The sequence below is a fragment of the Drosophila suzukii genome, unplaced genomic scaffold, assembly GCF_043229965.1.
Source record: "Drosophila suzukii unplaced genomic scaffold, CBGP_Dsuzu_IsoJpt1.0 scf_12, whole genome shotgun sequence".
Lineage (NCBI taxonomy): Eukaryota > Metazoa > Arthropoda > Insecta > Diptera > Drosophilidae > Drosophila > Drosophila suzukii.
Genome location: NW_027255899.1, coordinates 575,724 through 644,134, shown reverse-complemented (window position 1 = coordinate 644,134; position 68,411 = coordinate 575,724). Strand labels below are relative to the sequence as shown.

At 38.5% G+C, this 68,411-nt stretch overlaps 1 protein-coding gene and 1 long non-coding RNA gene across 2 annotated transcripts; one reads left to right on the top strand and one right to left on the bottom strand.

The window, feature by feature from the left end:
- The first annotated feature begins 17,282 nt into the window (after positions 1–17,282).
- Positions 17,283–17,730, top strand: LOC139354648 (uncharacterized). The gene is made up of 2 exons (XR_011605572.1): positions 17,283–17,582; positions 17,636–17,730. It is a non-coding gene; the product is annotated as an uncharacterized lncRNA (long non-coding RNA).
- Positions 17,731–24,485: 6,755 nt separating this feature from the next.
- Positions 24,486–25,273, bottom strand: LOC139354654 (uncharacterized). Its single transcript, XM_070998900.1, has 2 exons — positions 24,801–25,273; positions 24,486–24,627 (listed from the first exon to the last, which is right to left on the bottom strand). The coding sequence occupies exons 1-2, from the start codon at positions 25,271–25,273 to the stop codon at positions 24,486–24,488; spliced, it is 615 nt and encodes a 204-aa protein (XP_070855001.1).
- Between the last annotated feature and the right edge of the window lie 43,138 nt (positions 25,274–68,411).

Here is a 68,411-nt window from a genome sequence, read left to right as displayed (position 1 = left end):
CGGGAGGAGAACCTGAAGGATGTATGCACTACGACGATACCGATCCAATACCCTTTCGAAAAACTCCACGTAGACCACCAGCGACCCTTCATTCGTAGCAAACGGGGAATACACATATCCTTGCTATATCGGATCCGTTCAGCAAATTCTTAATCGTAAAAGTAGTCAATACTAAACATTTTTAATGCGGTATCCAGCTATTTCGGTTGCCAAGCGTTATCATATCCGACCGCCGAACAGCCTTCACTTTAAGGCAGCTTGAACATTATTGCAAGCACAACCAAGTGCAACATATCAAAAACGCCGTAAGAACACCAAAAGCCAACGGACAAGTAAGCCCGCGAACAAAACAATCATTAATTATTTACGAACCCCAAATTATAACCCTGATAGCTACGTCATCGAAGATATCCTCGGATACCGTGTCCTAAGTTACATTTATACACAGTCAGTGTTGAATAATCTGCTAGAGACTGCCATGGGAGAGCCACATAAAAGAGTCGCGAAATGGCCAACGATCCGAGCAGACGTGATTGCAACGAACGGCAATAACGAACGCGTTCAACTTAAGCGTCAAATTTTAAAAATTATATTTGTATCCTTACGACATTTATTCACATTCATATTAAGTCGCGCTACCCACTCGCCTGATTCCTGGCAAACTTACACACATATTCACCATGAGTTAAATTTCTGAGTGTATATGTAAATTAAATTTTTAGAAATTTTCGAATGCATTTTACGACTAGTCCATTAAAAGTACTTAATAACTTGTAGCAACAAATAAAGTATATACTGCAAGAGAAGTAAGGATTAAAATATGACCGACTTCTCATCAACTTCAAAACTACAAGAATTTCGAAAATTTTATGAAATTTCTAATTTTTACCAAGGACTTTAATTATAAACATGACCCTTCGGAGCTGAACGAAGGGGTGCGCCATGGTTAATGATTTGTTAGCTTCTTACTGTACAATTCGGTCAAAGGCTGACCGATATCACGCCTTAATTAAAGGGGGGAGAATGTTCGTACCCAAGGTTGCTCAACATGACCAATAAATCAAGCAGTAGTCAAGTTGTCAAGTCACTAACTCGCCGTATGACTTGACGGCACACTCAACCAATTCTGCAGTGTCAGCCCAGACAACTAGGCAACTTGTTAACATAATAAAAATTCACTGATCCACTCTAGAATACAACTCATTTTAATTTTCAGCCTGTATCTATTTAAAAAATTTTTCTCCTGTAATTACCGAATGTTCTCTCTTGAGTGATTTATAAACTATAACGCCAACCTATTCTCCTGGGCCAGATGGACTCCCTGGGTGTGTGCTTAAGTTTTGTGCCCGAACCATTTGTAAACCCATTCTTAAACTTTTTTACTTGTCTATCTCATCATCTGTTTTTCATACAATCTGGAAATATTCCTTTATTATTGCACTCCACAAAAAGGATGCGAAGGTGGATGTCCAGAACTATAGAGAAATCTCCAATTGGTCTCCAATTCCTAAAACATTTGAACACTTACTTCTTGTTCGCATTATTTGTGCTCGTCTTTGATATCAACGTGTCAACATGGATTTGTTAAGCAAAGATTGACCAACTCTAACAAAAATTGGCAGACAGACGTTATATACACAGGTTTTAGTAAAGCCTTTGACTCTGTAAACCACTCTCTTCTTTTATTCAAACAAGATCAGTTTGGATTTCCGTATAATCTGTTAACTTGGATTTCAAGTTATTTGAATGGTAGATCTCAGAGGGGTAAATTCAAAATCACTGTTTTCAAGATGATCTACGAGACATCTGGAGTGCCTCAGGGCAGTCATTTAGGCCTTTTGCTCTATCGTAACTCACTTTCGTGTACTAATGTATGCTAATGATGATAAGCTTTGTTTCTCATACTATTATATTGAGTCTGGTTTCTGCTTGCAGTCAGATATTCATAGATTCCAGGAATGGTGTCAATACAACCTTTTGAACTTAAACTATCTGAAATGCAACGTTATGAATTTCTATAGGGGTACGCCAACGTTCATGAGTTACTCTCTTCAGAACATGTCCCTAATCCGAATATACTCAGTTAACGATTTAGGTGTTCTCCTGGATATAAAACTTAAATTTGACTCCCACATAACCTCTATTGTAAATAAAGCTATGAGTATTCTTGGGTTTATAATGCGTTGGTCTGAAGAATTTGATGATAGCAAATTATTATCACCTCCTTTGATCGTCCTAATTTAGAATACTGTTCTTCGGTTTGGAGTCCACAGTATCAAGTGCACATTGACCGTATAGAGTCAGTACAGAAACAATTTATTCTTTTTGCCTAACGTGGAACTGGGATCTAAACGTCAGGTTGCCTTCGTACTTGAGGAGATTGCTATTGATTAGTTTGCCTACTCAAATAAATCGTAGAACTATGCTTAGTACTATTTTTATGCATAATCTTATAAGAGGATATTTTGATTCCGTCCGCCTGTTCTAAGTCAGCCTTACCCGGGTACAGCGGATCTCTGCCCGGGTGGACCTGTCCCTTCTCCGCAGCTCGTGGGAATAAATAAGGAGAACTTAACAAATAATAATAATAAAAACAAGGAAGAACGCTATAGTCGAGTACCTCGACTATCAGATACCCGTTACTCAAAGGGAAATGGAGATATGCAAGCAGCAAAGCGAGATTAAAATGCGCCACCTACCGGCGGTAGACAGATTTAAGCGTTATGGGCGTTGGAGTGGGCGTAGCAAATTTTTTTTGGATCAATCGATAGGTATTGACGACACCAATACATTTCAGTTAAAATTTTTTATCTAGCATGCAAATTGTGGGCGTCACAGGTTTTCGCGGTTTGTGGGCGTTTAAGTGGGCGTGGCAAACTTTTTTTTGGGTCAATCGATATGTATTGATGAGAACAATACATTTCAGTTAAAATTTTCTATCTAGCATCAAAACTGTAGGAGTTACAGTTTTGGGCGGTTTGTGGGCGTTAGAGTGGGCGTGGCAGTCTACTGAAACAAACTTGCGCTGCGTAAGAAGCTCAGGAATCTGTACGCCAAATCTCAATAGCCTAGCTCTCATAGTTTCCGAGATCTCAGCGTTCATCCGGACAGACAGACGGACAGACGGACAGACGGACAGACGGACATGGCTAGATCGACTCGGCTAGTGATCCTGATCAAGAATATATATACTTTATGTGGTCGGAAACGCTTCCTTCTGCCTGTTACATACTTTCCGACGAATCTAGTATACCCTTTTACTCTACGAGTAACGGGTATAAAGATATGAAAAACAAAAAAGAGCCCGACACTCTCAAAAAGTCGGAAGTCGTAACCAACGACAATAAGAAGAGCAAGATCACGGCTCCGATTACCCTAGTCCCTGTGACGTCGACCCCTGCCAAGGCCAGCGAACAACGCAGCCGGCTAAGCCCAGCTCACCACAACGACAAGCCCAAGCCTTCCACCAGCGTAGGTGTGGCTAAGCAGCTACTCCAGCCTGAGGGGATCGCCAAAGCCGGTCTCGTGGTGAGTACCAGGGCAAAGGAGTTCAAGAGGGTACCACCTAACCAGGCAGGACCTCTTGATCGCAAGAAAGCTTTTCGGATCCTCAAACGGCTGGCCACCAACACGATACGAGAGGATCAAGCGTAAAATTGGATTACCTTAAAATTCAAGAGGACATAGCCTGGGCAAAGGCGGTAATCCCAGACTTTGACATCGCTATGACCACCAGCAACAGCAACTAGCGAGAAGGCCAGAGTAACCAACCGCGGCACATGGTCGAGATCCTTTGCTGAAGTAGTAAAGGACCGGAAGATCATTGGAGTCATCGACCAGAGCGATGAAGGCGGAAGGATCCCAAGGAACCAATGGGGTCTGGTTAGACGGGCCCTTGCGTCAGTGGCCCTAAAGGTGCTAGACGAGAACCCAGGTCCGCCACCCGATTGCACAGATGCAGGGTGGTACCAGGGCAACGTTAAGTTGATCGCCTGTGAAGACGAGATGTCGGCAGCACTTTACAAGGCTGCCATAAAAAAGGTCGGCGAGGTCTACCCCGGGGCCAAGCTGGCAGTTTGCGAGGCTAAAGACATCCCGTCTCGACCGAGAGCGAGGGTGTGGCTGTCGTCGGAACCTTCGAAACCAGAGGATATACTCAGCCTGCTGACCAGGTTCAATCCGAAACTTCCAACAGACGGTTGGAAGGTGGTCAAGGTGGAGAAAACCGAGCGCGTCACCACGAACGTGGTTATCCTCTTGAACCAAGCCTGCTTGGAACCCCTCGCAGATGCAACTGCGCATCTATGACACGGATAAGCAGACAACCTGCCTGTGCGTCGTACGAACCCCCGAGCGACGACGAATTGGAGCATGAGGAGGCCACCTTCACCGGCTACGTGTCAACCGACTCGGAGCTGACAGAGAGCCTGAAGCAGCTGTGCACTCAGGACACAACCCGACCAGGGCGCACTGTTCTCCAGGACATAGCGGAGGAAGCGGAGGGTACCCAGCCCGACCACGGTCCCAAAGATGGTGCAGTTTCTGCAGATTAACCTGCACCACAGCAAGGCAGCATCCGCTGCCCTCCTCACCCGCCTGGCAACAGGCAACATAGACGTAGTTCTCATTCAAGAGCCATTGATTGTTGGTTACAACATCTGTGGCTTATAAACCCCCCTATACAAGCTATTTTACACCAAGGATAAGGGTAAAACCAGAACCTGCATTCTTACAAAGACACACAAACACTTTTCTTATTCCACAGTTTAGCGACCTCACCACGGTCAGACTGGAGCTAAACGAAAACACACATCACACCATAGCATCATTCTATCTGGCTCACGACTACTGAGGGCCACTACCAAACATCACCACACAACAACTCGTACATACTCACTCATCTAAGGAACTCATCCTGTGTGGAGACGCTAGTTCACACCACACACAATGGGGAAGTACAAACACAAACGAAAGGGGTGAGTTACTCTACGACTATCTCCTTCAATCAAATCTATTCATCTGCAACAAAGGTAATGACCCAACTTTCATCACTAGAAATAGGAGGGAAGTCTTAGGCATCACACTAATATCTGATCCCCAACTTAACCAGCTAGAAGCGTGGAAGGTGGGGATCGAGCACTCATTCTCAGACCACCGATACATAGAACTTACAATAACTCTAGACTGTCCTCCCGCCGAGAACATTACTAATCTAAGATTAACCAACTGGGGACCACCGACGCACCTACGAAACGGTCAAGAATTAGATAACCTAGTTAACACCTTTACTGATATCTGCGGTGAGGCCTTAAAAAGGGCTTGCCCAAGCAGAACAGTCAAAGCAAAGCACAAACCCCCATGGTGGAACGCAACCCTTGCGAACCTCAAAAGAGAGTGTAGAACTTCCTTTAATAGAGCTAAATACAACAATAGCGAATCTTCCTGTAATTTATACCATACAAAACTAAGCCTATACAAAAAGGAAATTAGAATATCAAAACGAAGAGCTTGGGCTAATATCTGCAGTAGCATAGAATCTACTGTGGAAGCATCCAGACTCAGAAGAATTTTAGCAAAATCTCCAGCAACAGCTGGACGGAAAACAGTCAGGAAACCCTTGAACTCCTGTTAGACACCCACTTCCCTAAAAACACCCATGTAGTGGAGGACCTTTACATAGAGGAGAACTTAGACGACCAGAGTATAGACAACATCTCTAACCCTAGTCGAATTCAATGGGCTGTTAACTCTTTTAAGCCCTTCAAATCCCCCGGCCCAGATGGGTTCTTCCCGGCCCATCTACAGCGGACACTAGATATTTCCCTACCCTGGCTGACAGCCATCTTCCGCGGCTGCCTTGCTCTAAACCATATTCCAACAAGGTGGCTGGACGTTAAGGTAATTTTTATACCGAAAGCGGGCAAACCCTCCCACACCAACCCAAAGGACTTCCGCCCGATTAGTGTCTCTTCCTTCTTGCTGAAGACCCTGGAAAGGCTAATTGACACCCATATCAGGCTAACCATCGACCAAACATGTGGGGGAGTCTTCTGCCCCGAACTAGACATAAAAGTCTTATTCCGCCAACCAGACCACTGTAGTGTTTTCCAAGCGGAAGTCATGGCTATTCAGGAAGCCATGACCCACCTGGACACGTCAGCACATCATGACATAGATATCTTCATCTTCTCGGACAGTCAAGCAGCCCTCAGGGCCCTCGACTCCTACACAACGAATTCAAAAACAATCTCTGAATGCCGCAAATCTCTTAACGAGATGGCCACTCATCTGAGAATCAACCTCATCTGGGTGCCTGGACACCGCAACATTAAGGGCAACTGCATAGCAGACGAGCTAGCAAGACAGGGGACAACCGCCGATATCCTTCGTGATAAGGACACGGTAGGTATGCCCATGGCTACCTGCAAGCTCCATCTCAGGCAGAGATTGTACACACTTTCCAACCGTTGAACACAATCTCAACACGCCACAATTCTAGACTCACATGACCAAACTACAACTCGAAAAGAACAAAAACTCTCCTACAATGTAGAAGGGAGGACATCTCCACTCTCCTAAATGCCCTCACGGGCGACTGCCTTATAGGGACTCATGCGCTCAGGCTGGGACTCAGTTACCACGACTTCTGCCGAAGCTGCAAACAGATAGACGAAGAGGAGAACATCGAACACCTCCTATGCTTTTGCCCAGCGCATAACCTAAAGCGCTTTCAAACCCTAGGTAGCTACACACTTCCGAACCTTGCGGCCATTCAGGGCGTAAGCATCCAAAAACTCTTATGTTTCCTAAAAAACACAAAATACTTCGCGAAAGCAAATGACCCATGAGCTAGGGAAAAGGATCTAATCAGAGATCATGTGGTATCACAAGGGGCCCAATGTGGCCTAAGTGTGGGGATTAGGATCTAATCTCCAACCACTCCTACCTGTAAGAAAGAAGGCCAATAAGCAAAGAGCGCTGCAGGTGCCGTCGTATGCGCGCATGAGTAGGCGCTGGCGATCTGCTCCGAACATACTCCTCCCGTTGGAAACATTTGGTGACCCCGACGTGATAGCAGTTTTAATCGGAGTCTGCAACTCGGTTTTTAATTGTTTAATATAGTTTAAACAAACGCTTTGTTTCGCTTTCGTTATCGTGCATTCGGTCACAAACACACGAACATACATACATATGTGCATATAAAAGTGCACAGCCGGCCGTTTGATTTTTTGTACATTTTGCGCTGTGAAAAAACACCAAAACTGTGTTGTGCAAATAATTCTTTACAAAGGGAATCGCATTTAATCTTTGTTAGTAGCGCATATTACATATATATATATATATGTACATAAAGCCATACATATATTCGTTTACCAGTTACATATATCCGCTGTTGCTAGGCAGGCCATTTATCGGCAAGAACAAAAACAACCAAGTTAAAGGTTCCGTTGCATCTCGGCGACGCTTGTTAGCCTCTCGTGATTGAAAAATGTCTGATACGGAAAACTCGGTTCGGGCTCAAAATGAATCCACAAGTGACGTTGACTACTACCGAGTCAAAGTCCAATCTATTTTGCGGCAAATGAGCTCGATGAAATGTTATCTAAACGCTGATGCCGTTAATCAGTTTGACGAAGCTGATTTGCTGGAGCGAATGGAATGGATCAATTCCTTAAAGCAGGCATTTGATTCTGCGCAAAAATCGTTGGAAAGACTGGATTTTGCAAAGATCTCGAGCAACCATCGGATTGAATTTGCTGAGGTTTTCATGGATAAGAAGGCGAAACTAAGCCGAGGCTTGGCGGCTCATCGCAAGTCACAATTGCCGGCTTCAACCGCTGCAAATTCAACATCTATTGACCTCACTTATAACGCGGATCTTTTCTTTTCGATCTGGGAAGCCTCGATTGTCAAATTTAGAAATTGCTCGTTTTCATGGATCCTACACTGAGTGGCCGGATTTTCACTACGGTCATCGGAAGTGATGATGAGCTAAGCGACATTGAAAAATTACAATATTTGTGTTCAAGCTTGGGCGGCGTGGCTCTGGAAACCATACGCTCGCTCGAACCCTCGAATGCTAATTATAAAAAGGCTATGAATTTGCTGGTTAATCGATTTGATAATAAAGTTTTTCAATTTCAGGCACACGTTCAGGCAATATTCGGTATAAAGGGTGTTGAGAAGGGATCTTCGAAGGGTCTTCGGGAGCATCATTGCATGAATTTGCATCTGCGAGCAATTCGAACCCTGGCCAATACGCAACAATTTTGGATGGACTTTTAATTCACATCGTCACTCGAGGATTTGTCAATCACTGGAGGAAGATGGAAAACATGGATCAAGTCTTGGTAACTCAAACACCAGGCCAGCAGGTGGGAAAAAACTGGCACAAAGATAACCAAAATACACTTATGGCTTCTGCTACTAACTCAAATCATTTGATATGTTTATTTTGCGATGCACGGGATCATTATTTGCCAAGGTGTTATCGATTTTTAAATTTGAGTCCGAATCCTCGATATAGAGAAGCAAAGAAGTTGCACCTTTGCCTGAACTGTTTGCGCAAGGGGCATAGTTTGCATCAATGCAAGTCGACTCACTGCAAATATTGTCGGATGAGGCACCATTCATTATTACATATGAACCATGACCCATCCGCAACATCCACCTCATTTTCATCTCCATCATGCGATCCATCCTCGAGCTCTCAGCCATTACCATCTACTTTATCAGCATTAGTATCATGTTCGCATACATCATCGCATCCTGATCATCATTTACCAAGCCCTCCACCCAAAACCTTAAACATTTTGCCGATCGACTACGTGTTGCTTCCAACAGCTATTATCTACGAGCAATTGCCAAGCAATTTTAGATTCGGCCTCCCAGCTAAACTTCATAACCTCTCGCTTAGCTAGCCAACAAAACTTAAATCATAGAAGATCGCAAACCTCGATTTCTGGGATAGGAGAGTCTTCCATGATCTCTGATAAGACTGTCGATATTATTGTGCAATCACGGGATGCAAGCTATCGTGCGGTTGTGACTCACAGTATTACTGATTATCAGCCCCAATTCAATATAAATGCAACATCATGGAGGATACCGCAGAACATTTCACTCGCTGACCCTAATTTCAATTAATCACAACGAATTGACCTTTTACTCGGCGCTGGGTTGTTTTTCGAAATAATTTCTATGAGACAAATTCATTTGGATAGGGCTTTGCCAACTCTTCAGAACACCAAACTTGGTTGGATAGTCTCTGGAGGGTTGTCATCGAATACGCCAACTCATAAATCGGTTTTACAAGGCAGCATCAAGGACCCAGCTGATCATTCCGATGACACACTTGCCGCCATAGTAAAGCGATTTTGGGTAATTGAGGACTTCACTTCGTCTAAGCCATCTTTATTGCCGGAAGACTTGCGATGTGAGCAACTTTTTACTGAAAATTGCACTAGACTTGGAAACGGCCAATATTCTGTTCGACTCTTGTCCCCTTCCGGATTCGAATCTCTAGGTGATTCTTATTGCTTGGCTCGTTTCAAGAGGTTGGAAGCTAAACTAGATAGAAACCCAGCCCTGAAAGCTCAGTATTCAGCATTTTTGAGGGAGTATATCGATCTAGGTCACATGTCTCTTGTAACTAAGGAACCATCAGAGACACAATTCTTTTTGCCCCACCATTGCGTACGTAAGCAGGAGAGCACGAGTACGAAGCTTCGTGTCGTTTTTGATAGATCTGCTAAAACAACATCTGGTAGCTCTCTGAACGACTTACTTCTGGCAGGACCAACAATTCAACAAAAAGTCTTCAATATACTGCTTCGCTTTCGATTTTTTAAAGTTTCCCTTTGTGGAGATATCTGCTAGATGTACCGCTGCGTGCGTGTTTTGTACCCATATAATTTTGTGCAGTGCACATATCATGCAAGTTTAAATATAAGGCTAACTATCAATATAGAGGATTACCTTAGTATGGGACCCTATATACAATAGATACCTGTATAAGACGAAATAATAAGAAAGAAGTAGATATTTCTTTTTTCAATACACTTGTCTAAGTGGATGATATTACTATGTTTTTTTGAAACCGGTTTTTTTTTGGAGAAACACGTGCTTTCAAATTATCGGAATTGCTTATCAATGCAATCAAACTACCCTTAACAGCTAATGAACAACTAGAAAACAGCGAGGGCACTAATAGGAAACAACTAAAATATAGTTATTTAACAACTAGAAACTGATATTACCAAGTCGTATCAGCTCTACCATTAACATGAATCAGGAAAGCAAGATGTGCGTTGTAATTAAAGAGCTTAATAAATTTATTTATTTATTTTGTTTAAATGAGGTATATTATACTCGTTACTTGTAGAGTAAAAGGGTAAACTAGATTCGTCGGAAAGTATGTTATGTATGTATGACCCCATAAAGTCTATATATTCTTGATCAAGATCACTACCCGAGCCGATTTAGCCATGTCCGTCTGGCCGCCTGTCCGTCTATCAGTGTGTCAGTCTGTCCGTATGAACGCTGTGATCTCGGAAACTATAAACGCTGCAATACTGGGATTAGGCATGCAGATTCAAGAGATTCCTGCGCAACGCAAGTTTGATCCGTCAGTGTGCCACGGCCACTTTCACGCACACAAACCGCCCAAGACAGTGGTGCACATCGTTTTAATTGCTACAAAAATTTTAACTGAAATGTTTTTGTCAATACCTATTGATTGACCCAAAAGTTTGCCACGCCCACTCTAACGCCCATAACGACTAAGTCTGTCTGCCGCCCAAATAACCATTTGTTGCAAATGCAAATAGCTGGCGCACTACAATCTCGCTTTGCTGATTGTATATCTCCATCTTCCCCTTGATCCCTTTAGCTGCGTAACGGGTATCTGATAGTCGAGGCTCTCGACTATAGCGTTCTTTCTTGTTTTTATACCCGTTACTCGTAGAGTAAAAGGGTATACTAGATTCGACGGAAAGTATGTAACAGACAGAAGGAAGCGTTTCCGACCCCACAAAGTATATATATTCTTCATCAGGATCACTAGCCGAGTCGATCTAGCCATGTAAGTCTGTCCGTATGAACGCTGGGATCTCGGAAACTATAAGAGCTAATATACTGGGATTAGGCATGCAGATTCCTGAGATTTCTGCGCAGCGCCTGTTTGTTTCAGCAATGTGCCACGCCCACTCTAACGTCAAAGCTGTGGCGCCCACAATTTTTATGCTAGATGAAAAACTTTAACTGAAATGATTTGGTCTCGTCAATACCTTTGGATTCAACCAAAAAAAGTTTGCCACGCCCACTCTAACGCGCATAACGCTTTAATCTGTCTACCGCCCACATAAACATATATTGAGATCTCGGGTAGGTGGAGCATTTTAATCTCGTTTTGCTGCTTGCATATCTCGATTTCCCTTTGGTCCCTTTAGCTGAGTAACGGGTATCTGATAGTTTATTGAAAATGTAATTTGTTTTCAATTAGTTCTCAGCTATCTTAACTAGAAAAACCAAGCCAAGGGGGCGCTACCTCATATCTTATTTCCTAGAGAGGTTGGTAAAATGGAGCCAAAAAATTAATTGTATTAGGTTGTCAAAAAAGTCTTGACGTATTTTCCCTAGTTGTCGCTGCAAACTAGTTCTATTCGTCGCATCGGGTCATGCTATACCTTATTGGAAAGCTCTTATCACGCGGTAGCACGTGTTTGATTGATTGTTATTTTTTTAGTCGTTCGTGAGTTATAGCGTCGCAAGCATGAAGCTTAACAATGAGAAAATATGGCATATTTTACAGTACTACTATGATAAAGGCAAAAACGCATCTTAAGCAGCCAATAAAATTTATGGACCCAATGTAGTTTCCATTTCACGGCACAATAATGGTTTCAACGTCTTCGTTCTGGTGTAGAGGTTGTCGAAGATGCACCACGCTCCGGAAGGCCTGTCGTCGAAAATTGCGATAAAATCGCTGAATTGATTGAAAGAGACCGGCATACTAGCAGACGTAGCATCGGTCAAGAGCTGGGCATGAGTCATTAGTCCGTTGTAAACCATTTGAAGAAGCTTGGCGTCACTAAGAAGCTCGAAGTATGGGTGCCACACGAATTGATGCAAAAAATCATCTTTGACCGTATCGACGCATTTTTGAAGCGTATGGTGACTGCCAATGAAAAAGGGGTCACTTACGACAACGTAAGGCGCAAACGGTCGTGGTCGAAAAGCGGTGAATCGGACAAGACGGTGGCCAAGCCTGGATTGACGGCCAGGAAAGTTTTTCTGTGTGTTTGGTGGGATTGACAGGGAATCATCCACTATGAACTGCTCCCCTATGGCCAAACACTCAATTCGGACCTGTTCTGCTAACAACTGAACCGCTTGAAGGTAGCACTCATGCAGAAGAGTCCATCTTTGATCAACAGAGGTCGAATTGTCTTCCATCAGGACAACGCCAGGCCACACACATCTTTGGGGACGCGCCAGAAGCTCCGGGAGCTAGGATGGAATGTTCTTTTGCATCCACCGTATTGTCCGCACCAAGTGATTACCACCTGTTTCTGTTCCTGGCGAACGCACTTGGTAGTCTGAAGTTGTCCACAAGAGAGTCCTGTGAAAATTGGCTCTCCGAGTTTTTTGCCAATAGGGAAGCGACCTTCTATAAGAAAGGCTTTATGAAGTTGGTATCCCGTTGGGATCGCGTCATCGAATAAAATGACGCATATTTGATTTGAATCGCATTATTGTAACCTATTTTATGAACTATTGAAAATTCAATAAAAATACCGCAGGACTTTTTGACAACCTAATATATATATAACTATTTATATAATGAAACATGTTTACAATAATAAAAAAAAATGAATGAATATTATATAATGCTTGTTCAATCGCAGTCAAAGAATAAAGATTTGACGGTTGAAGATTTATTGTTAGAAAAAGACGCGTTCGGTGCGTGCCAAAATCATGTACGAGAGTTGCGGTAGGTAAGCTAATAAGTCACGCTTTTTGCACCACTAGAAAACAGTAGTTGCGACGTGTTAGCTACAGATTACAGAGTTACCACATCTTTACAATAGGTATTTTTAATTTTTTAAGGTTCCAGCATTGCGGAGGAAGAGATTGTCTTCGTGTACAATTACGAGCTGACTGACTTGGATATTAGCTTGCGGCTTGGTCCACTTGCTACGAGCTTAAAGAGAATGGATGTAGTCCCTTCTCCAACTGCGTCAGAAATGTTGCTTGATGAATGTCACGCCTTGCCATCTAGTAAGGAAGCGCAACTTGGAGTCAACTTGGAGTCATCTGGTGCAGACAATAAAGGTCACCTAATAAGGAAATGGGCTGGCGACAATGCAGCTTTATCATTTGGGTCGTCCGATACTGGCGCGATGGGGCGAGAATTTAAAATCGCTTCGAATTTTGTACGAGGTCAGGAAGGGCCCGCAGGAGTCAACTCATGACACCAGAAATGGACCCTATCCGTAAAGTCGATCCGGAGGAAGATTTCACTTGATTTATGACATGAAACGAGGCTTGTAGTTTTTCAAGTTGCGCCATACGATACCAAAATCGTTGGGAACGGCTCATTACACGAAAGTTTCCGGATAACTATATCCTGAATAAACATTTTGCAATTAATGATGATGGGGGCGATAAGTGCAAGCGAGTCGAATATCCGAGATACTTAAGATATGACCTTCCGTCTAGTAAAAGTCTCAGAAAACTCGAATTTGAATTGGAAAATGAATACATCGTCAGATGGTTGCCGTGCTAATCCAAGCATTTTCGTTGATTTTAATTTTTCCAGCTGCATTGAAACCTTGCCGTCTGATAAACTGCCCAATATGGATAAATTCCTATTGAGTTTGGTCATCGTCAAACCGGCCTTACTAAGTTGGTCTGAGACTTCCTCCTTCTTTTGTAGTGCGGTGTGCAGATCATCTGCTCCTGTTAAAAGATCATCGACATACAGATCAATTCGTAATACTGTGGCTGCGTTCAAATTGGGTAGATGAAACAGACTACGAGTAGCGAGAAAAAGAGCTGCTGAGACACCGTAGGTCACCGTATTCAGCTGATATACCTGCAGAATGTCAGTATCGTTCTCTCTCCGGAGAATAAGCAGTCCCGCTCGTCGACTAAAAATTGACGGTACATCTTTGAGATGTCACCTGATGAGGCGTAACGATGGAGGCGAAATGAAAGAAGTGTCGTAAAGAAATCTTGTTGGATGGTGGGAAACTACTCGTAGTTTTGTGGTTAAGCTCTGAGGCCGTAGCACACAGTGGTGGGGAATAAAGAAATGGGGTTCTCCTTTATCAATGAGTGACATGTGACCTGTGGTAATGTATACATGCATAAATTGAACATAGGATTCCTTTAAGGAGGGATCTTTGCTTAACCTACGTTCAAGTAGGAAGAAACGTTTGGCGGCGGTGTCGTACGATTGGCCTTATGTTTGCGGTGCTTCCTTGAATGGAAGTCTAACTGTAATGCGATTGTCAGATCGAATGGCAACGGTGGTTTCGTAGTGCTGTTCACAGAGCCTAATCCTTCCAAAAATGTAAAACGATTGCATCTAGAGAGGGTTGGTCTTGAGCGAAATTGCATTTGTATCGCTTAGGCTCAGTAGGTAAGATCGTACTTCCCCCAATTACCCAACCAAAACTCATATTGATGACCGGGCGCATATTTGTACCCATCGTGCACTTTCCAACTCGGATGTCTTCGAAGAATCCTTCTATTCCGATTAGAATGTCGATTTTGCTAAGTTGATAGAATGTTGGATCAGCTAGGACGATCCCCTCTGGCATGTTCCATTCGGTGATATTAAGGCCGCTACTAGGTTGCTGTGCACAAATGGATGCGATCACTGCGAAATTGGATGTCCACTCAAAGTCCAAAACTCGTGACTTGAGGGTGGTGTGTACGTTGTAATTGATTTGCATTGGAGTGTCCGAAATACCACTGATAGTTTGACTGACGCGGCATTTTGATAACTACAGACGTTTGGCAGTCTCCTCCGTGATCAAGTTTAACTCCGATCCTGAGTCTAACAACGTATGAGACTTTTTCTTGCGGTACGTGCTAGAAGAGAAACCTGTGGGGCTCCTGGCTGAAGAGCTGCTGCCTGACTATGATGCAAATCTGTTGAAAGACATTCGATAGATGCGGTATGATCTTGTTTGGTTAAGAATTCTTGAATTCGACACGCTCTCAGCTACGGTGCGATATTATCGTAAACAGTTGAAGCTGAGAAATGCGTTTTTTACAGGTTCCTTCCGAGTTGCAGTAATCGCAGCTGGCCTGGGTAGTAAATGACTTTGACGGCGATGTTGGGAACGACTTCGGCTTTTGATATGAATCCCCTTTGGCGGGTTTCGATTGAGATGCGTTGACGACCTTCTAAAAACTGGCAACTGGCGTTTTGCAAAACTCGTCCCAATTAGGGAGCTGACCGAAAGATTGTTTTTCATCGTAGCTCAGTCGCGTGTCTGCGTCCACCCTTGAGAGAACCAGGGTAATCAATATTGCATTCATAATATCATTCGCACTGCCCAAAGATAAGAGAGACCCTCGAATAGCTGACGATGTATCGATTAGACGCTGAAGTCCTGCCGCATCTGGCTTGACGATTGCTCGTATGTTAATCAGATTGGAAATGGAGTCTAGAAAGGTAAGTACGCTATTATCATAACGTTCCTCCAGTCGGGGTAATTATCTTCTAATACTTGATACGCCCTTACTACTTCAAGTGCTGGTCCTGACAAACAATTTAACAAATAATTGAGTTTGTCGATCTGAGGAATAGGTTGATCACTATGTACAAGACTTATGAATGCGCCCTCAAAACGTTTCTAATTGCTGTAGGTATTGTTTCTACAAATAAGATCAAAGCCTGCGGCGCGTCCGTCGGCGTCGAAATACAACTCTTCGATTCTAGTTTGCAGCTGAGATAGCTGCCAAAAGTGTGACTCAAGAGTTGGTAAATTGCAGACAAGATATTCTGCTGTTTGCTTTGAGTTTGATTATACGCGGTCCGCTAGTCGTTTGATGTTGTTCTCAATTTTTGATCGTTGTTGCACCTTGTCGCTTGGGCTCGTGTAAGCTTTGTTGGTTGGACTCATGGCGTTGAGCCATTCGAAAACAACAGTTCTGCTAGAGGGAATCAAAACTAAAGTTCAGCTCGGCGTTAAGCTCCCTGAGCAGCGGTAAGGCTTATGCATGCACAGATTTATTTTCAGCGGCATTCGAATTAGGCGGCAGAGATGGATAAAGAGTATGCAGTGTGTGTGTGTATACTCACGGCACGCGAGTGCGTGTGTGTGTGCGCAGCAATGGAGTTCTTGTCCGTTAGCTGTGTGTATGTTGGCCAAGGAGTTATGTAATCCTAGACGATTTGGCGGTCCAGAACGATGATGTACTCGGTAGTCCCCAACGCTGGCGATGATCCGGAATGTGGTTGTCCTGTGTTCGAACCTGCGGAGAATGCTGCTTATGGCACTCCGTCGATTCCGTTGATGAGGTACTTCTTCGATGTTTGGCTGCCGCTAAAGTCGCCCGTTGGTTCCCGGTGCGATGCGATAGACACTTAGTCGAAATCTACAGCCAATTTCATAATCTTATCCCATTCTTGACGGTATATTATCAGTGATCGAGTGCCTTGGAGTCGGTGGCACGGCAAGTCGGTTTTTGGTTAGTAAGGTTAATGATCGGGGTAAATTTTGTGTGCGTTCCTGTTTATAGTGACATGTTTGTGACTCACTTGTGAAAAGGAGAGAATCTTTCACAACTTACTTTTTCTAATAATAAATCAACACACGAATACCTTCGTTCTTGAATCTAAATAAACCAACATGACAGCTTAAGAGTATTCTGGAAAATAACTCTAGAAAATTCCAAAATACAAGTTCTCCCAGGGGCACAGCAACGAGGTCCAACTTGACGACAGTCGTGACGTTCTATTTGTTTCCATCCATATTTTTCCGACTTGTAGAACACGTCGAAATCGGTGTAGACACTGGTCTTTCCAAGTACGTAAGCAACAAAATCCACCAGTAAGCATCCAGTGATCTATCTGTTTTTCCTTTATCCCTGTAAGTGCGCGTGTACCAGTAATGTATCTGGGTTTCGGATAGCCTGGACCAGCACCTATGGTTGCTTAGCAACAATGTTTTTGCGGATGCTTAGCAACATGTCGCTTAAGAACATCTGGGAGAAACAAGGCAACATGCTGCGCTCCTAGTAGGTCCGGAAAAACTGTGGCTGTGTGGGTTGCTAGGAGAGACTGATCGAGAATAAGGAGAAAAAGATTTTCGCGCCTCTCTGTGGGCAAACGGCGGAGTGGTGGAATCGCGGTTTGGTGGCGTCTTGCAGGGGGTATAAAAGGCGGTCCGCTGGCGTCAGCCGCTCATAGCAAGTGAGACTCTAAGTGCAATTTCAAGTGGGTGAAAGTGAAAAAGTTGTGGTTTTTCAAATGCTAATTTGCACCTTTTGCAGCTTAGACATTTCGAACTTAATCCCGTGAGGAGTGATTCAAGCCCCTTGCAACAGCAGTGGCTCAAAGGGTGAGTTAGGCATTTCCTCCCAGTTTGGGTTTAACTTTGACTTTGTGGCGCAGCGGCAAGCGACAGCGACGCGGAAGAGCGATCTCGGAGCACCACGACGAGTATTGCCAAAGAGGGTAGCTCTACCACGGCGGCGAGCCTGGATTGTGGCAACCACACCCAAGAGTTGGCGCAAGCAAACCACGGCGCTTCTAAGCGCCAATCAACAAAGAGAATTGCACAGGCGCATTTGTTTGTTTAGCGCAAGCGTTTTTTTTTTTGGATCAGCCGCCAGCGGCAAGGCCGTATCGAGGTTTTCCCTCAAACGCGGCGTTCCACAGGGCAGCACACTGTGCTTTTCCTTAATGTGATGAAAACACTGAAATCCACCAATTAATATTCCTGACCACCTGAAGAAGGTCAACATGATTAGTTAAATGCACTTTGTTTTTATTGTCATTATTTTCATTTAAACCTAAGTCCAATAACTCCAAGAAACACAAAAGAACAGTCGGTCATATAGACGAACAAAACGAACATAAAGATTAGGTAACAACAAAGATTATGCGCGAGGTTTGTTAGGAGGGCGATATTTTCCAATATATTTACAGATGCGGCAACCTCTTTGGAAGCGCTTTCATCGGAGGATGCGGCACAACTTTACGTGAGTTAAACTTTCATTTAATTTAAACACCTAAACGCGAACGGCGAAATATTCGCAAAAAAACCCCGCAGGGCAAACTAGAGCGCACCGTCGCAAAGAAACGCGAGAAGTAAATGAAAAGAAGATAAGAACGTAGTCGCCCGCTAGCATCCCTCCCTTTCTCCCTTACCGCCACTTGGGCGCACAAGCAGCGGCGTCAGAGCTCGCTAGCAGTCGCGCATGCGCGCCTGGTATCGCATCCCAGCCATTGCCGAGGGATTTTTATGTTTGTAGTTTTGGTTCTATCAGATCCACAAATGCTTTTGTTGTTTTGATTTAATTTGCTTTGATATATTCTGCGTGTAGTTTCTTTTGGCAGCGCTGACTGCAGTCGCTGCGCGACAAATTTTCGAGATTACGATTTGCGAATGCAATCCAGGGCTCAATTAAAGTTTTAAGATATTGTTTAATTAAATGTTATTTTTTTGTATTTTTTTTATTTAACGTCCCGTTTATGTTTTAAGATTTATTTGTTCATCTATGCTAATGTTTATATGTTTAATGTTTCACTTTACAGTTAGGCAATAAATTATAATGATTTTCTAAGAGATTTGTAGTTGAACTCGGGCTGGGGCAGCACCGGTAGAAATGTGGAAGGGGCCGTGGGAAGAGGTCTCCCCAGGATGTAACGGCCATAGGTAGGGTGGGCATTGACCACAACAACATCAGTGGTCATGTTTGAATGTGTGTGTGCATATGAGGTGTCAGTTCGTAGTTTCGTTATCTCCGGTTGTAGTTGTGTCTTACAGTGCATGTCTATGTGTATCTGTGGGGCATATTTTGTCGCAGCACGCTAATTTTAAGATAAGTTGACAACATTAAGGCATTTTTCGGTGCAACACTATACCATCCCCTCAAGCCGACGAGCGCAGCCGAAACATAAGAGCGTGCGTTGCATCGAAAGTTTTTCCAGCTGCCATTGTAAACGTTGTTCATTACATCCCATGCGACACAATCTTTATGATTGTCCTGGTTTTCACAAATATCTCTTTTGTCGCTCCTCGTAGCATTCCGATATTTTGAGCCTGAGACTGGGTTTTTAAATTTAAGTTGCTCTTCAGCTAATTTTTCTTTGTTTGCCGTCTCAATTTTTGTGTTGCTTGTTGCTAGCTGCTTCTTAACTTATACTACAATACTCGTGTGAAATTACACAATATTATCTGAGCTCTGGGGTATTTGTTCATAACGGTTGTGAAATTAAATAATGTAATCTGAATTCTACAGTTTTTTTTCTGGTTAGTAAAAAAAACAAGAAACATTGTATAAGTATTCAATGTTATTATCTGAATTCTAGGGGTTTTATTCGTACTGTTGTGAAATTCCACAACCTTAACTGAATTCTAGAGTTTTCTTTGTGGCTAGCGGGATTGGTATAAACATCCAATGTAGAAGCACTATAGAATTCATTAGGAATTCGTACAATACTTGCTAGACATGTCCGACTTCCAGAACGAATGGAACGACATTGCTTCCGCCAACCCCCCGCCGATCAAGAGCGTTAAAGACTTACCCTTCGATATGCCGCTCATCATACGAGGAGCGTATCGTAAAAAGCACGTTTTAGAGAGAGACTTATGCTACAATGCCACGAGTTTGTGGCTTTCCTGCCACAGATCTTCAAATCTTTGTTCGAGACGGCTACACAAGTCGCCGAGGGGAAATACAAATTTATATAAAAGAAAACCATTGGAAACATTTTTTTGAAGTAAAGTAAAAAGTACTATACATAAAAACAAGAAAAAACGCTATAGCCGACGGGCTTGACTTTAAGATACCGACTACTCAGCTAACAGCATAGCGTCACCTATCGTTCGTTCCTATCGGCTGTATACGAAATTTCACTAACACGCTTCATAACGTGATATTTAGGTGTCACTAGTGAAATTTCGTAAGCAGTCGATTTTCTGTATGAATATATCTCCTACCACAATATTGAGTTTGCTTATTATTTTTTTATTGTTTGGCTATAACTTTTTAATGAATGGTCCGATTCGATTAATTTTTGGCATGTAGATGGGTTTAATACTAAGAACAAAATCTCATTTACATTATTACAAAATAATAAAAAATGTGGGCGCTAGCTCTAGCGTTGTGGGCGTTAGAGTGAGATTACTGAATCAAACTTGCGCTGTGCAGGAAGCTCGAGGATCTACATGCCAAGTTCCAACATTCTAGCTCTTACAGTTTCCGAGATATCAGCGTTCATACGAACAGACGGAAATGGCTAAATCGACTCGGCTAGTGATGACCTTCAAGAATATATATACTTTATGGGGTCGGAGATGCTTCCGTCTACCTGTTATATAATTTTCCCCGAATAATAAAGGCAATGTGACCTTGTGGGAACCACAGTTCCTTAAGAATAATAATAGTGCAAGCGACAACAACGCAACATCTAACCAAACACACATATTGTAAACGTTTACTGGTCGCATAATTTGCGTACTAACAGTTATCTTGTGTACAATTCAATGATAACTGATATGTAAAATAAGTGGATTACGTAGTCGCATTAAAACTTATATGATTAAAACAAGGAAGAACGCTGTAGTCGAGTACCCCGACTATCAGATACCCGTTACTCAGCTCAAGGGACCAAAGGGATATGGAGATATGCAAGCAGCAAAGCAAGATTAAAATGCGCCACCTACCGGCGGTAGGCAGATTTAAGCATTTTGGGCGTTAGAGTGGGAGTGGAAAATTTTTTTTGGATCAATCCATAGGTATTGACGAGACCAATACATTTCACGCCACAGGCTTGGGCGGCTTGTGGGCGTTAGAGGGGGCGTGGCAAACTTTTTTTTGGTCAATCTATAGGTATTGACGGAACCAATACATTTCAGTTAAAATTTTTTATCTAGAATGAAAATTGTGGGCGCCACAGGCTTGGGCGGTTTGTGGGCGTTAGAGTGGGCGTAACAAACTTTTTTTTAGGATTAATCAATAGGTATTGACAAGAACAATACTTTTCAGTTAAAATTTTTATTCTAGCATCAAAACTGTAGGAGCCACAGTTTTGGGCGGTTTTTTGGCGTTAGAGTGGGCGTGTCACATTTCTGAAACAAACTTGCGCTGCGCAGGAATCTCAGGAATCTGCATTCCTAATCCCAGTATTGTAGCTCTTATAGTTTCCGAGACCTCAGCGTTCATACGGACAGACGGACAGACGGACATGGCTAGATCGACTCGGCTAGTGATCCTGATCAAGAATATATATACTTTATGGGGTCGGAAACACTTCCTTCTGCATGTTACATACTTTACGACGAAACTAGTATACCCTTTTACTCTACGAGTAACGAGTATAAATACCAATAAACAATGCTCGGATACTACATTTCTTTATTATTAACTAAATTAAATTAGTAAATCAATTATAAAAGATGCGCTATAAAAAGACATCAATATAACGATTAATTTTAAACTATTTTGCAATTTACCATTTGGTAATTAGAGAAAGTGAAGGCCGTTGGATAGCCAGCCTCAAATCATTTTAAACGAAAATGGAAGCCTTGCTCTCAACAATGTGTGATGATGATCATCTAAATTATATAATTTTTAATTAACATAATTCTATATATTGAAATGAGCGAAATGGAAATGGACCGCATGATCTCGTTTTTCCTTATCTAGGGTGCCGTAGCTAGTAAGTTTCAACATGTGTTAAGCTGATCAGCATGCCTTCCACTCGGAAGATTTTATAAAGGCACTTATGTTCTTGAGATTAATCTCCGATATTTCGGTAATATCGTCCATGAAGGGACTTCCTTAGTGTTTCAGTCTGAGTCTGCATTGGGTTGGTCAGAAGCAGAGAAGCTGTTCTACCGTTTCCTCTTCTTCCTCATCCCTGCAGCTTCTGCAGAAATCATTTTGTGGGGCTTTTAGCCTGCCGGCATGTGTGCCAACAAGCCAGTGGCCTGTAAGAGCTCAAATAAACATGCCACACTCTGTGCGGCTGAATTGGAGTAATTCCGAGGTTTTTTTGTTGTTTGTCACAGGCCATGTCTGGTGAGAGATACGACACTGTGGTGCGGTTTGCCAATGGTTGTTTGCTAGTTTGTTAAAGGAGTTTCTTATATTTAGCTTGCAAGTTGCCATGGGCATACCGACATTCTCCTTTCCTAGGAGGAGAGGCTTGATGGTGCCCTGCCTGGCTAACTCGTCCGCTATGCAGTTGCCTACGATATCCCGGTGACCCGGAACCCATATTAGGCTGACAGTAAACTGATTAGCCATCTCGTGGAGAGATTTGCGACAGTAAGCGTGGACCTCCACCTGGAAGACGCTACAGTGGTTCAGGAGCCAGAATGACACTTCCGCCAACTTTTCCTTCTAATATAAGCAGATTGCGTCCGTCGTTCCCGGTCGGTCCTGCTCCCATTCCTCTCTACTTGAAATAAGGGCATCAAAGGGTGTCTGACTATATTCAATGGATTTGCATTGATCCGTTATCTTCGGAATCGCTTTATGATGCTGGAGAATTTTAGCATGGCCATAAAATTGGGCTTTCCACTGCCCGTTGTCCCTCAGTCGAATAGCTGCCGATTTGGCCCTTTCCATGCCTGCTTAGTCCAGGCTAGGGAGGTTCAAGATCGCATTCAGCGCTTCATTCGGGGTGGTTCGAAGGGCTCCACTAATACACAAGCCGTCATTCGCTGTACTTTATAAGGAGGAGTTAGTATGCATTGTTTGTGCAGAGCGGTTCGCCACAGAGCCACTCCGTATAGTAGGATTGGATTAACTACCGCTGTGTATATTCAGTTGACTATTCTAGGGGACATGCCCTATCTTAGCCCAATTGCTTTTTTACAGGAGTAAAGTGCAATGGTCGCTTTCTTGGTTCTCTCTTGGTTATTTAAGCCCCAATTGAGGCGCCTATCTAATACTAACCCCCAGTATCTGGCGTGGTCGCTAAAAGAGAGATAACAATTGTTAAGAATGGGTGGGTTGAGCTATGGAATTTTGTATCAATTTGTAAATAGAACAAGTTCCGTTTTCGAGGGATTTACCCCAAGTCCGTTCTCTATAGTGTATTCCGATAGTATTTTAAGTTTAGTGGTCATAAGATCGCAAAGTGTTTGTGGTTATTTTCCACTAAATATGATGGCGACGACGTCTGCGTATGCCACTACCTTACAACCTCCTCCTTCCACTTCGATATTCCACAGGAGAAATGATAGTACACCTCCTGGCGGGGTGCCTCCGTTCACTAGTCTAGTCTGGGTAGAGGTCCCTGGTGTGGCTGTGACCATTCTGCCTATCAGCAATTTATGGATCAACCCCACCATTCTGTTATAGCAATGGGAAGCACATTATTGAAGGCTCCCTCTATGTCCAGGAGGGCGATCAGTGTGTATTTCTTGATGCTGAGTGATTTCTCGATGCTGCTTACCACCAAGGTAGCGCCGATTCGGTTGACTTACCTTTGGTGTAACCGTGTTGTGCCTCTGATATTTGTGTCGGGTCTATGGTGGCCCTTATGTGTAAGCTTATCATTCTTTCAAAGCTTTTAGGCAGGAATGATGTTAGGCTTATTGGCCTAAAATTCTTTGCTGTGGAGTGGGTGGCCTTTGAAGGCAGTGTTGCATGCTTCTGTGAATTTATTTTCTGTTCTGTTCAGCTCCTGTGGGTTTGTAATGATTTCTGACGGTTCCATGGGTAGGATATTCGTCAGAACTTCATTGTACCTGTGCCAGTCGGCTCGTCTGGGGCTAGCGAAGCTGGCCGGCTAAGGCGAATCAAGGGACAATACGGTTTCTATGAATCTATGGTCCGAAAAGGAGTGCTCGTCAGAGACTGCCTAGTTTATGACTGCGCCTACGAGTGAGTCTAATACCAAAGTTAGATCTATGATCGTTTGGCAAGTTTTAGTTATGAATGTAAGGACATTGCCCGTTGCATAAGAATAGGTTCGAACCTAGAATAAAATCAAAAAGAGACTCACCTCTGTCGTTGTTGTTTGGGCAACCCCACTGGGTGTGATGGGCGTTGGCGTCACAGCCTATTACCAAACCTTTCCTGAGCTTTTCGCATTCCTCTGCCAGTCCTCTGACCAGCGCATCTGGAGGGTTTTCCTTTTCAAAGGCCAAGTAGGCCGATAAGACCCTTATAGAGCCACTTTGCAGCTGCAGGCTTACTGCGGTGTTGTCTCCGTTGCTGAAATTGCGAAGCAGACATATACTAAGAAGCCTTTTGGCTAATATGCAGGTTCGAATTTTACCTTATTTGGGGTCAAGCATAAGCTTGTATTCCTTTGTTCCTAGACCAGCAACCTTGCCTCCTTCTACCCAAAGTTCCTGTACCAGGACTAGGTCGGCTCCGCCTTCGGTTAGATGAAGCAGAAGTGCAGCAGACATTGCTTTACTGTGGTGCAGGTTTATTTGTAGAAGTCTTAGTGACATCTACAGCTGCAACCTCCACCACAGTGAAGTCGGCCTCCTCTGTGTCGCTGAGGTCCACGTCCTCGATAACCGGTCCGAGCGCTCGCATCTCTCTGCTTAGCGACGAATCAGTAGAGTAGCCGTCCTCCGTCCCACCTGGTGCCTGGGTTGCCGGCAGAGCTGCTAGCGGCGTTGGAGTCGCCCTTGTTCACCTTGATGTGGACCGCACTAAGCCCGAAGTTCAGCACTCCTCGAGCAGTCTCGATCGGAGCAACTGACTCCTTATTCATGACCAACACCGCCTGGTTGACATCCCCTTCATGCTCCTCCACCTTGACGACTTTCCAGTCGTTCGTGGGGAGGTGCAGGTTGCATTCTTGCAACATAAAGAGGATGTCCTCCGGCGCCTTGATCGCTGCTGGGAGCCAAATACGAGCTCGGGACCTATTGGGGACATCACACCAGTCTAGTACGACAATGTTCGCCCCTTCGTAGACCTCACCGAGCTTGCTCGTCGCCTGTTTGTACAGGTCTGCCGACCGCTGACTGTCGCAGGCCACCACCTTGATGCTGCCCTGGTACCGGCCCGCGTCCATGCAGCAGGGCGAGGTGCCTGGCTTCTCCCGCATTATGCGCAGGCAAATTAGGGAAAGGTGGGACTCCACTGCCTTCCCCTTGTTCCTGGGAATCCTGCCCTCCGGATATCACTTGTCAATGAGACCGATTAAGACTCTGCCCTTCGTATTTTTAGCGAAAGAGACCGATAGCTGGATCTTAGATCTCTTCGCCGATGGTCCGGGTAGTTCGAGGGATCGCTGCCATTTCGCCTGAGCCCCTTCTTGGGTGGGCTTATCCTGCCCGTAGTTAGGAAGTACCTTCCTTGCACCTTCCTTGCCCATTCTACCTTCTTTAGCCATTCAGGCGAAGGTGAGGCAAGTTGCTCCTAGTATGAGAGCGCAGAGTATGGGCGGCAGTCCGCTGCTTTAGGCCCAGAAGCACCCGGGGCGGAGGCGTACGCGGCTGGCTTTCTGCCACCCGTCATCCCCAGTTTGGGATGCTGATGCAGATATTGAAACCAGTGTTCAGCTTATCCGAGGGTTTTTTAAGAGTTCCCGTCTCTGTGTTTTATTATGAATTATTTTTGTTGCTTCCCTAATTGGTCCCTCAAGTTGCGGAGAAGGGGAAATGTCCGCCCGGGTAGAGATCCGCAATGCCCGGGTAAGGCGATAGTTAGAACAGGAGCACACCGTTTGAGACTGGGCTAGTTTTTGATCCGGGCCCCCAGTCAGGCTGACTCTTGACACGGTCCGTATTACACCGTAGATCGGCCGGAAGTGAGATGTTGTTTGGGAGGAGAGATGGGTAGGTGTTGTGTTGCGATTGGGTTTGTGTAAAGCAACTATTTGTTCGCATCATCGGTATTGCTTCGTTGCAATATACCCGCTGGCTGTCCGGGACTGTTTATTTACTAGGGTTTCCGTCCACGATTCCGTGTTTGACTTCTCCCACCAGCTTATTCACAATTGGTCTCGAGAGAGGTCGTTCGCTATCCGCAACCTGCGACCCGCTCGGTTGCCCCAGCTAGGCCTCCTCAGCCGAGTATATACATGTAAAGGAGTAATAAATAAGTAGTATAAAAATCACTTTGAATGGATTACAAACATTTCGAGGTAACTTTATATATATCATACAATATACTACAAAATTCAAGAAATTTTATTATTTGTTTTTTTTCTCTCCTAGATTACTTTGCAAAGATGTCGCGAAAATTGAGAGAAAAATGCCTTTTTGTAGTAAGTGTCTGCAACATTTTGATGACATCAAGAAACTGGAACGACATAGTCTGAAGTGTAATCAAAACCATTAGAGGATCCTTTTGTAGTATATGCTGATTTGGATTCATATTAGAAGACTTAGATATCAAAAGTTCAGATAATATAAATCTAGTTCAAAAACATATACCATATGTGTATATATATAAAATGTTCATACAATAATAACTTGAATATATGTGTAATATGTCATGGTGAAGACTGTACATAACATTTTATAGAGAGCCTATATAGGTATTCTTTAATGTTATTCGAGAATCATTTAACTCAAATGGTACCGTTAATTCCATTAACAATTAACAATAAAATCCTTTAATTTAACACAAAATGGTCATATATGTGAAAATTGTATCACTGATAATAGCGATAAATTTTTAGATCTTTGTCATTTAACAAATGAATGTAGAGGTGCAGCTCATAAGGATTGTAATTCAAATTATAAATTACCAAGTTTCTCTCAGCATATGATTACCATTTATTTGTGAAATAATTATCCAAACTTCCATGTGACATTTCTATAGGTCCATTAAACATAGAGTTCTTATTCCGAAGGAAAGAAAATTTTAAGAAGAAAAATTTTACTTTTAGAATTTTGATTTTTAGATTCATTTAGATTTATGCCCTCAAGTCTTAATAGCTTAGTAAGGAATTTAAAAAACAAAAATTTGTGCACTATAAAATATTTTTTTTTCAGAAACCTGAAGAATTTTAATGATTAAAACGCAAGGGCATATTTCCTCAAATCAAATCTCAAATTATAATGTATATTTAGATGTTAATAATATACACGGATATGCCATGTCACAAGCTATTCCATATACAAATTTCAAGTGGTTAGAAGAAGAAAGATTTAAATATTTTGATTTACACACCGGTGCAAATGCTTTGGCAATGGGTTATCTTAGAAGTAGACTTGCAGTACAATAAACATTTTCATAACAATCAAAATAATTTGCCATTTTGTCGCAAAACAAAAAAAGGGATATATGCTTCAAATTAAAATTGATTGCTGACTTAAAACACACGTCCAAATATGAGATTCATTGTAGAAATTTGCAGCAATGTATTAAACATTGTATGATCTTAAAGAAAATTCGTAGAACATTGCTTAGTAATTATCACAAAACATTGTTAATGAATTTGAAAAAAATATTTCAAGCTGCTAAGTTGCAAAACTTTTTACATAAGAGAAAACAAATTCAATTGGTATGCAATTGGAAGAGTAAAGATAGAAGATTAGGAGTTAGAGCACTAATGTTTTAGTTTAATTTTAGTAGCGCACTACAATTTAACGGTAAACATTTGCAATACAACTGAAAAATGTGTATGTTCTCTACGATGAACCTGTATGCATTGGTTTCACCGCTTATCCAAAAACAAACAATGTGACGAACTCGTCGAATTTCATATATGACGTCACGACCAAAATTCCAAATAAATGTAGTCATCTCCTCTTATCGTGTCGACAATGTATTTAAACGAGAGGTAATTTTCGCTAAAAACGTATTGCGCAAATTAGCAAACCTATTCAATTTATTTGTGTTTCAGCTGTGCCAGAGCGAAGATGAGAGGAAAATAAAACCAAGTAAATATATGCACGTATAAATGAGATCTTTTTCAACAGTTTTTGGTACTTGGCGTTTTTTTTTTTTGCTCCATTTGAGAGTGACACCGTTTTTGCTCCAAGTCTACCTTGCACTATGGGGACTTTGACCTGTTTTTTTGCCATTAATTAATAACTCCCGTAATATGCAAGGTATTTTGATTTTTTTTTCTTGTGGTCGGTACACCCTTAAATATAATTTGCAGAAGTGGGGGTGTCGCCGATTTAAATTTATCGATGAAATGATGGGATAGGAAGCCCATTGCCCTTTGAAACACATCTGTGAAACCACCAATTCTGCTGTGCTTCCTTGCATGCTGAAGTCTTACGAGCAGCTCTGCTTGCTGCTTGTACCAGTAACCTCGAATTTTGTTTTTAAACCGAAAGAGATGGCTGCTGCGCCCTTTTTCTGGCGCATTGTGCCTTTTAAAGAAAATGTAATTTTCGACGTCCATCTTATTACCTTTTCGGTTTTTCGTTTCCTTTAAACGAGTTTCATGCATCTAAAGAGTGTTGCGCCCCATTTCTAACAGGGCCGCATTTCATAATCGATTTAGCGTCGCTTGTGACCGGTTGTGTTTATCTTGTGCTCTGTGATTTTTGTCAATTTGTCATTAATATCTGTGATACTGGTGCCTTGCTTTGTGACTTAGTCCAACATAACCAGCCGTGCTTATGTTTTAAATCGTCTGTTTATGTTTAATTGTCTATTTTATTGTAGCAATTTTAACAAATCCTAACTCTGTTTTTAGCCTGTGCATTTTGTTATTGTAACTTCTGTACGCTGCGGTGCATTTGTTTCAATAGCTTTTGATGTTGTTTCCATAACTTTCTTGAAATCTCTCTCCCGTTTCTTGTCGTCTAAACTGTTGTCGTGTATATTTTGTTTGTGTTTCGCAAGCCACGCTCAGTCGACAGCCACTCTGTCGCGCTCTCTCGCTCTCGCTGTCTCTACGCGCTCTTATACTTTTGTGTTCTTGTGTGTCTACATTTTTATTGTTTGAATCCAGTGCCAATTAAGTGAGGTATTTATAATTCTTTTGATTATTTAGTTTTATAAATAACTTTTTTTTTAAGTTTAAACACTTAAAAATGGTTTTTTTTTGTACCAAAAAAGATTGTCAGTTTGTATCGTCACCTAATGACGTTTTTATTTACTGTCGTCTCTGCAACATAGTCATACATCCAAAGTGTATGTAAGTAAAAGATTATATTGATCTGAGTGTTGGTTTTTCGTGAACTTGTGCCTCATGCGTTGAAATAGACCGTGATTTGGATGGCTATGTTGCGCTGACCAGTGATCGTTTTATGAAACTGTTCGATAAACTTATGAGCGTAGTTCCTGATTTCAAAGAAATTAAGGCGGACCTTAATAATAAAAAAATGTCAGTAGGGTCACCTAAACGCAAAAAGACCGCTCCTACAAAATCTGTTGAAGTAAAGGCATCAGTTCCAAATCCCAACTTTGCTTCAAATATTCTTACCCGATCGGTAAAGGCAGCTAAGTCGGCATCCACTGGGGCTGAGAGACCTAAAGCTTCACTGACAGCATAGGTACCAAAAGGGGTCTAACCCTACGCAGCTTTCTGTGCCTGCAGAAGAAAGAGCCTCTCGGTTGTTCCATATAGGAAGCAATTATTTGTGTCTCGTTTAACACCTAAAAGGACATCTGCAGATGTTTTGGAATTTATACAACAGGAATTCCCATCTCAAAACATCACAGTGGAGGAGTTTAAATTTCCATATGTTCGTAATATATCTTCATTTAAAATGTTCTACAAGTTTTTGGCTTAATGATGCATTGGTCATTAAAGAATTTGTTCCAAACAGAAGGAGAACTAATAATAGGCCTTCCAGGACAGTACCTGCTCCAAAAAACTGAGCAGTTTATTTTTGACCTATCAAAATGTCAGGGGACTTAATATGAAAATACCTAAGCTGTATGCTGACTCCTCTGCCTTTTCTGAAGACATTGTGGCAGTAGATAGGTAATACGGGAGCTGGCTCACTTTGGGGTGGGGGTGACCCTAATCAATCACGCATGGTTGCACACAGGTGACAGGTGGTCACGCATGGTTGCACGCAGGTGTTTTAAGGGGTGTGTAGGGGTGCGAGAGAGGGGTGTTTTGATATGTCTTGTTTTGTCTTGTCATTTTCTCACCCTAAAGGTGTGTGTGTGTGATTGTCATGCGTAGGATTTTATGGTTGTTTAGAGTGATCTTTACCCGAATAGGGTGTGTAGGAGTGTAATGGTTGCACGAAGGTCACTATGTTGCTTCTAACTTGTATTAAGTTAAGGGGAGGGTAATCTTAAATGTTTCAATTCTATAGTGAAGGTGGTGGTGGTGGTTCCTAACAGAATATACACAAAAACGTTGTTTTGTCATGCGTATGAATTTGTAAAACTATGATTTAGCGGAAAAGAAGGAGGAAGGGAAGTTGTTTTGTTATGCGTGGGCGTTTTGTTGATTCAATTAGGGATATTTTTAATAGGGTAGATTCAATTGGGGTTGTAGTTGACATCTGTTAGTGTAAACTGTCTACGGTCTTATGGTCAAAAGGTGTTGGTTTGAGGGATATTAGATCGCATACTTTTGTGGTGTGAAACAAGCGTGAGGCGTTTTGTTGATTCAATTAGGGTTGCAGTTGACATCTGTTAGTTTAACGTGTCTACGGTCTTGTGGTCAAAAGGTGTTGGTTTGATGGATATTAGATCGCATACTTTTGTGGTGTGAAACAAGCGTGAGTTCGGTAACCTCCCCCTCTTTAGCGAGCATTAGATGGGAAAGTAAGCGTAGGAGTGTAAGAGGGGTGTTGGTGGTGGTGGTGCTTGTGTTTGTGGTTGTAGTGGTGGTTCCTAACAGAATATACACAAAAACAAACTTATTACAACCAACACAATCGTTTGTTTAGTCAAATACGTTTTTATTTAATCATATTTGAAAATTTTTTCTCATGCGCTTATAGGAAGAGAAAACGGTTACCTTCTAAGTTTTCAAAAATGTATGTGTTACGGAGAAATGTGGAAAGTAGTTCAGTTTTAGAAAACTATTTGAGTTGAGCAAACCATCTAGAATCGTCGTGTGAACCCTCCGGTAATTCAAAGCTAAAGTAAGGTTGTGTTAATTTACGTTCCATCCGAATTCGATTTGTGTGAGCTTATCAAATTGATAAAAATTAAAATACTTTACTAACTGTAAAGTAAAGTTGTGTGAATTGGGAACTACCCAGATTTGTATTGTGTAAACTTATCAAATTGATAAGACGTAAAATACTTTACAGTTAAAGTAAAGTATAACGAGGTGAAAAGTACAAGTAACAATACAATACTTCCAAAAACAAAAAAAAAATGAATGAATGAATGAAAAGTGCAACATTACCCTATCGGGTAACATTTCGTGGACTCATCATCTGCGAACGGAGCAACATAAGAAGAATGTTGTTGAACCAGTGGATTCAAGGATTAAAAAAATCAGTTCTGGATTCCAAGGAAGGATGGTTCACTACCTATATGAAAACACCAACAATGATGTAATTTATCCAACACAATTTATGGAGGAAGCAGGAGAAGGTTTTCTACCTCACTTGTATCCATTGTTGGAAAGTTATTCATCGGTAAAAATAAATAATGAACTTTTTGGAGAGTACGGACTTTTGAAGGAAGAAAAGGAATGTATTGAAATAAAGTCATTCAAATCGCAGCATTAAGTAATCTAAATATGCGAACAGATGCACAACCTATAAAGTCAATATAAATGATGAAGTCGTTCAAGTCAATGGGATCACACTAAATTTCACTTGATTGCAATTTCCACTTAAGCCTGCGGATATATCGAAATTTATGGAAATAAATAAAGATATAAATATTACACTTTTCAGGTTCGACGATGGAGTTATATTCGGACCTATATTTTACTCCCCAGAAGTGAGGAGAAATTATATAAATATGCTGATACTGGAGGAAGGATGTAAAGCACACTATACTTGGATTAAAAATCTCTCAAAGTAAGTTGTTTTATCATATCATTATTATATCTTGTTTTCGTTTTTGTTTTTAAATTTCATAATATTTATTTGCTTTCATACTTTTAAAAAAAAAAAAATTTTTTCTTGTGCTTATCTTTTTTTAGTTTGGTTTCCTCTCAAGTTTCGAGAGACAAATCAAAAAAATGGTTCTGTCAAATTTGCTTAAATTACTCATTGAGTGAAGATGCTGCCAACCGGCATTCAGAAGTCTGTGGGAAAAAAGTCTCACGCTTACCCAACATGAAGGATGCCACTTTACGGTACACAAATGTTCAAAAGGAAGTGAGGATCCCATTCACAGTTTACGCTGACTTTGAATGCATCCTTCAACCAATTAATAAAAACGAAACATTAAATTTAAATATTATAAATATACATAGACCTGTTTCATATGCATACTACATAAAGTGTGCACATGATAACAGTTTAGATAAGTTTGTTTTAAAAACTATATTCAACTCGGGAATGAATTTCCTGTTATCTCTAATAGAAAATTTTACTTTTATATATGAAAACTATATTTCAAAACCTGTTTCTATAATAATGTCAGATGTTGGAGAAGATGATTTCCAAAAATCTAATAATTGTCATATATGCAACACTCCTCTTTTATTGGATAGAGTTAGGGATCACTGTCACTTCACAGGAAAATTTAGGGGGGCAGCACATAATGAGTGCAATTTAAAATATAAAGTTCCAAAATTTATTCCTGTTTTCTTCCACAATTTCACCAGGTATGATTGCCATCTATTTATTAAAGATTTGGCAACCATACCTGGTGAAATAAAGGTAATTCCATTAAATAAGGAACAATATATATCAATTTCAAAAATTATAACTTTAAGTAATGGTGATAACTTTGAAATCCGTTTTCTAGAATCGTTTCGATTTATGCCTTCTACATTAGATACATTAGCTTCAAATATAGATAGTGAACAAATGTATATAACAAGATCATTTTTCCCTAATGAAAATCATTTCAACTTAATGCGAAGAAAGGGTGTATTTCCATATGAATATTTAGATTCAGTTGAGAAATTAAATGAAAGTAAATTACCTCCTAGAGAAGCTTTCTATAGTTCCTTAACCGAAAATGAATGTTCAATTGAAAATTATACTCACGCACAAAAAGTATGGAATGAGTTTTCTTGCAATAATCTTAAAGATTATTTAGAATTATATTTAAAAACAGATGTTTTATTAATGTCTGATGTCTTTGAAAACTTTCGAAGACTTTGTACTAAAATTTATTCACTTGATCCAGCACATTTTTTCACTACACCAGGATTATCATGGGAAGCTATGTTAAAATGTACTAAAATTGAATTAGATTTATTAACTGATATAGATCAGTATACATTTGTTCAAAGTGGTATTCGTGGTGGCTTAGTACAATGTACATGTAGATATGCTAAAGCAAATAATAAATATGTTGAGAATTTTGATAGTACTCAAAAATCATCATATTTGATTTATTTGGATGCAAATAATTTATATGGTTGGGCTATGTCACAATCTTTACCATATGGAGGTTTTGAATGGATTTCAAGGGGGGAACTTGATAGTATAAACATTACAGAGATTGCAGATGATAGTGAATATGGATACATTTTTGAGGTAGATTTAAAATATCCTTTAAAATTGCACAATAAACACAATGATCTTCCATTTTGTTGTAATAATCAGTGACCAACAAAGTCAGACAAAATAAAAAAATTAATTGCTGATTTAAGGGATAAAGAAAAATATATAATTCATTATAAAAATGTTGAAGAAGATGATTTCCAAAAATCTAATAATTGTCATATATGCAACACTCCTCTTTTATTGGACAGAGTTAGGGATCACTGTCACTTCACAGGAAAATTTAGGGGGGCAGCACATAATGAGTGCAATTTAAAACATAAAGTTCCAAAATTTATTCCTGTTTTCTTCCACAATTTCACCAGGTATGATTGCCATCTATTTATTAAAGATTTGGCAATCATACCTGGTGAAATAAAGGTAATTCCATTAAATAAGGAACAATATATATAAATTTCAAAAATTATAACTTTAAGTAATGGTGATAACTTTGAAATCCGTTTTCTAGATTCGTTTCGATTTATGCCTTCTGCATTAGATACATTAGCTTCAAATCTAGATAGTGAACAAATGTATATAACAAGATCATTTTTCCCTAGTGAAAATCATTTCAACTTAATGCGAAGAAAGGGTGTATTTCCATATGAATATTTAGATTCAGTTGAGAAATTAAATGAAAGTAAATTACCTCCTAAAGAAGCATTCTATAGTTCCTTAACCGAAAATGAATGTTCAATTGAAAATTATACTCACGCACAAAATGTATGGAATGAGTTTTCTTGCAATAATCTTAAAGATTATTTAGAATTATATTTAAAAACAGATTGTTCACGCCGAAAGGGCGTTTAATTTCAGGAGGCAGTGTCGAGATGCAGTTTTATCCAGATGTCTACATCTTGCGCGCTCGCACTGCCGCCCGCTCTCCCTCTCCATCTCTCCCCTAAGTCTCCGCTCTGCTCTGGAGCGCTTAAGTTAAGTTAGGCTTAAGCCGTTCTTGTTTCAAAGTGATACAATAAACATCTACGCACGTCGCGTAAAAACCCCAAAATACTCCCGTGTTTTTTGGGTACCACTCAATCTTGGGGCTTCAATTATTTCATCGATCAAGCCGCACCGCCCCAACATTTTGGTCCTTCGAGCCGGATTTCAAAATCTTTGGACTTTCCTCTCCTAGAGTTTCCTTTGATTTTGTCCCAGCAGGCTTGAAACACTCCAGATAAGTTCCGCTTACTATAATTGCCGGTCATACAGCCAGTTTTTTGAACCCTATTTCGACTAACTTTCTGTATGATACATTGTCTAAATCCAAAAGAGATTAATCCGACGCAACGGCATTTAATATATGTATTTCAATTCCGATACTTGTGCCCGACAATATTCCAGTTTCCTTTGCCCACAGTTGCACACTTGAAATAATTCCAGTAAATATTTCAGTGCTACTATTCAACGAAAATATTTGTCAAATATATTTTCAATTCCAATCGTGTGTAAAATATAACTCAGCCGCAGTAAAAAATTCCCGGTCATAAAATATTTCCTTAAGATTTGCACTCTTTATTTTTTACTGTGTTCCAGCTGCGTGTGTATATTTACATAAATATTCTAATACAGTCCACTCTAACTACTCTTTCTAATACAGTCCACTCCAACTACTTTTCTCGAGCTACAAATACGGCTAAACTATTTCTAAAATTAAAATCAAAGTTACAATATCCACAAATTTACTCCAGCAAATCGTTTGCAATTTAGTTGTGCAGGTGACAAACAAACGCACCGACATACAAACATAAGCGAAGTCTTTCCAATTCCCGCAACGCTATTCTGCTATTCGCACCCCACATATATACATACGTACAGTGTACATACATACGTATATCGATATTTTCGCCAGTGCACAGTGGGTCAAGAGCTCACAAAAAGTGTTCCTTTCAAACAAACAATATTAAAGTCCGTAATTCCTTACATAAGTCCGACCATCCGATATAATAAATATTTATTGTCTATCCGACAGTGTGACCGTATATGTTTACAATCTTAATTGGTTTTTAAATTCCAATTTGATTCCAATCCGTTTCCTTACATCTGAATTAAAATTCTAAATTATTTAACGTCATGGCAACATCAGTAAAATCCGCTTTAACCCGATTTATGGCCACAGCTGACTGTCTGATCCACTTTGAGGCCACTGTGAACGCTCCAGGTGCTCCTACACCAACGTTATCCGCCTGTAACATCCGTCGCGATCACCTCAATTCCTTGTGGCAATCGGTAAAGGCAGCATACGACATATGCTCCGACTGCATTAAAGCTGCAGGCGAGAGCGCCGCAGACACAAAATCCATACTAAAGTCCAAGTATTACCAAACGTACTCCACTTACGAAATATTTGCCGCGCAGCTGATGGAACAAATCCAAAAAGGCTCCTCCCAAATACCTCAAGCTCCAGTAACTCCGTCCCAAAATTCCACGTCCTATGGCTGTCGGCTCCCTCCTATCGACACAGAGGTTTTCTCTGACGATTATCTTCGCTGGCCGACTTTCCGGGACCTTTTCACGGCAATATACATAGACAATCCGAGTCTAACGCCCGTTGAAAAATTATTCCACTTAAATTCAAAAACAAGTGGCGAAGCTCATTCCATAGTTTCAAGATCCCCACTCACCAATGATGGCTTTCGCTCAGCCTGGAATAACCTAACTGAGCGTTTCGAAAATAAGCGATTGCAGGTGAACAGTCACCTGAAAACACTTTTCAATGTGCAATCCATAGCACAGGAGTCGGGAGCAGCCTTAAAGGAACTTCAACGCACTTTTCAAGGTTGCTTAACTTCCTTAAAATTTTCCGGTGTTAATATTGAGAATTGGGACCCTATCCTGGTTTATATGTGCTCGACAAAACTTCCAAAGCTCACTCTCTCCTTATGGGAGCAATCCATCCAAAATAAAGCCGAAATTCCTACGTGGCTTGAGCGGAGCGCCATCTAACTCTTGAGGCCGTCGATAGCTTCCGATCTTCCAATTTCCACCACGTCCAGTCCAAAGACACAAATCGAGAGGCAGAATTTCCAAAAATAAATTCCTTCAACACAAGGTTAGTTCCGATAACCAAAGGCTGCGATCTGTGTTCGAAGAAGAACCACCCCGTGCGTATGTGTCCACGCTTCCTACAGATGATGGTAGAAGATCGCTTAGCCTATATCCAAAGGAAGCAGTTGTGCTCCAATTGCTTTGCAAGTAGCCATCAGTTCCGGGATTGCACAAGCGCTCACAACTGTCTCACTTGCCAAGATCGGCATCACACATTGCTGCATCGAAACAGCGGTCCTACTACTCCGACGATTCCATCCGAACCTCCAAGGCCAGTATCCGCCTCAGTTCCACACATCATTTCGTCCTATTCAACGCAAGTTTCCGTACAAAAAGTTCCTCCTAAGAATACTCCATCCGAATATTGGGTTTCATACCCCGCCTTGGATGGCAGACGTACTCGAGGTATTAAATCCTACCAATGCCGAGTCTGCCAAAAGATCCATCCTCTACGGAAGTGCCACCACTTTCTACGGCTAAGCCCCCAGAATCGGCTTCAGGAAGTACATATCCAGAAGTACTGCTCCAATTGCTTGGCTCACAATCATTCCAAGGACTCCTGCCGCAGTGGTCATCACTGCCACAAGTGTGGAAAGGCCCACCACACTCTCCTACATACGGACGACCGATCTACACTTCCAACATATTCCTGAGCCTACTATCCTGAGGTTCTTGCTACGGGTGTCCTCGCAAGGGGGGGGAGAATGTTCACGCCAAAAGGGCGTTTAATTTCAGGAGGCAGTGTCGAGCTGCAGTTTTATCCAGATGTCTAGATCTTGCGCGCTCGCACTGCCGCCCGCTCTCCCTCTCCATCTCTCCCCTAAGTCTCCGCTCTGCTCTGGAGCGCTTAAGTTAAGTTAGGCTTAAGCAGTTCTTGTTTCAAAGTGATACCCAAAATACTCCCGTGTTTTTTGGGTACCACTCAATCTTGGGGCTTCAATTATTTTATCGATCAAGCCGCACCGCCCCAACACAGATGTTTTATTAATGTCTGATGTCTTTGAAAACTTTCGAAGACTTTGTAGTAAAATTTATTCACTTGATCCAGCACATTTTTTCACTACACCAGGATTATCATGGGAAGCTATGTTAAAATGTACTAAAATGGAATTAGATTTATTAACTGATATATTTCAGTATAAATTTATTCAAAGTGGTATTCGTGGTGGCTTAGTACAATGTACATGTAGATATGCTAAAGCAAATAATAAATATGTTGAGAATTTTGATAGTACTCAAAAATCATCATATTTGATTTATTTGGATGCAAATAATTTATATGGTTGGGCTATGTCACAATCTTTACCATATGGAGGTTTTGAATGGATTTCAAGGGGGGAACTTGATAGTATAAACATTACAGAGATTGCAGATGATAGTGAATATGGATACATTTTTGAGGTAGATTTAAAATATCCTTTAAAATTGCACATTAAACACAATGATCTTCCATTTTGTTGTAATAATCAGTTACCAACAAAGTCAGACAAAATAAAAAAATTAATTGCTGATCTAAGGGATAAAGAAAAATATATAATTCATTATAAAAATCTTCAACAGTGTATAGAAAATGGATTAATTCTAACAAAAATTCATAGAGGTCTTCGCTTCTTTCAGAAGCCTTGGCTAAAAACATATATTGATTTGAATACATTCCATAGAACTAATGCAAAAAATACATTTGAAAAAGATTTTTTTAAACTTTTAAATAATGCTGTCTACGGAAAAAATAATGGAAAATGTCGATAAGCGCGTTAATATTAAATTAATTACTGAATGGGAAAGTGCTTCACCATCCGATTCTTCTGGTCCAAAAAGGCATTGTGGTAGATCTCTTATTTCAAAGTCAAACTTCCATAGTGTCAAACAGTTTTCAGAAAACTTCTTTGCCTTTCAAATGAAAAGATTAAATGTGTTGTACAACAAACCTTTACATTTAGGTTTTGCTGTATTAGATTTATCGAAATGGAAAATGTATGATTTTCATTATAATTATATTAAACCTAAATACAATGAAAATGTTCAATTAAATTAAATGGATACAGATTATTTTGTATATACTATTAACACTGAAGATTTTTATAAAGATATTCAGAATGATGTTGAGATGAAGTTTGATACATCAGATTATTCTGATGAATTACTTAATCTCTATAATTTTCCTAAAGCTAATAAAAAAAGGTTGGGTTTTTTTAAAGATGAACTCAATGGAAGACCTAAAATGTATTCCTTTAAAACATCTAATAGTAATGACAGCTCTGAAAAAACAGTGAAAAAATCAAAGGGTGTTAAAAGAAGTGCAATAGATCAATTAACTTTTAATAGTTTTAAAAAATGTTTGTTTTCGGAAGAGGAAGTGGTAGGCTCTATGTCAATGATTAGATCTAAAAATCATATTTTATCAACAATTAAATGTAAAAAAGTAGTTCTCAGTCATAAAGACACAAAGGTTCTTATACAAGACAATAAAATTAATACACCACAATATGGACATTATAAAATAGAAGAAAAAAGATTAGAAAATAAACTTAATGAAATAGATTCAAATATTTATGTTTATGAACAAAGAATAAAAGAAATAGAGAATTGTCCTAATAGAAATAATTATCAAGAGATTGTAATAGAAAAATTTAAGAAAAATATAGATGAATGTGAATTTGAAATGTTTTATACAGAACTAGAATTAAATTTACTAGATTGTAAAAAAAAAATGAATAAATGTAACCTATAATTGTAAATAAGACAGAACAAACATCGCTTTTTTTATTTAAAGGTTAAAATTTAAGGTAATGTATAAACCAAATATTACAATTCACAATATTATTATTAATATAAAATTTTTATTTAACAGAAAAAACATCGCTTTTACTTACAGGTTAATGTTAAAATTTATGAAATTGTACAGAACATAAAAAAATGTGAATTTAACAGAAGAATTACAATATTTTCTTTGAATTACATTCAATCTGCTTACTTTCTTCTATATTTAGTGGTATAGTTTGTTTATAGTTATCTATACCACCCTCTAATCTATACACTTTATTGTCATCATTACTTAAAGGAATTGATTTAATGTATTTATCATTGTCTTCATCTAAATTAAACGGTATAGTTTGAACATAGTTATCTATACCACCCTCAACAACAATAGTTTCATCCTCACTAGATGATCTTGGAATACATGGTTCCGGGTTTTCATCATCATAAAGGATTGTATCATGGTCATCATCATCATCATCATCATCATCATCATCACCATACAAATTAAGAGAAAATTTGCCAACCTCTTTTTTATTAATGTTTTGGAGTTCTGAAAATATAAATATATATATTATTAGTATATAAAATTATGTATTTATATATATATTAAACTCACCTTTTTTTAATTTACTCGAATTATTATTTTCATCTTCTATTTTTATATTCTGCAAGAACAAACATATTTCCCTACTCAATCAGATTATGATATAATATCACTATTAGTTATTTTGAAGTCGCTAATATCGTTAATTGGTATTATATTTGTGCTAATCTGACTTTCTTTTTTATTTAAATATTCGACCATCATTTGAGCTGCTAAATTTCTCTTTCTTAAATATATCCTATTAATTCTTTCTGCTTCCTCTATTTCAATTTCATGGATTTGTGGACCATCACTAAGATAACCTGTTTCTTCTTCTTCTTCTATCTCTTCTCTTTTACTCTCTTGTTTGGAGAGAAGATCAGCATCTTTCAATATTTTGTCATAAACAATCCTATCTTTTCGTCTCTCTGCATTAATTACTGTTTGGGATAAAACTTCTGCAAATTCAAAACAATTAATTCTTAAAGTTGCTAAGGGGGTATTAGTATTGCGTTTAGATTTTTGGTGGCGGTGGCGATTACATAAATATTTTAAATTCATACGCTTAGATTTACTTAAACTTCGCCTAGAATGTGTTCTTCTATATATATTATTGTAATGACATTTAACTCCTATTGTAGCAGTTTTGTATTGGACGGTAACGAATCTGTTTAGACCCCTTCTTCCTAAATCCATACGCCCTCCTATTCTCCTTTTATTTTCAACTAATTTGTTCTTAAAATTCTCTATTATACCTCTCTTTGTGAATTCGATTTGTGAATTGTGCATGTTTTCAGTGCTTTCTAATTTATGAGTAGTGTTCCTTTTTATTGGAACCCGACTTACACTTTCAAATTCTGTATCACTATCACTGATCCCCAACACGAATTCTTGTGACGTATTAATAAATGTTGGTGCTCGACTTACGTTTTCAAATTCTCTCTCACTATCATTTATACCCATATTAATTTTTCCTGATTTTTCATCTCCTATGTTTTTATTTTCTATGTGATCAACACTTTCATTTTCGCTATTAAAATCAAAAAAACTGGGTGGAATTGAAGTTGTTTCAGATGTAGTGTTTGTAGCTGTTTTTTTTGTTGTTGTATCTTCTTCCAGAAGTTCTCTTTTTAATGTAGTTGCTGGTGTTGTAGTTGTTGTTTCTTCCTCCTCCTCCTCCAGAATTCCCCTTCTCATTGTAGGTGTAGTTGTACTTGTTGTAGTTGAGGTAGATGTAGTTGTAGTAGATGTTGATCTAGTTGTTTCTTCTTCAACTGTGCTTGCACTTGTATTTGTTGTTAAGTTTTTTTCATTAATGCTACCATTAATAGCATTAAATATTTTAGTATCGAGTTCACTTTTTAAGTTTGGTTTCTCACTTTCATCACTTGTCTTGTTTATGAGATCCATAAAAATATGACTGTCCTCTAGGATCTCAAATTTTAAATCAATTTTAATGATTTTTTTTAGTTTTGGAACATTGATAAATAACCCAATCGAATTATTGGAAGTCGATGGGTTTTCAATTAAAGTCATTTCATTGGGGAGTGGTACCATTTTTACCATCGGATTAAAGAGGGAAAGTATTACAAAAAATATTATAAAAGCCGTCATTTTAATTTTTTTGATTTTGTTTTTTTTTTTTGACAATCGAACAAACGAACGAACGAATGAATAAGCAAACGACCCGAAATTGAGTTGCGTGAACGAATAGATGAAAACTGAATACTTTTTGAAATTCTTCCGCCTTTATACCCTCCAGATTTGTATATATAAATATATAACGTTCTGTTCAAATTCTTATCTGTACATGCTTTTCTTCACACTTTATAAATAGGAATTGCGTGATTGTGAAGAAACATAATTTATTTTCACGCATTGACGTCAATGTCTACATTTTAATTGTTCTATGCTTCCACTTGTTCTTTATAGAATTTCGTTTTTATGAATCCAACTATCTTCTGATTTCGAAAAGCCCAACCAACGCACAAGCACATAATCATCTTTTTGTTTCACAATCTTTCCAACAAGATAAGTATTAGGGAATTTTGTTTTTTTAATTTCTAGTTTATAGAAACCACCTTGAACTGGATCACCCTTCAAGTCCTCAAGTAAATATGTGGTGGGGGATGTATTTTGTACTTTCCGAATTCGAAAAATTTCCGTTGTCCAGTTTGGGATATAGCCTTTTTCAAAGACATGTTTATATTTACTTATGCGTACATGATCCCCCTCCTTTAAAGTCCCCATTTGTAAATATTTTTAGATGATTGTATGATCTCATCAAAATCTGTTTTTCATTTTTAGCATTGACGTCAATAGGCTTCATTTTAATCGTTCTATGCTTCCTGTTATTATAATTATTAATCAACTCTTTGTATATTTGAAGCCAAGTATATTTTCCTTTAAAACTAAACTCACGCCACATAAGTTTTTTTATGTTCTATTAAAACGTTCCAACTGACATTTTAATTATAAAATAAATAATGAAAGAGTGGTATATTTATGTATGATCCACATTAATTGTTAAAACTTCTTCGTTTTCACGATGTGCAAATGGACTTTTCCGAAGTATTATTCCATCTATTTGTGTCTGATCAGAACGAATGATTGGTGGAGGTTTTTTTAAATGTTGGTGTATGAATTTGTTAAAATTTTCCAATTTATCAACAAACTCTTTTTTACTCATTTTTATTACTTTACTTTCCAGCTCTGATACTCTTTTATTTCGTAGTTGAAATGATTTAGTTATAGTTTCCATTTGATGTGATTTCGCTTAATTAATTATATCATCAACATAAAATTTAATAGCCAAATCATTTCCATTTATTGGTTTTGAAGAGTTTTTAATTCTTTTTTTCTGAACATTTATGTGACCATCAGTGTCTAGATATATACCTGTAAGACTCTCAACTTCCCTTTTGAAAAGCAAGGAAAAATCTCTATCATTTGAAAAGTGACCAAACTTGTCAATAGACATTTTACTATTAAACAAAATGAGAAAATGTTTTCTATTTTATTAATATATTATTTTTGCTTCCCGCAATTCTTATATTATTGAAAGAATTTCATTAGTATGGTTATTATTACCAGCAGCTCTCGATGCCATTAAGAGTTGCAATCTTTCAACAAGTTCATTAACATTATCCCAATATACAAGTTTGGTGGTATTTTTCGTAGTCTCATATTCCCAGAACCAGTAAATTCTTCATTTACTGAAGATGATATTATTGGTTTAATAATTGAAGAATATTTTTTAGAACGATTCCCCTTTACTTGACCATCTGGTTGATAGTTTCTTTTGTGAGCACTTGTTTCAATTAAAATGTTTTTATATGATTCTAAATCATTCTTAGTATAATCCTTAGGACTATTATGAAAAATTTAAGAGTATAGACCTGGTGATAGAGTCCATAAATTTCCACTTCCTAATTCCATTAAATTTTTTTTAATTTTAAGTGTTGTATTACCCAACATTAAAATATTATTTTCTTCTCTTGGTCCATAACTATTGTCTAAAATCTTTTCTTGCTTTAACTGATTAATGTTGAGATTGTACTTCACCCCGGTTTCTTCATATACACTTTCATTTAAATCATCTGTGTGAGGCTGTTGTGAAACATCGGATTCATCTATAAGAGACTGTTGTGAAACATCAGATTCATCTATAAGAGACTGTCGTGAAAAAGCATCAACATAAGCATCACTCTCACTATCACTTTCGATTACTCTCTCGTGTACCCTTTTCTCTTATTTACTTTTAGGTACTCTTATTTTCTCTTTCTTGAACTTAGTCTTAATATCATGTGTATCATTAATATATTCCTTTTTATTCAGTTTTTTATTTTCAGTGAGTAATTCATGTTAAGGTTCTGTAATAGGTTTAAAAGTTTCCTCCAAATTTGATACGTTCTCATTTTTTATTTGTTTCAATTCATCAAATTTTCTTTTTAATGAATTTTTACTTTTCGTCAACTGTTCTAAAAGTTTACGCTTCATTGTTGTCGTTTTCTCTGATACTCCTGTGCTACTGGGAAAAATGTAGTATAATTTAAATATTTATAACAAAGGGCTTGAGTTTGAGTTTTATAAAATTTTATTTATTTTTATTTTTATTTATCAAAATAGATACATTAATAATATTAAAAATAAATACATTTTAAGCTTTATTTAATCCTAAATAGAGATTGTTATCATTCCTTTTAATAATACAAAAAATATTATCCTTTATATATTCAACTGCTGAATCATCTAAATTATCTGAGTATCGTTCCGACAAGTACAGCGTATACTCTTCAAGTTCAAGAGTGAGGGCCATCCCAAAGGTGGTTTTCTTACGTTGAGCTCGTTGAATAGGGTAGTACACCTCCGATTCCATCCTCGTCTTTGTTAAAATAGGTTTTAGTACATTACCATTAAAATCCTTGAGTACTTTCATCATCCCCGGATTGACCATTTGTTGTTGTTTCTTCTTGTAGTTGTTTTCGTTGTTTTTTGTTTTGTTGCTTTTACCTGTTTTTGTTGTTGATTTTAGTTGTTTTTTTACCAGTTGTAACTGTTTTTGTTGTTTAATTTACCAGTTTTTTAGCAGATGTAGCTGTTTTTGTTGTTAATTTAACTTGTTTTTTAGCAGATGTAGCTGTTTTGTTGTTCTTTTCAGCTGTTTTTAGCAGTTGTATCTGTTTTAATTGTGGTTGTTGTTTTACTATTTTAACTGTTTTTTATGTTGTTCTTCTTGTTGCTGATTTTGATGATTGCAAGATTTTTAGGTTGAAACTTTAGGCTGAGAACGTTTTAGCTTGAAACTTTTAGGTTGAGACTGTTTGCAGGTGGTTTTTAAATGTGAGTTAGAATAACTTTTGATTGAGTTTTTATGCCTTGAGGTAAACTAATCCTCCCTGTTCTTTCTCATTCTTGATTTAGAATCGACCAATCATAGCAGTGAATAGTAATAGCATGTAATAATAGCATGTAAATAGGGTGGGTTTCAAGAATCATAGAGAAATTACTTGATCATAGTGTAAAAGTTCGAGTGGGATAGAGAGTAAGAATTGGAGGGACAGGTGTCCACAGTTGGTACTATTAAAGGCTTGTTTTCTCTCATAGTTATAGTTAATGTTATTCCCCAAGTATTTCACAATTTCTTTTGGGGGTTGTAAATTTCCAAAACTATCAAAGTAATGTATACTTTTTTTATTTTTGTTATAAGCTACCCAATGCGTACCATTTGATGAACTATCTTCTAGGTTTATAATTCCTGACTCTTCTCTCCAAGGAGATTTGGGCAGTGAGTCTCTCATAAACACACCTCGGAAATGTGGAATGTACTTTTGAGCAAAATTCAAAATTTCGAAATTTTAAAGAGGTTTTTAGGTAGCTTAGTAATTAGTTTTTTGGATTTCCTCTAAATGGATTAAGATATAATCCATAACCTTTTCTATAAGGTTTAAGAAACATACCTTCACCCACCTTAATACTTTACATTTTCTTATTATGTTGTTTACTCTCTTCTAATTGTTTTTTACCCATATTTGCATTATTGATAGTTTTAGCAATGGCTGCACTACCAGAGGCGAGACTTCCTAATGCACTTAGTGCAGTCAAAATGGGTACAATAGGTAAAAAACCACCAATTTTCGGTACATTAATAATACGAAGAATCTTAATATTTTTTTTATTTCTACCAATTGATTTATTGACTGATTTACGTGCAACCTTAATCGCACTCATTAGATCTAGTGGCTTCCGAGTTTTCAATGCCCGTATTCCTGTTTGGATAACATTTGAAAAACTCTTTACCTTTGATTTCCTTTTCTTACACTTTCTCTTTGTTCCCTTTTTCACACCCATTCCGAATTTCTTTTTTGTTTTCATAATATTTTTAATCAAGTATGCTGTTGTTTTCTCTGCAATACTACTATCTTTTGAACCAACACGTTCCCACGCTTTATTTATTAGTACTGCGTCAGCCTTATGTCGATCAGCTAGATCCTTATATTGTGAATATGCAATATCATGTACTCTACAAGCTTCATCCAATTGATTTATCCCACGATCACCGCGCTCCAACCTTTGTTTTAGCTTTGTTCCAGGTCCACAAAAATTATAACCAGGTTTATGTGCTTCAAATGGAAGTGTGTTAATTATTTTGTTGATAATACCACTTCCTCGTTTCAAGTTTGAACTCTGACTGCAATAATTATAAAAACTTTTACCCATTTTATATAATGTTTAATCAAGGACTATTTCTCATCGAATGAAGTACATTACACACGTGAATATGCGTTTAATACGTCAAAAACAAGAAATCTGTGTTAGAAATATCGAGGGTGGTGATCATTCATTAACAAATTCAGTTCCACGACATAGTTCTTTATTACCCAATACAATAAGAGCATTGGTTGTCGGTCCCTCAAACTGTGGAAAAACAAATGTTATGCTCAGCCTTATTGAAAGTCCAAACGGGCTAAAATTTGAGAATATATATGTATTCTCAAAGAGTTTATATCAACCAAAGTATGAGTACTTAGAGAAACTAATTAAACCGATAAAGGGAATGGGATATTATACGTTCTCACAAAATGATGAAGTTTTACCACCCGCTAAGGCTAAAGAAAACTCTATTATGATTTTTGATGATGTTGCTTGTGAAAAACAAAACAACATTCGTTCATATTTCTGTATGGGGCGTCATAAAAACGCGAATATGATTATAATGTTTTAACAAGATGATTTAAATATGCGTCATATATATCGTGATCATGTAAATACTGATATGTCCTATGATTCATTTATGAAAATTTGTCAAAAGTGTTGGAGTGATAAATACGGATTCCTCATAATAAGTAAAGATAACGATATGGAAAAGGGAAGATACAGGAAGGGTTTTAATGAATTTATAATTATTTGAGACTATAAGTTTCATTCTGTAAGCTATATTTTCACAGTACATTAATAGATCCCAAAATGAGTAGATCATTCACTCTTACATTAAATGGTAATGAACCCATTACAAACATTTCTTCTTTCCCACCCATTGAACTGACAAATGGTGAATATGAGTGTGCACTCATTGACTTTCATAAGTACAACTCTATACCCAATGTTGATATAAATAATAATCTATTTCATATTGGTGATAAAGTAATTCAACTTCCAATTGGATCATATGAACTCAATGATATTTATGATTTTCTAAAAAATAAACTAAAAGATTATGATCTTGAGAAAACATTTCAAATGGAGAGTAATAACACACTTCAAGTTCATATTACAACTACCAAGGAACCTATTTATTTTAATAGAAACAACTCCATTGGACAATTGCTTGGTTTCAATAAAAAAATAATTTACCCCGACTTGAAAAAAACATATATATCTGATCAACCTGTCAACATTTTAAAAATAAACACAATACGCTTAGTATGTAATATTGTAAGCGGGTCATATATTGATAGTAGACAAGATCATTCATTATACGAATTTGGAATTAATGTTCCACCAGGCTATAAAATGAATATCACACCACACAATCTTATTTACTTTCCAGTCAACACTAGAGAAATAAGTACACTCTCTATACACATAACTGATCAGAACGGTGAATTAATAAATTTACGTGGTGAAAACTATACAATTCGTTTACACTTATGATTAACACAATGATTATATACAATAAAAGAGGTGATACCTACCATCATCAGCACACTTTAAAACATAAAGTTATAGGAAGAGGATCGAAACCAAAAAGACACACACTTACATTAAAAAATAAGTTAATTCTTAAATCATTGGGCTTCAAAGTGCGAGTTTAACTAAAGTCATGGGGTTGAATGAAATATTGGCAGTACGGGAAAAACCTTTCTCTGATGAAAGTATATCAAAGAAGGAATATCACAGCTATCAACCCTATCAACAATCATTTAAACCAAATGATGAGATAAGAATTACAATCCAAAATCAAGATTTATATGTATTCCCCCATGAGAGTCTTCTAAATTTTCAAGGAGATATTACCCTAATTAAGGAAGGGGGAGCGGTAGAAACTCAAAATGTTATTGCGAGAATGAGAAATAATTGTATGGCATACTTTTTAGATGAAATACGCTATGAAATCAATGGTGTTGAAAAAGATAGAACAAGATTTAGTGGTATTACTTCTACAATAAAAAACTTTGTTTCTTTAAATCAATTTGAAAGCAAGAGACTTTACAATTCTGGATGGAGTGGAGGATCCGTTTTCAATTTAACCCCCCACTTCAACTTTTCAATACCCCTTAAAAATCTACTTGAATTTGCTGAAGATTTCAAAAAAGTAAAATTGTAAGCATGAACTAGTACTATTAATATCAAAAAATTTTAATGATGTACTTGAGCAAGATAAATTTGAGAGTGCACAATTAGTCGGAAAGTATCATCTCAATATGACTAATATTACATGGAAAATTCCTCATATAACACCCAGCGATTCAACGAAAATTAAAATGTATGATATTATAAAAAGTGGAACCAATCTACCGATTGCATTCCGTAGTTGGGATACATACATTAATCCTAAACTAAGTAATGGAACAAATCATGTTTGGAATGTTAAATTAGCTGCTAACCGAGAACGTCCACGATTTGCTTTAATTGGATTAAAAGACAACCACCATCTGATTACAAACAATTTAAGAAATCTAAAGGTCTACTTAAACTCTGAAACATATCCCTACGATGACTTAAACTTGGACTTTGAAAAAGATCGATTTGCTCACCTATATGAAATGTATTGCAAGTTTCAATCTAGCTACTATAACCGAAGTGAATCTCCTTTACTATCACCTACAGAGTTTAAAACTAAAGCTCCTATTATCGTAATTGACTTATCATATCAAAATGAAATGGTTAAATCGGGACCCATTGATGTTAGGATTTCAATTAAACTTACCAAGCCCGCTATCGAAACTGTTCAAGTATATTGCGTGCTCATACATGATCGTTTAGTTGAATATAACCCGTTGAATGGTCTAGTTCAGCGGATTGTCTAACAATTAATCAATCAATCAATCATGAGTGATGATATTGTTGCAATTGATGTTCAAGGATTTCTTGGGAATAATAATAAATTTATTCTAAAAGAAATTGGAGTCGTATTCAAAAACGAGACAATCTTGAATTCTAATTTTATCATACACTCTCCACATGATTTTATTAAATTGAATAAGAAATGTAGAAAAACAGCTACTTGACTAACAAAAAAACATCACAAAATTTATTGGAATGATGGAGTATACTTTTTCAAAGAAACACAAATGTATTTAAGAGAAATAATTAGAAAACAGGAAATAATTTGTAAGGGATATCAAAAAAGGTTATTCCTACAAAAAATTTTTAAAAATTGATAATGTAATTAACACTGATGAAATTGGTTGTCCCTCTCTAAAAATAATGGATGGAAACCAATTTCCATTACATGCTCGGGATGGTGTCTGCTCTCTGAACAATGCTCATAAAATCTTAAACTTTTACACAAACGAAAACTCCTAAACACCTTTTAACCATTCATTCACATTTTGAGAGTCGGGGAAATAAGTTTACGAAATGACTGATTCTAATAACAATCTTAATATACCGACATATTCTTCTTTAATAAATAAAATTAATTTTTTTATTAATACATTTGGAAATATGATTTCAAAAGAGGACTTGAAATTACTACTGGAGACAAGGAACATGTTCATGGGTACTGACGTAAAGGAGTTTATAAAAACGACATTTGGAGAACATTTAAATTTATGTACATTTTCTAATGATAATATAGAAACTTGTGCTTGTTTTCATTTTGTAATTCAACAATAAAGAGTTCGAAAATTAATTTCATCATATATTGAAATTCCAAAATAGAGAGAAAACCAAAAAAAAAAAATTGTCTATTGTTTTGAGTTTGTTTTCGAGGGTGGGTCTATCATCAGCTGTTGCATTTTTTAACATCTGTTTTCTAAGTATAATACAACGATTTATCTCTACCAAACTTTAGTTGAAGATAAACATTCAGACTATTTCGTTGAGAGAAAAAATGATTCCCTCAAAAATTGAAGAGTTCTTAAGGGAGCATGGGAGTGAGATCTTCAAGGAACATGTTACGAAATTGAAATCATTTCATACATTTTTTAAAGATGTAGAAGCCACCCCAATAATTCATTCAAAGTATGGAGAACACCTATCATCCTGTGCATGGGCATATGATGATTGTAAAGTTGGACCTGACACTTGCAGGTGTATGCATGTTGAAAAGAAAGAAGAAGACGCCTTAAAATTGATGGAAAGATACATTCATTTATTTAAAAGACTCAATGTAAACTAATTTAACACGAATATGATTAAATTAAAACGTATTTAACTAAACAAACGATCTCATTTGTTTTTGTGTATATTCTGTTAGGAACCACAACCACCACCACCATTTTGACCACATGACCCTAGACAGGTTACACTAACAGATGTCAACTACAACCCTAATTGAATCTACCCTATTAAAGCTATCCCTAATTGAATCAACAAAACACCTCACGCTTGTTTCACACCACAAAAGTATGCGGCCTAATATCCCTCAAACCAACTCCACAAAAGTATGCGATCTAATATTCCTCAAACCAACACCTTTTGACCACAAGACCGTAGACAGTTTACACTAACAGATGTCAACTACAACCCTAATTGAATCTACCCTATTAAAAGTATCCCTAATTGAATCAACAAAACGCCTCACGCTTGTTTCTGCGATCTAATATCCCTCAAACCAACACCTTTTGATCACAAGACCATAGACACGTTACACTAACAGATGTCAACTACAACCCTAATTGAATCAACAAAACGCCTCACGCTTGTTTCACACCACAAAAGTATGCGATCTAATATCCCTCAAACCAACACCTTTTGACCACATGACCGTAGACAGGTTACACTAACAGATGTCAACTACAACCCTAATTGAATCTACCCTATTAAAACTATCCCTAATTGAATCAACAAAACACCCCACGCTTGTTTCACACCACAAAAGTATGCGGCCTAATATCCCTCAAACCAACACCACAAAAGTATGCGATCTAATATCCCTCAAACCAACACCTTTTGACCACAAGACAGTAGACAGTTTACACTAACAGATGTCAACTACAACCCTAATTGAATCTACCCTACTAAAACTATCCCTAATTGAATCAACAAAACTCCTCACGCTTGTTTCACACCACAAAAGTATGCGTTCTAATATCCCTCAAACCAACACCTTTTGACCACATGACCGTAGACAGGTTACACTAACAGATGTCAACTACAACCCTAATTGAATCTACCCTATTAAAACTATCCCTAATTGAATCAACAAAACGCCCACGCATAACAAAACAACTTCCCTTCCTCCTCCTCTTCCGCTAAAATATAGTTTTACAAATTCATACGCATGACAAAACAACGTTTTTGTGTATATTCTGTTAGGAACCACCACCACCACCTCCACTATAGAATTGAAACATTTAAGATTACCCTCCCCTTAACTTAATACAAGTTAGAAGCAACATAGTGACCTTCGTGCAACCATTACACTCCTACACACCCTATTCGGGTAAAGATCACTCTAAACATCCATAAAATCCTACGCATAACAAAACACCCCTATCACACACACACACCTTTAGGGTGAGAAAATGACAAGACAAAACAAGACATATCAAAACACCCCTCTCTCACACCCCTACACACCCCTTAAAACACCTGCGTGCAACCATGCGTGACCATTTGTCACCTGTGTGCAACCATGCGTGACTGATTAGGGTCACCCCCACCCCGAAGTGAGCCAGCTCCCGTATTACCTATCTACTTGTGGCCTTTACTGAGACTTGGCTGAAACCGGAGATATCAGACTATGAAGTTCTGTCCAAAAATTTTAATACGTATAGAACTGATCGCTCTCCTCCTAGGGGGGTGGGGTGCTGATTGCCGTTACCTCTACTTTAACATTGGAGAGAACATACTTTCTTAATCCCAATGACATAGAATTCGTTGGTGTTTAAGTTTCTTTGAAATCTTTTTCAATTGATGTAACTAGTTCTTATATTCCAGCTGGATCCGACTTAACAACTAATGAGCAACATTTGTCTGCAATAAAAACTGTTCTATCTCAGCTTTCCGAATGGGATCTTTTCATTGTTTTGGTTGATTTCAATCTCCCTGACATTTCTTGGCCCCCTTCCACTGACTCACTTGCCTCTACCCCTTTATCTGACCATGACTTCGTTGACGGTCTGTTAGAATTATCATTACAGTAAGTTAGCTTTATACGTAATTCACTAAACAGACAATAATATCTTGTATTTGTTTTAGATCCGTCTGAAATCACGTTATCTAGAATTGACCCACTAGTTGTTCCAGAAGACGGGTATCATCCCACATTAGAACTTACAATTTGTCTTCCCTGCATTGATACCCTCTCTCCTTTACTTTCTCCAACTAAAAGTAGATGCTTTCGTAAATGTGAGTTTAGTAAACAACTTGATTCACAATATAACTGTACAAATTTATATAATTGCTTGGATATTGAAAGTGCTACGGAACTATTTTATAGTGTCCTTAACTCTTTTTCCTGTGAATGTGTTCCTGATAGTTTTCCTCCTTAGTTAGACAGGCCTCCTTGGTTTACCAATCAGTTCCAAAAACTTAGAAAAAAAATTCTTTTATTATTCCACTCCACAAAATGGGTGCGAAGGTTAATGTTCAGTACTATAGAGGAATCTCCAAATTGTCTGCAATTCCTAAAACATTTGAACGCATTATTACCTCTCATTTGCAACATTTGTGCTCCTCTTTAATATCTCCATGTCAACATGGTTTTGTTAAGCGAAGATCGACCACCACTAACCTGCTCGAATTGACATCTTTAGTAATAGATGAATTTATCAAAAAATAGCAGACAGACGTTATATATGCAGATTTTAGTAAAGCCTTTGACTCTGTTAACCACTCTTTTCTTTTATTCAAATTAGATAAGCTCGGATTTTTTAATACTCTGTTAACTTGGATTTCAAGTTATTTGAATGGTAGATCTCAGAGGGTTTTATTCAAAAACGCTGTTTCCATGATGACCAACGTAACATCTGGAGTACCTCAGGGCAGTCATATAAACCCTTTGCTGTTTACTCTGTCTATAAATGATCTTCCCTCTATCGTAACTCACTCTCGTGTACTAATGTATGCTGATGATGTTAAGCTTTGTTTTTCATATAATAATATTGAGTCTGATTTCTACTTGCAGACAGACATTAATAGATTCCAGGAATGGTGTAGTAACAACCTTTGGAATTTAAACTATCTTAAATGCAACGTTATGACTTTTTATAGGGGTACGCCAACGTTCATGAGTTACTCTCTTCAGAACACGTCCCTGGACAGAATTTACTCAGTAAACGATTTAGGTGTTCTCCTAGATCCTAAACTTAAATTTGACTCCCACATATCCTCTACTGTAAATAAAGCTATGAGTGTTCTTGGGTATATAAAGCGTTGGTCTAAAGAATTCGATGATCCATACACTACCAAATTATTATTTACCTCCCTTGTCCGTCCTAATTTAGAATACTGTTCTTCCGTTTGGAGTCCTCAGTATCAAGTGCGCATTGACCGTATAGAGTCTGTACAGAAACAACTTCTTCTTTTTGCCTTACGTGGTTTGAAATGGGATCAAAACGTCAGGTTGCCTTCTTACTCGAGTAGATTGCTATTAATTAATTTGCCTAGTCTAGTAAACCGTAGAACTATGCTTGGTACTATTTTTATGAATAATCTTATCAGAGGCGATATTGATTCTGTAGATTTGGTAAGCCGCCTAACTTTCAATGTTCCTGTTAGACCAAGGCGAAACTACTATCCTATCAACTTGCCACGATGTTCATCTTACTTTAGTCAGCACGAGCCGTTTCGCGTTCTTTCTAATAATTATAACAACCTATATCATTTAATTTGTTCCTCAACCTCTATCCCTGCATTAAAAACTAAAATCTTAGCTCATTTGCTATAGTCTGGTTGATCTTTGTTTTGTCCTGCCTTTATTTGTTCTATGTACCTTCCTCGCGAACCGTATTTGCCCGAAATAAAAATGGTCCCGCGCGTAACAAGCACGTGCTTGGTATCGTTTGGGCCACTTGTTTTTACTGCTCTTAGTGCATAAACGTTCAACAATAAAAATGTAATTTTTGCAAAAAGTCGCAAAAAGCGCAGATTGAGGCTGGATTCTTTAAACTAGGAATAAATCACTCTAAAGATGGTCTAACACAATCACTCAACAAATTTCCACATTTTTTGTAAACTCTATTCAAAGTGGGAATTTCTTTTAAAAAGTTATACCAAGACATTACTTGCTAAATTTATAAATTGATTGAAAAATACACACAATACCATAAGGCGTATAGTACACACATGCAGAATGAATATCCATTTCAAATTTAAAGGATTTACGTCTTGTCGTTCAAGAGATATTAGTTTTAGACTTCACAAAAAAAATGGCTCAACGTACTCGCGTGCTGTTCGCTTGCAGCAGCTAAGTTTGACATCTGATTTTTTAACAGTAGCCTGTTAAGTTAACATTTCCGTTATGTGACATAACATTTTTATCTTGCGCTGGAAAATAACATTTTTTTATTAGTACTGAATTTCGTATTTAGTTTTATCAAAATCGGACGACTATATCATATAGCTGCCATAGGAACGATCGTAAAATTGGTGGGAAAATAATATGAATCAAATTATAGCTTTGGTGTTTTTTAACATGTAACCTCCTACGCTTGGAAACAAAATTTTTTAATTAGTTCTGAATTTCGAATTTAATTTTATCAAAATCGGACGACGGATATCATATAGCTGCCATAGGAACGATCGGAAAATCGGTGGGAAAATACTATAAAACAAATTATAGCTTCTGTGTTTTTTGACGTTTTATCTTATACTATTGGGAATATAATTTTTTGAATTCTTAACAATTTTGAATTCAATTTAATAAAAATCGGACGATTCTAACATATAGCTGTCAAAGAAACGGTCAGAGAAATAATGAAATAATTATTATACCCTCGCCTTTATTTTTATATTATTTGAATTGATTTTATTTTTGCTGTCTTACAGAAATTGTCTTCTATTTCAACTATTAACGTTCATAGTATAAAGTATATATATTCTTGATCAGCATCATACATTCCCAACCCTATGAGTGTAAGTCTTGCCAAATTATAGGTCATACAGCCAAATTCTGCAAAAACACGCCCACGTGCGAAATATGTAATTTCCCCCCTCACACCACCAAACCCTGCACACGTACCCAGTCCGCTAATTGCTCTAGCGATCACGCTTCCTCGTCCCCCTCATGACCAAGATACCAACAACAAAAAGAACTTATAAAAATCAAAACTACACGTAAGTGCAGTATAAGAGAAGCTAGGCTGATTCTCAAACAACAATCTACAGCAACAACACATCCATCACCCAATGAGGTCCAATTATGGACCTATATTGTTAGTCGGAGACTTTAATTCTTGGAGCCCTATGTGGGGTTCGCCTTATCCCAATTCCCGCGGTAAAAAAGTTGAGCGAGTCTGGAACCCATCTCTCCACCCACAACCCACATTGATGTCTCCCTAATTTCACCCAGAATGGCCCACCGTAGCAGTTGGTCTATATGTGATCAATTGCATGGAAGCGATCATTTCCCCATTTTCGTTTCCTTAGAATTCCCTTTCTCACCAGACAAAACCCTACCAATTCCAAAATATATAGCTGACCTCGCTGACTGGAATAGGTTCGGCCAAATCTCCATCGAACTTGAGCCCAGGTGGGAGCCCGGGTGCTTAAATCATCAGGTTGCTCTACTTACCAAATACGTCAGAACGTCCGCTAACTCCTCCATCCCCCAAACAAAACGAATGCCACATAAATCAAAAATACCATGGTGGAGCCCGCAACTTCAACAGCTCAGGGAAACAAAGCAAAAACTGTTCCACACATTTAAATCTCAGGTGTCATCCATAAACCTTATCAATTATAAAAGAGCCAATGCCATTTTTATTAAATAATATAAAAATAAAGGCGAGGGTATAATAATTATTTCATTATTTCTCTGACCGTTTCTTTGACAGCTATATGTTAGAATCGTCCGATTTTTATTAAACTGAATTCAAAATTGTTAAAAATTCAAAAAATTATATTCCCAATAGTATAAGATAATACGTCAAAAAACACAGAAGCTATAATTTGTTTTATAGTATTTTCCCACCAATTTTAGATCGTTCCTATGGCAGCTATATGATATAGTCGACCGATTTTGATAAAATTTAATTTGAAATTCAAAACTGATTAAAAAATGTTATTTCCAAGCGTAGGAGGGTATATGTTAAAAAACACCAAAGATATATTTCTTGTAAATTTTTTTTCCGATTATTTCTATGGGACCTATAAAATATAGTTCTTTAATCCGGCTCGATCAGATGAATAAAAATCTGACTGAAATCATAATACCCTCTGCAAGGGTATAAAAACCAATAGTTCGTCACCTTACCCTACACTCCCCTACAGTTTTCAATATGTCTAAATGAAACCGAAATATCGCGAGAACATGCATTAAATGTACATGGATACTAATTATTTTATCTATGATGTCAGGCTTATCCATTTTTATGCTGATATTCGTTGTTATATTAATCAACATTTTGATTCATCCGAACATGAAAAAGATAATGTTTTTTATTTCTCATTTTTGAATAAAAAAGCATTAGGCTAGATGATTGCAGGGGCAATATAAATTAAAAATTTATTGGACACAGAGCCAAAATGTATTCTATAAAAATGTGTAATATAAATAATATTGTTAGTGAAGCATCCGAGATAAAAAAATCAAAGGTGGAAAGGGTAACTTGAGATTTAACTATTTATGATTTTTGTGAGTGTCTATATAAAAAACAAAAATCTATTTGAACAATGTACTTATCTAAAACGAAATTATACCAAATTTATACAAAGGACACATTAAACCATTTAGATAATGAGCGATAGATATACCACAAACGAACCTTTTTATAAGTAGAACAAAAAAACACAAAATTGTTATATCACATTTTGTGTTTTTCTAAATAAAAATTTTAAATATATTTGACCACAATTATTTGTGTTGAATTTTTGTTAATTTTGTTAGCTATGTTTAGCCCACCCTCTGTAAGTAATTAACAATCTCAATCGGTGGCTGTAAATCGCCAAAACTATGAAAATATTCTTTATAATCAGTCACCGACTAACTCTCTTCGAGCGCAGACGTCAGTGCCTAATCTTGCGTCTTATCTCTTCTTTTCGTGGATTGATCCACACTGTTCTTCGCTTATAAACGGTCATTTATTTGTTCACGTGCAAGTGCCTTCGATCACAAATCTAAGGTTAAAGGTATTGTGTCATCGCCTCAGGGCCTCCCAAATTCGGGGACAATCGCTTTGCTATGCTTAGCGACAGCCCCAACCTCCTCAAGCTGGTGAAAACCAAAAATGTGGCAGAAAAATTCTTAAAATCAAAAAATCTTGCTGGTATATGCGAAATTGAATGCAAACTCCATGAGTCCCTTAACTTTGTCAAGGGTACTATATATGCCCCCTTCCTCATAAATCCCCGATGACGAGATCGTGAAAGAACTGGCCGACCAAAATGTACACTCCGTATTCAAATTCTCTAGGAAAATAGACGGCAAACTAAAACCCTCGGGTGTTATACTCGTAACATTCGACCTGTACAACTTGCCTAGCAAACTAGACGTCTCCTGGCACACTATCAAGGTAAGGGAATACATTCCCAACCCTATGAGTGTAAGTCTTGCCAAATTATAGGTCATGCAGCCAAATTCTGCAAAAACACGCCCACGTGCGAAATATGTAATTTCCCCCTCACACCACCAAACCCTGCACACGTACCCAGTCCGCAAATTGCTCCAGCGATCACGCTTCCTCGTCCCCCTCATGACCAAGATACCAACAACAAAAAGAACTTATAAAAATCAAAACTACACGTAAGTGCAGTATAAGAGAAGCTAGGCTGATTCTCAACCAACAATCTACAGCAACAACACATCCATCACCTAATTATGCACAAGCTGTGTCCAACTCAAGCTTTTACCTAACACAATCAGTAATAACCAAAAAGAAAATACTATAAACGAAAACATCGACGAACACTCCAAAGAGCCTGCCAAAGCAGACTCTCAACCCCAACCTCTCTCAATTACTCCCTCCTCAAGCAATTCCATTACACGCTTCAAGCTTCGCTCTCCAAGCCAAACATCACCTAAACAAAAGCTGCCCGCCGGATTATGGCTATACTTATAAAACAGCAAATTCCTCTTTCCCAAATGTCCATAAGCTCACACCTTCTCTGCACTGCAATTAAAGTCGAGCTTACTCGCCCCATTTTTATAATAAACATGTACATTTCACCATGTCAAGGCTTTTCAAGTACCGATCTTTCTCACGCTCTAAATCAACTTCCTGGACCTATATTGTTAGTCTTGGAGCCCTATGTGGGGTTCGCCTTATCCCAATTCCCGCGGTAAAAAAGTTGAGCGAGTCTGGAACCCATTTCTCCACCCACAACACCATAACCCCACATTGATGTCTCCCTAATTTCACCCAGAATGGCCCACCGTAGCAGTTGGTCTATATGTGATCATTTGCATGGAAGCGATCATTTCCCCATTTTCGTTTCCTTAGAATTCCCTTTCTCCCCAGACAAAACCCTACCAATTCCAAAATATAAAACTGACCCCGCTGACTGGAATAGGTTCGGCCAAATCTGCATCGAACTTGAGCCCAGGTGGGAGCCCGGGTGCTTAAATCATCAGGTTGCTCTACTTACCAAATACGTCAGAACGTCCGCTAACTCCTCCATCCCCCAAACAAAACGAATGCCACATAAATTAAAAATCCCATGGTGGTGCCCGCAACTTCAACAGCTCAACTCAACATCACCTAAACAAAAGCTGCCCGCCGGATTACGTGGGGTATTTTTGGAACTTTCCCCATAATACCTCTGCAAAACAGGGCGTGGCTATACTTATAAAACAGCAAATTCCTCACTCCCAAATGTCCATAAGCTCACACCTTCTCTGCACTGCAATTAAAGTCGAGCTTACTCACCCCATTTTTATAATAAACATGTACATTTCACCATGTCAAGGCTTTTCAAGTACCGATCTTTCTCACGCTCTAAATCAACTTCCTGGACCTATATTGTTAGTCTTGGAGCCCTATGTGGGGTTCGCCTTATCCCAATTCCCGCGGTAAAAAAGTTGAGCGAGTCTGGAACCCATTTCTCCACCCACAACACCATAACCCCACATTGATGATGTCTCCCTGATTTCACCCAGAATGGCCCACCGTAGCAGTTGGTCTATATGTGATCATTTGCATGGAAGCGATCATTTCCCCATTTTCGTTTCCTTAGAATTCCCTTTCTCCCCAGACAAAACCCTACCAATTCCAAAATATAAAACTGACCCCGCTGACTGGAATAGGTTCGGCCAAATCTGCATCGAACTTGAGCCCAGGTGGGAGCCCGGGTGCTTAAATCATCAGGTTGCTCTACTTACCAAATACGTCAGAACGTCCGCTAACTCCTCCATCCCCCAAACAAAACGAATGCCACATAAATCAAAAATCCCATGGTGGAGCCCGCAACTTCAACAGCTCAGGGAAACAAAGCAAAAACTGTTCCACACATTTAAATCTCAGGTGTCATCCATAAACCTTATCAATTATAAAAGAGCCAATGCCATTTTTATTAAATAATATAAAAATAAAGGCGAGGGTATAATACTTATTTCATTATTTCTCTGACCGTTTCTTTGACAGCTATATGTTAGAATCGTCCGATTTTTATTAAATTGAATTCAAAATTGTTAAAAATTCAAAAAATTATATTCCCAATAGTATAAGATAATACGTCAAAAAACACAGAAGCTATAATTTGTTTTATAGTATTTTCCCACAAATTTTATATCGTTCCTATGGCAGCTATATGATATAGTCGACCGATTTTGATAAAATTTAATTTGAAATTCAAAACTGATTAAAAAATGTTATTTCCAAGCGTAGGAGGGTATTAAAAAACACCAAAGATATATTTCTTGTAAATTTTTTTTCCGATTATTTCTATGGGAGCTATAAAATATAGTTCTTTAATCCGGCTCGATCAGATGAATAAAAATCTGACTGAAATCATAATACCCTCTGCAAGGGTATAAAAACGAATAGTTCGTCACCTTACCCTACACTCCCCTTCAGTTTTCAATATGTCTAAATGAAACCGAAATATCGCGAGAACATGCGTTATATGTACATGGATACTAATTATTTTATCTATGATGTCAGGCTTATCCATTTTTATGCTGATATTCGTTGTTATATTAATCAACATTTTGATTCATCCGAACATGAAAAAGATAATGTTTTTTATTTCTCATTTTTGAATAAAAAAGCATTAGGCTAGATGATTGCAGGGGCAATATAAATTAAAAATTTATTGGACACAGAGCCAAAATGTATTCTATAAAAATGTGTAATATAAATAATATTGTTAGTAAAGCATCCGAGATAAAAAAATCAAAGGTGGAAAGGGTAACTTGAGATTTAACTATTTATGATTTTTGTGAGTGTCTATATAAAAAACAAAAATCTATTTGAACAATATACTTATCTAAAACGAAATTACACCAAATTTATACAAAGGACACATTAAACCATTTAGATAATGAGCGATAGATATACCACAAACGAACCTTTTTATAAGTAGAACAAAAAAACACAAAATTGTTATATCACATTTTGTATTTTTCTAAATAAAAATTTTAAACATATTTGACCACAATTATTTGTGTTGAATTTTTGTTAATTTTCTTAGCTATGTTTAGCCCACCCTCTGTAAGTAATTAACAATCTCAATCGGTGGCTGTAAATCGCCAAAACTATGAAAATATTCTTTATAATCAGTCACCGACTAACTCTCTTCGAGCGCAGACGTCAGTGCCTAATCTTGCGTCTTATCTCTTCTTTTCGTGGATTGATCCACACCGTTCTTCGCTTATAAACGGTCATTAATTTGTTCACGTGCAAGTGCCTTCGATCACAAATCTAAGGTTAAAGGTATTGTGCCATCGCCTCAGGGCCTCCCAAATTCGGGGACAATCGCTTTGCTATGCTTAGCGACAGCCCCAACCTCCTCAAGCTGGTGAAAACCAAAAATGTGGCAGAAAAATTCTTAAAATCAAAAAATCTTGCTGGTATATGCGAAATTGAATGCAAACTCCATGAGTCCCTTAACTTTGTCAAAGGTACTATATATGCCCCCTTCCTCATAAATCCCCGATGACGAGATCGTGAAAGAACTGGCCGACCAAAATGTACACTCCGTATTCAAATTCTCTAGGAAAATAGACGGCAAACTAAAACCCTCGGGTGTTATACTCGTAACATTCGACCTGTACAACTTGCCTAGCAAACTAGACGTCTCCTGGCACACTATCAAGGTAAGGGAATACATTCCCAACCCTATGAGTGTAAGTCTTGCCAAATTATAGGTCATACAGCCAAATTCTGCAAAAACACGCCAGCTTTTACCTAACACAATCAGCAATACTCAAAAAGAAAATACTATAAACGAAAACATCGACGAACACTCCAAAGAGCCTGCCAAAGCAGACTCTCAACCCCAACCTCTCTCAATTACTCCCTCCTCAAGCAATTCCATTACACGCTTCAAGCTTCGCTCTCCAAGCCAAACATCACCTAAACAAAAGCTGCCCGCCGGATTATGTGGGGTATTTTTGGAACTTTCCCCATAATACCTCTGAAAACAGGGCGTGGCTATACTTATAAAACATCAAATTCCTCACTCCCAAATGTCCATAAGCTCCCACCTTCTCTGCACTGCAATTAAAGTCGTACTTACTCACCCCATTTTTATAATAAACATGTACATTTCACCATGTCAAGGCTTTTCAAGTACCGATCTTTCTCACGCTCTAAATCAACTTCCTGGACCTATATTGTTAGTCTTGGGGCCCTATGTGAGGTTCGCCTTATCCCAATTCCCGCGGTAAAAAAGTTGAGCGAGTCTGGAACCCATTTCTCCACCCACAACACCATAACCCCACATTGATGTCTCCCTAATTTCACCCAGAATGGCCCACCGTAGCAGTTGGTCTATATGTGATCATTTGCATGGAAGCGATCATTTCCCCATTTTCGTTTCCTTAGAATTCTTTTTCTCCCCCGACAAAACCCTACCAATTCCAAAATATAAAACTGACCCCGCTGACTGGAATAGGTTCGGCCAAATCTGCATCGAACTTGAGCCCAGGTGGGAGCCCGGGTGCTTAAATCATCAGGTAGCTCTACTTACCAAATACGTCAGAACGTCCGCTAACTCCTGCACATCCCAAACAAAACGAATGCCACATAAATAAAAAATCCCATGGTGAAGCCCGCAACTTCAACAGCTCAGGGAAACAAAGCAAAAACTGTTCCACACATTTAAATCTTAGATGTCATCCATAAACCTTATCAATTATAAAAGAGCCAATGCTATTTTTAAAAAAACTGTCCTTTCTGAAAAACGGAAGTTTCTTGAAAATTTTACGTCACGTATTTCCCCCTTTCGATCACCAAAAAGATATGGTCTGACAAAAATCGTCTGGCAGGCTCTCCGAAGATCCCAATAAAATGCAGTAAAACAGCAAACGCACTTATAACAGACTCCAGTAGCATATCAGAACAACTCAAGGAAATCTGGGCCAAATACGGAGCGGATGAAAACTTCAGCAACACTTGCATAGGTCTTAAAGAGTCCTACCTATCCTCATCATACAATCCTACCACAATATCCCCAACAGCTCGGAGTTTGGACACTCCATTTAGACTGCACGAAATCGAGGCAGCTCTTCAAACCGCCAAAGGCAAATGCCCTGGCCCTGATAAAATATCCTATACCATCCTAAAACAGATACCTCCATGTCTTAAGCTGAGACTTCTTGACATTTACAACTCCATGCTATCCACCGGCAATTACCTTCACACCTGGCGATCTTCCATTGTCATTCCCATCCCTAAACCCAAAACCAACTCCTCAGATATTAATGGCTATCGCCCAATATCTTTAATACCCTGTCTTAGCAAAATAATTGAGAAAATGATTGCACTCCGACTTATGTGGTTCATCAACCGCCACAATCTGATCAACGGCAACCAAGTTAAAACGAACCACATGGACGCACTTCTGAAGATCCAACACTTCGTGTCGAATGCCATTTCGACCAGGAATCACGTCTCCATCCTGGCGACGGATTTCGAAAAGGCCTTCGATCGCGTGGGGTCACATGCAGTTCTCTCTCGACTCCAGCTTTGGGGCATTGGTCCAAGGCTTTACAACCCGGTTAAAGCCTTTATGACGAATAGGACCTTTAAAGTCAGAGTCAACGACAAGACTTCAAGCTCGGCCAACATTGTTAACGGAATCCCACAAGGCTACCTTCTGCCGGTAGTCCTGTCCATCATAGCTTTCGACCACGTAAACCTTCGTTTAGCTGGGTACAAGAAAATAAACCTTTCCTTATATGCAGATGACATAATAATTTACACAAAAGAAAAGAACATCAGGACGGTTAAAAATACCTTTTTAAAAATTCTCCAGGACTTAGAGTCTTGGGGAATATCCTCAGTCGCTTCTCTTGCCGTAGAAAAATGCCACACACTTCACACTTGTCGCAAAGACCACCGTTGCTTCACAACTTTGGAGTTTCGAAATAAAACCATCCAAACAGTTAAAAATTTAAAAATACTTGGCATTACATTTGATTCTAGGTTTAGTTTTAAGGAACACTATATTACTTTAAGAAAACATCTTGAAGTCCGTGCCAACATTATAAAATTTTTAAGTTCTAAGTTTTCACACATCCATCCCAACATCCTACCCAATATAACCCGTGCCCTTATCCTCTCCAAAATCGAATACGGACTACCAACCTATCTACGGTTGGTGTGCAGCAACCCACCTAAGGAAACTGCAATCACCTTACAATACCTCAGCTCGCAGATCAATAAGCGCATTCCCAACATCGCCAATACGATGCTTTCTGGCCGAAGCAGGGTTACCAACCATAATGGAAAGACTAAACGAAGTCACCATGAATTTAATACCGAAGTTATTCACAAGCCCAAATCAGTCGCTGGTCAAGGATTTCAAAGCCTGCTTCAGAAAAACACGCACGCCCAGGGTTCCCTCAACCCTTTACAGATGCGCCAAGCAAGCTGCCCAGATAGGCCTTGCAGCTCCTAAGCGGAGAACAATAGTCAGTTCCATCCCACCCTGGAAAGTTACATCGCACTATATAAAAGATGATCTTCACTTCTTCGCCAAAAGTGACACACCCAGCAGAGTTTTCCAAGCACAATTTGGTCTTCTAAGAAGTCAACTAGGGGCATACGGATGGTTCTAAAACGGATTCGTCGTCTACATTCGCAGTCGGTAACGGGGACAACGACATCATCGCGGCAGGAACCCTTCCAAACTTGAACTCCATATTTACCATCGAAGCTTTTGCAGTCCTACAGGCCTGCCAATATGCCAACAAAAATAATGGGAAATTCGCAATTTGCACCGACAGCCTAACCACGATTTCTGCTCAGGAAAACTCCGGACAATCAGATCCCACAATATGCCAGATAAGGAAAAATATTTGCTTTAAGGCATCGAAAATAACCATCGTTTGGGTCCCCAGCCATCAGGGAATTCTTGGAAACGAGCAAGCTGACGCAGCTGCCCGATTTATGAGCACCGCACCAACCCTTCTATTTACACCCACCAGTGCCAAAGACATCTTCAGACTTATTACATCCACCAACAAAGAAAAGCTAAAATCTGACTGGGAAGGTATCATCAATAGATACAACACACTAAACACAGCCCGCGAAAAAACAACGTTCCTACCGACATCAACAAACATGATCGCAGAATTTACACCCGACTTCGCATCGGGAACGCACAGGCAACCCACGAACATCTTCTTCAAGGATTGGCTCCCCCGCCTTGCCGCTTCTGCGCAGGCATTATTTCTTCGATCGAACATTTTCTCGATACCTGCCAGGCTTTATATCATACACGATTTTCCATTTTTAGATCCGTCACCGTTCCATCCTCCCTTCTCACATCCTCCTCCATACCAAACATTAAAAAATTTAAAGAATTCATTACTACAGTTAATCTCCGAATTTAGATATCGTAATTTAGCTTAAACAGCCGGGCCAAAGGACTTTAGCTTCCAGCGCCCCTTCTTTCTTTTATTAATTTTAGTATTATATACTGACTTTAATTTGTTAAAATAAAATAAATAAAATAAATAAATTCTTTATAATTTTCAGTTTCATAATATGCTACCCAATGTGTAGCAATGTGTCGTTGATCTTCTTCGTTTTAAGATCCGTCTCGTTTGGCTCACAATGTTTGCAAATGATTTTTTATTATTGACGACGTTGTTAATGAGGACGTCTTCTACTAGCTGGTTTCCTCTTTCGTTGCTGACGAGATTTGGTCTTCATCTTCTTCCTTATACGTAGTCCGAACTTAACTTTTGCTTTCATAGCGGTTGCCAAAAGCCAAGCAGCAGAACGTTTTTTAAAGTCCTAATCTTTCGTTTTAACACGTTCCCAGGCTTTTTCCGCCAATTTATTATCGGCGCGAATTTGATTTGTCAGATCTTTCTTTGAACTGTGAATATGAAATACCGTGTTCTCTTCACGCTGCATTTAATAGATCAACACCTTTGTCGCCCCTTTCCAAGCGCTCAACAAGTTTTGGCCTTGGTCCATACAATTAATATCCAGGCAAGTGATGCTCAACGGGTAGTTTGTAAAGTTCTTTACACTGTCAGATACTACCATGAATCTAATTTCAGTTCATAATTTGTACTCAATATTTATTATTATACCCGTTACTCGTAGAGTAAAAGGGTATACTAGATTCGTCGGAAAGTATGTAACAGGCAGAAGGAAGCGTTACCGACCCCATAAAGTATATATATTCTTGATCAGGATCACTCCCCGAGTCGATCTAGCCATGTCCGTCTGTCCGTCTGTCCGTATGAACGCTGAGATCTCGGAAACTATGAGAGCACGCAGATTCCTGAGATTCCTGCGCAGCGCAAGTTTGTTTCAGTAGAGGCCACGCCCACTTTAACGCCCACAAACCGCCCAAAACTGTGGCTCCTACAGCTTTGATGCTATAATAAAAATTTTAACTGAAATGTAATGTTCTCATCAATACCTATCGATTGACCTAAAATTTTAATCTCGCTTTGCTACTTGCATATCTCTATTTAGCTGAGTAACGGGTATTTGATAGTCGAGGTACTCGACTATAGCGTTCTTCCTTGTTTTTATTGTTATTATTGCACATATATTCGTATGTGTTTGTGTGTGTGTGTGTATAGTTAGGTCTGTCTATTCTGTTTATCTGAAAAACATATTAAATGAAACAGAATATATAGTAACTCAGCTAAAGGGACAAAAGGGAAATGGAGATATGCAAGCAGCAAAGAGAGACCGAAATGCACCACCTACCCCGGATCACAATATATGGTTATGAGAGCAGTTTTGGGTCAATCGATAGGTATTGACGAGACTAATAAATTTCAGTTAAAATTTTTATCTAGCATGAAAACTGTGGGTGCCACAGGTTTGGGCGGTTTGTGGGCGTTAGAGTGGGCGTGGCAAACTTTTTTTGATCAATCGATAGGTTTGGACGAGACTAATGCATTTCAGTTACAATTTTTTATTAAGCATGAAAACTGTGGGCGCCACAGGCTTGGGCTGCTTGTGGGCCTTAGAGTGGGCGTGGCAAACTTTTTTTTGATCCATCGGTAGAAATTGACGAGACTAATACATTTCAGTTAAAACTTTTTATCTAGCGCCACAGGCTTGGGCGGTTTGTGGGCGCTAGAGTGGGCGGTGCATATTCGCGTGACAAACTTGCGCTGCGTACCAGGCTGCGGAATAAAAATCTGAAATCCCAATTCTCTATCTTTGATAATTTCCGAGAAATCCGTGTTTATACCTACGATTTTATGAAGTTTGTGGGCGGCTTGTGGGCGTTAGAGTGGGCGTGGCACCCTGGTGAAACAAACTTGCGCTGCGCAAGAAGCTCAGGAATCTGCATGCCAAATCCCAATAGCATAGCTCTGATAGTTTCTGAGATCTCAGCGTTGCCCAATTCCATAAGTGCCCTTTTTGTAAGCTCATAAAGTTGTGGAAGGACATATGTTATGACAAGTTTAATCGAAGGTTTTTTCATCTATTCAAAACCGTTGTATCAACCCAAGTAACAATATTTGTTGAAATTGCCTTAAAAAATTAAGAGAATACACTTGATTACGTTTTCAGACGAGGAAAAGGTTGTAAGTCCAGAGCTAGACCGCATTCAATAATGATATTTGATAAAGTTTGATATGATAACAAAAAAAACCAACAAAGCTTATTTTTGTATTTGTCATCATAAACATAAAGTCTCTTTATATCTATGTCAAACTTCTGCAAAAATAGCAAAACAATAAATACGCGACAATGCTTTTTTAATTATTATTTTTTAACATTTTGTTATAAAAGGCGATATGACTTTTTAATAATTTATAACAAGAAAGCTAGCCTCGGCACGGCGAAGTTTCTATAACCTTGAAGGTCGTTCCCATGAGAGCAATGTATGTGTACATAGCGTTCCGATTTTTAGATAACTAAAAACTAATTACAACAATTTTAAGAGAGTGTTTTATTTCAACTTACTACCGTATATGTTTATTTTGACATTAATTATCCGATCGTTCCTATGGCAGCTATATAATAAAGTCGTCCGATTTGTTTTAAATTTTAACTGAAATCAAAAATGGAAAGGGTAACTTGAAATTTAACTATTTATGATTTTCGTGAGTGTCTATGTAAAAAAACAAAAATGTATTTGAACAATGTACTTATCTAATACGAAATTACACAAAATTTATACAAAAGAAGATACAAAGGATACATTGAACCGTTTAGATAATGAGCGATACATAAAAAACAATAATACAGACACTCTTGCGTGGGGTCATAAAGATATACCACAAACGAACCTTTTTATAAGTAGAACAAAAAAACACAAAATTGTTATATCACATTTCGTATTTTTCTAAATAAAAATTTTAAATATATTTC

Bases quoted from the DNA above. Each gene is read 5' to 3' on its own strand.
- LOC139354654 (XM_070998900.1), bottom strand. From the start codon at position 25,273: ATGCGGGAGAAGCCAGGCACCTCGCCCTGCTGCATGGACGCGGGCCGG. The intron at 24,628-24,800 runs GTGGGACGGAGG...CCTGCACCACAG, and splicing joins GCCGGCAACCCAGGCACCAG to TAAAGCAATGTCTGCTGCAC.